This window comes from Xyrauchen texanus, chromosome 42 (assembly GCF_025860055.1).
Source record: "Xyrauchen texanus isolate HMW12.3.18 chromosome 42, RBS_HiC_50CHRs, whole genome shotgun sequence".
NCBI lineage: Eukaryota > Metazoa > Chordata > Actinopteri > Cypriniformes > Catostomidae > Xyrauchen > Xyrauchen texanus.
The window spans coordinates 5,347,044-5,419,132 of NC_068317.1; the positions used below are offsets into that span (position 1 = coordinate 5,347,044).

Consider the following 72,089-nt stretch of genomic DNA (forward strand, 5'->3'; position numbering starts at 1 on the left):
TTGTAATTAAAAAAGCATGAATAGCACATTGCTCCTGGTTAAAGGTCCCTCATTTGAATGACTTTTGGTATGCAAAAGGAAATGATGCTGAAAGGTCTTTTTGTCGTAGCCGTTGAAGGAAATATCATACTAATGGTGAATTAAATCCATTAAACTATATGCCGTATAATGGCAGTTTGGAAAGTAGCCTGTACACTGTCACAATTGCTACATTTGAATTGGGAGATTAGCTCGTTTTCTCTTTAAAAATTCTAATGGCTATTGGTTTAATCATGTCATTGTTTAAATCTATAATAAACCTCCTTGATCTTTGCTGCAGCCAAAAATGTTTAATAGTAACAATATGAAACATGACTGACATAGTTAAATGACATCTAAAAGACCAAAAGATCGAACTCTTATGCTATATATTCGGCTGGGCAGTATGATATGATTTACCATGTGACAACTGCTTGGCTGTAAGTGGCCATGACTGCTTTACGTTACTTATATGGATAGAAAGTGAAAATACAGACCGGGATGTGTCCTAAACAAGTCAAGACATTGTAGAAAAGGGGTGTCGTTATTAAGTGTTTGTTGGGCACAATGCAAGAGTTTACGTTGTTTATGTTTGCCAAACAATGTTGCAACCTCTGGCATGAATATACTGTATACCTGTATATCCAAGAGTGAGTTTAAAGTGTGTTCCTTTATCCTATCTATCTATGTCATAACATTTCAAATAATACTTTGTAAAACTGCATGTATATAAAAAACACACATCACCAAATCTGGAGTCAGAAGAGGACCACTAGGGTTAAGGCTGACATTTGGCACAGGACCTTTGAGTCCATTTATATATAAATATATATATATATTGGTACCTTTCATGTCAAAGACCCATTTTCAGCAGTCATTAATCAAAGTCATTATTCTGGTACTTCAAAAAATTATTTTTGGTCATAAAAGTTTCTTGCAAGTTACTTTACAATTGCAAGTAAAATGTGGGTTTTAAAAAGGGCCAACAAAGAAACAAATCTCTCTTGAAATGCATCAGTCTATTGTTCTTTTGAGAGATGAAGGCTATTTCATGCACTACTGACTTGAAAGAAGAAATCAACCCGGATCTAAACAGAATAGAGTGGGAAGTGGACAGCACAGATGCACAACAACCTGAGAATAAGTACATCCGAGACTCTAGTTTAAGAAACAGACTTCTCACAGGTCCTAAACTCACAGCTTCAATGAGCAGTACATGCCAAATAACAGTTTCATCTGCAACACTGATTCTGATTTTGGCATTTTATGCAGGCTTTCAATGAAAAAGCTACATCTGACACTGGCAAATAAGAAGAAAAGAATAGAATGTGTAAAACACTGAAAAAATTGAGTGTTAAACTATTAGAAAGGAGTATTATGGATGGATCAATCAAAATGTGAGGTTTTGAGCAGCTGTTAGTAAAGATTAGTTTGAAATCCATGAGAAGTGCCCTACTATCTTTGGGAAGTGCTGCAGAAAGCATTATGAAACTTTACCTGAAGATCTAGAATACACTGAATGCTCAAAAGCCTGGTTTGACATTGCTGCATGTGGAGGATTCTTGGATGAACAGAATAAAAATACAGTACATTTACTGTAGTTATTTCTTGGTCAATTTAAAATCAATTATAGTGTTTCCAAATCTTTAAAGAGTGGTGTGTATCGTGATGAATACCATTTCCGTGATTCAAATTACTCATACCATGATGTAAGATTTTAGTCATACCTCTCATCCATACACAAGACATTTTGATTAAACATTAATTTGATTATAAAGTATCCCATCTCACAGCTGTATTGGTGTATCAGGAGAGAGTTTACTCCACTCAGCTGCATTTAAGAGGATGCTGGGAAAGCTGAGGGAACCCAAACTGAAGTTTCCAAACAGGAGAGGAAAAACTTCCGAGCAGACCCTAATTTCTGCTGAGTGCTACACTCCCTGCAGAGAGGGTCCTAATCTCCACACATCAAGCAATGTGGAAATGAGAGCAGTAGAAAGAAATGACTGATTGCGAGTGATTGGCAGTACATGCTGTTACCACAGTTACTCCATTTTGGTTTTCTTTTGAAAAAAAATAATTCATTGTCAGAAAAAGGCAGTTAGAGGAGGCTCTGTTCAAATAAAGTCCAGATTAAGAGACCATCAAAAATGTGAATCAGCATAATTGAATGGCTCAGAGGTCAACATGGACTAAGAACATTGAATCAAACTAAGTTTCATGGGAGATTATTCATTATTACATTATTACTGTATGTTCCTGTAAACATGAGCTAACTGTTACATTGATGGGATAGACGAAATGGGAAAGTGTGGATCCAAATGCAGACACATTTTAAAAATATAACTCAGACTATGAAGACATAAATATTAAAATAAAGCACTTGAGAGAAAGGGAAAATCAAAAGTAACAGCAATTCAAATTAACATGTTAACAAACTGTGGAAGATGGAAGGCAGGTGAGGGTAATCAACAAAGGTGCATCCTAGGAAATAAAGTCCATTCATAAAGGGAAAATAAAGGGCAGTTTGTGGTCGTGGACACAGGCAGTGATAGGTATGAGTATGAGCCCCTCTCCTCATCCGCTTTCATATGGCCATGAGCACAGCTGTGGGACACTCGGAATTCGGAGCCATGGGAGACCTGTAGGGTGGAGCCGTGGGAGGCCTGAAGGAAGTCTCCAGGATCACCGAGGCTGGGGAGAAATTGGTCCTCGCTGAAGGAGGCTCAGAGACCACTGGAGCCATAGCGGCACCCCCTGAAAATTCCTCTTGGGCTAGAGCAGGTATGAAAGCTGGCTCTGGGATGGGTGAGGCTTGCAATGCTGGCTCTGAGACAGGCGAGGCTTGCAACACTGTCTCTGGGGTAGATGAGTGTGGCAGCGGGGGCGTGGTCAAGCGCCCGTCCGGGAGAGAAAAGCGGTAAGGGCGCTTACACCTGAGCTAAATTATGTCTAAACACCTGTCTCTAATTTCAGTGAGTACGAGGAGAGCGGCATAAAAAGGCAACGAGAGGGCCCCAGAGGGGAGAGAGATGACATGCGAACCCAGTGTTTGGCATTGTGTTGTATTGTGTATGTAAATAGTGAGATTGTACGGAACAAAAAGGGAATTAAAAAAACCTTACCTTGTGGTGAAGACCTGTTTCCTGTCCTCCTTCCTTGGGAAGTGTTACACTGGTGCCGAAACCCGGGAAATTAAAGGAAACAGGTCTTCACCACAAGGTAAGGTTTTTTTAATTCCCTTTTGTTCCATACAATCTCACTATTTACATACACAATACAACACAATGCCAAACACTGGGTTCGCATGTCATCTCTCTCCCTTCTGGGGCCCTCTCGCTGCCTTTTTATGCCGCTCTCCTCGTACTCACTGAAATTAAAGACAGGTGTTTAGACATAATTTAGCTCAGGTGTAAGCGCCCTTACCGCTTTTCTCTCCCGGACGGGCGCTTGACCACGCCCCCGCTGCCACAATGAGGCTAGCTTGTTGGCCATGACAGGCGTGGGGTTTGGCTTGTTGGCCGTGGAAGTCCTGGAGCAAGGAGCCATGGAAGACACTGCAAGTGGGTTGACCGCTGGAGTAGAATGCAGAAGACGAGCCATTATGATGTTAGTGATGAATTCACCAAGGGGCAGACCTTCGCAGTCAAATGGGACCATTTCCCTCACCTGTTCATTCAACACTAACCAGTAGATGGTCCTGAGGATTCTCTCTTCCCAGCCTGCTTGACTATGCAGTAGTACTCCACTGATGAAGACACTTGGTTGAGTTGCTCCAATTGTACTGCTGGATCCATATTTTTTGGGGTCGGTTCTTCTGTAACACTGATGGGAGGGATGAGATGGGAAAATGTGGTCTAAACACAGATTAATTTTATTAATGTAACTCAGAATATGAAGACATAAAGATGAAAAGGGAAAATCAAACATTACAGCAATTTGCTGGTTAAATGAGTCTGTAATATTCAAATTAACATGTTGACAAACTAACAATTACCAAGGATGAGGGAAGGAAACCAGACAGTATTTATACACAGAAGGATGACAATGGATCAGGGAACAGCTGTAGAAGATGGAGGGCAGGTGAGGGTAATCAACAAAGGTGCATCCTGGGAAATGAAGTCCATACATAAGGGAAAAACTAAGGGCAGTTCATGACACTAACATCATTTAATTTACTGTATGTATTTTATCTCATATATTCCTGATTCACACAGGACTCGTACTTGCATTCAAAAATGCAATGTAAAGGAACAGAATGCAGTGGTCTCGAGACTTGAGAAAGTTTAACAATTTTAAATCTGATACACTCTCTTTAAAACACAACGAGACACTTAAAATACAGAAAAGAGATGAATGTCTGTTGGATGTGTAAATGGAACAACAATAATAACTAAATAATAATAAAAAAAATGTGTGGAAGGCCAGTGATGACATATTCGGCAACCAATGGCGTAATATAAAGGGTTGCTCCAATACCAAAATGTTGGCTTAGGTACGATACCGGCCTCAATATTGGTACCTCGATATTGTTACTAACTCGACACTTAGGTAACAAATAAAAAAACATGACTCACAACATGCTGATATACTGTACTGGTATTCAGCTTTTGTGATATTGCTTACAGAAATTAATACTAATAATACAACCATTTAATATTATATTATTGTTATTATGAGTGTTATTGCTACTACATTGAATATGACACTTTTATACAGTAGTAATAGTTTTCTGTTGTAATGTCTTCAATTTCCCGCATCCAGTTAAATAAAGCTCTCATTTCAGTGGGACTTTTAAGTTCTTTCTGTTTTTAAAGGGTTCGTTATATCAAACTTCCTGCGACTCGGAAGCTGATATCTCCAGTGAAAAAGGTAATATGAGAGTTCACAGCCGTTTATACACTAAACACTCTGCTCTGTGGTTCTGCATATGGATACTATTAGACACACTGCATGAAAATCAAGCAGTAGTAATGTGTGTTGTGTGTGTGTTTACACACGCCTGCATGCCTGTGTGTGTGAAGGAGATGACAGAGTAGAGCAGAGCCTCTCATTCATTCTGTGGTGTGCAGCACATGTGACTGTGTATTATTTAACTAAATGACATCCTTCTGCTGTTCAATGATCACACTCTGCTATATCGAGACTTTTTTGTATTATTTTCAAATAGTCTTTGATTTAATCTCAAAACTCTCACATTACATAACATTTTGCTAATGGCAGCATATTTTAATATGGTACCAAAATTAACAACAAGCTGATGTTGTACCGTTTTAAATGTTTTGGTATCGCAATATTTTGTTAGTACCGGTATACCACGCAACCCTAATATATACAATGCTGGTCAAAAGGTTTGAAACACTTACTCATTCTTTATTATTTTCTTTTATTTTTATTTTTTAAGTTTTATAATGAAGTAAATTAATATGGTGGCACAATTACGTTTTTGTCTACAAATCTAATATCAAACATTTAAGCATATGACTTCAGATCAAAATATTTTTAAGATCATGGGAAACATTTCAGTCAAGTATTTCAAAATTTTGACCGATAGTGTAAACACTGTATTTGGGTAGTTCTAGAATTGGGGTTACATTATTTTACATTACACTATTACCCCAAGAAAAATATATACAAAAATTATTGAATAAACTTTCACTAATAATAATGCTTTATGTATATTTTAGAGATTTTATAAAGTATTAACTAAATGACTCCCACCCCACCCATTATTGACTATCAGCTCCAGATTCATACTTTCAACTTCAATTAACATGAAATAATTAAGTCTAATTTTCTGTTTTCTTTTTTTTTGTGCTTACTCTATTAATAGTTATACAAATCAATTGCATAGAATATCTATTTTCTTTATTATATGTAATTTTAGTAATAAAAATATATATTTTGTGTCTGTCCCTATGTTCTGGTCAACTCCCTTACCTCTGTTAAAACGCATACAAATCTCCAAAACATTCATATAAAAAGCATGTGACCTGCACCCAGTGATGTCACTTTCTCTGGCGGGACATTCTGGAAGGCAGTGAGGTACAGTATGTCATGCATCTCATTATTTGGACAAAATGTTGAGGATACACCAATAGAAGATTAATCATTTGTCAAATATATTTTTGTGACATTGCAGTGAATCTTTCATTCAACGATAATATGATAATCCATAAAATTATGTTTTTAGACATACCATGTGTTACGATCCCTTGTTGTCTGCCCTCTGTTCTCTGTCTCACTAGTCACGTTTGTCACGTTTCCTTGTTGTCTGCTCCGTGTTTTCCATTTCACCCGTCACCGATCCCGTTCCATGTCACGTTTTCCCTGTTGTCCGCCCTGAGTCTCACTGTCCGTGTGTGAAACTGCACTTCCCACAATCCCCGGATCACACTCCCAGCTGTGATCACTGTGTTATTGTCCGCACCTGCCTGTTATTTTGTCATTACCTTGTCTGTTTATTTAAACCCCGCTTTCTCCCCTTCCCTTTGTCGTCCGTTGACGTTGCATGTTCGTTCTTACGTTACTAAAGCTCTTATGTGTTCGTCGCTCTTGTTCCCTGCAGTGCGCTGGTCCGTTCGAGGATAACCCTGGTTCGTTCAGGATAACCCTGCTGTTTATATTTTCCTGTTGTTTGTTCGTTCGAGGTTACCCCCCCTTCGTGGATGTTCGCTCTAGAGGTCGACCGATCAATCGGCCGGCCGATCAATCGGCCGATTTTTTTGCATTTTTTAATATAATCGGCATCGGCCAATATCCAAGTATATCAAGCCGATTATTAGGCAGGCGCATCTGTGGGCAGCCTAGTGTTGTTGTGGAACATGTGTTCGACGCACGCTGCCCCTAGAGTCATTTACCAGCAGAGTGAGCAGACCTCATCCAGTGCCTAAGGAAGGAGCAAGTTCCTTGGAGAAAATGGTAAGGATTAAATTTGTATAACTTCTTTATATTTAATTAAAAACTTTTGATATGTTACTGCCAACTTCGAGAAAAAACGCGACATGACGTTCGGCTACTTTGGATATTGATAGCGAAGTTGCATTATCACAGCAGAAGGGTTGCTATCATGTCACAATAAATAAGCAAGAATTTAGCAATTACAGACAGTGAATCTGAGACTTTTATTTGTTCTGTTTGTGTGTCTTATATTTGAGAGGGTTGTCACTCAATGCAGAGAAATAAGTAATACAAAAGATCCTAACGCGCTATAGGCTAGTGAAGGACTGGCTTTGGTAAGCTCGGACGTTATCGGTTCTGCTGTCGGTACTGGAGAAATTAAGAAAATACATTTATTATTGCTATAAAGAGAAAGTTATTTTATCTCGCCAGCCATTTCTATGTATATTTCTATGAAACCATTTGACTGTGATGCAACTTCACAGCGGTGCACTGACATTTCTCCCTAAAACTCAAACTTAACGTCAGAATCAGCACAATCGGTGATTGTTGTAAAATGCAGTCTAGCTACTGTTGCTAAATTGCGGGACGCGTTTAATAATAAAAAGAGCGCAAGAGATACCGTTCCCAAGGCGGCGCGAGCTCCGAAACACACCGCAACGAGACAAGCAAACTATAGGCTACTTTGGGTTTCATGTGCACGTCTAAACGATCAAATATACACAAAAATGTCAAAACGACCGGCTTCACTTAAACGACCGGCTTGGAGATTCACTTAAACACAGTTTATGTCTTAAATGGACGTAGTTATGGAAATAGTTGGGGAGAAAATATGCTGCATCAGGAGCCTATTAGATCTGAACTCGGTCTTAAAGGGGAAGCTGTCTAATGAACATGCTGACGATTGAGCCATTACTGCGAATCAAACAACAAAAGGCAAAGAGAAAATCACTTACAGCTCTTGAATGAATAACTTCTGCATTAATAAGCATTAATCTATCTATGATAAACTATGCAGTGTTATTTTACAATTGATTACTAGATTATTAGATTTCTTTTTAGACCACACCTGAACAGTAATGTTAGTAGGCCTTCCTGAAATTAAATCACTGTGCCTATATAACGTTTATATTTGTGTAATATATATATATATATATATATATATATATATACAAAAAGAACCGTTAAGAATACCGTTAAAGTACCGGATCGATAAGCAGTATCGGTAAGACAGTAATACCATTAAAACCTTAACGATACCCATCCCTAGTTATGCCTGTGCTTCTCTTGGATGCTCTGAATATTGGATTACGTGTCTGGATTGCCCCTTAATTAAAGCTGCATTTGAATCTCAACCTTCGTGTCTCGGAGCAGTTCGTAACACCTGCTTTGTTTATTTAATATATTTGTTATACATTATTTATACAATATGTTTTTACATTATATATTTTTCATTTTAAGTGTACAAGTGCAGATTGGTCAAGTGTTCAATAAATGTATTTGTTGAGAAATTTTGTCTATCTTAAGTAATTATTTGTGTTACATTTTATCTTTCAAATAAAAGGTTCAAATAAGAGGTTAAAAACAAGCACATATCGGCCAAATATCGGCCAAAATAAATCGGCTGCATTAATCGGCCATCGGCTGACCCGGATTTCAAAAGATCGGCATCGGCCTGAAAAAAACAATATTGGTCGACCTCTAGTTCGCTCCCTGTTCACCCTTGTATGTCATCTCAAGTTTTAGTTTCTTTTTCCCATCGTGGACCCTTTCTTTTGTTCCTGAGTTTGTTTACTTTGTGCAGTCTCGAATAAAACTGCGTTTGGATCCTAAACACCCGTCTGCCTTCTCCTGCTTGACACAAATCATAACACCATGTGGCATGTGGTTTGAGCTTAGCAAATGAAGTTATTGCGCAAAATGGTGGAAAATGTAAATTCAGTTAAAGGCCTAAACAATTTAACAATAACATAGATGATGATGAGTAACAGAGTCAAATGTTCCTATCACATTTAAGCATTTTGCATTATTTAACATTTTTATGGATTCCCGGCCATTTTACTGTAAAGAGAGCAAAGGTACAAGCACAGGTTTTGGAGAGAGGCGCAGCAGAGGTGCAGAGCAAGAAGTCAGAGATTTGTAGAGATGATACCACCACAAAGTCCTGAACCAGACTCTGAACCACAGACATCCAGGTGGCATTAGTGCATGGTGAGTGCGTAGTCCCACGAGTCTATAATTATATAAAATGTACAGTAAGGCATAGGTACAGTAGATTGAGAAAAGTGTGGTACTTTGTTAGGATTGTCAACATGATAGTATGTAACCGAACTGTTTCATCCAAGGTGTTGTGTCATAAAGGTACACATCATCATTTATGAATGGTTTGTTTACACATTTGAATTAAAAGTGTGTGACAGGGCGAAGGGTGGGGCCGGGTGTTGATTCTGCACACCCGGTCCCTTATCAGGCTAATTAAGCCTCTGTGAGGAATGAAGGCCAACTGCGGATGGTGGTGCGACAGAGAGAGACCGTTTAAGGGCAGCTGACCGTCATGTGTTTATGTGTCTTTTGTTTTATTTCTTCATTAAACTATTATTTATATTGTCGCCTCCTCCTTTCCATCAATCAACTTTACTTTTTTTTTTTAGAACTGTAGGACTTCTAGATGGGCAATGTGCTCTTTTTGTTCTCACCCCACTATAACTCAAAATACAAGCCTGTTTTGCTCTAATGTTCACAAATACAAATGTTAACATATGTCTTCTAAAACTCAAGTTAGCTCTTGTAAACTGCTATTTATTGTATCAAAAATGTATAGGACCACTTTTGAGGTTATTCTGGCCAAACAATGAGGATACTTTGTGGTATCTATTTGATGATGTCATCAGAATCAACCCACATCTAACCCCAGTGACGGGGCGTCATGTAGAACTAAACAAATAAATATGGGCAGAAATCACCAATGACTGATTTGCATGCCCAGGGTGTGAGGGAGAAGGTATGGTGTAGCATGGGGGACACGCTTCTTGAATGGGAGCATAATGAATACGCATGTGTAGGCTCTCTAGCCCTTGACTAATGGTTTGGACCCTTTAGCTGACTGGTTTGTGTGCTTTCCTATGGTCTGGGCAAGCTGGCTGCTTTCCTATGGTCTTGGCTGGTTATTTTCCATATCAGTAATGCATGATTCATTTTTAAAGCTGTGTTTAGAGACATTTTATAACATCTTTAAGTTGAAAAAAGTTTAATTAATGAATGTAGAGACAAAAGTTATCTTAGGGAAGATAGGTGAGGTTCTAAGAATGTGAGAATTGAATGCGCATTCTCATGCGTGTGTGTTTGCGTGTGTGTGTATGACAGGAAGAGAGTGAGCATCCGGGTCATCGGAGCTTCATAGCGTGCAGCGTGTGGCAGCAGACAGCGGGAGATTCTGCACACATGTGGACTTCACATCAGCGCCTGCGTAAGGATGAGCTGAGCAGACAGCACAGCGGCCCACTCAAAACTTACTTAAGGTAATTAAAGTTGAGAAAGGTTACGGTTTGATGCTGAACTGAGGAGAAGGGCCTTTCTTCTGGGCATGGGCCAGGAAGGGCCACCTCGTCAAGGCGGCTAAATGCTGGAGCATAGATGCTTTTTGGTAAGCGGAGAGGACACAGGAAGGAATTAGACAGAATAAGATGAGGCAAATCAAGGCAGAGATAGTGGTGATTCAATCAGAAAACCAACCTTTGGTGTTTCTCAGACTACATTGCGAGAGAGACAGTATTCACAACAAATGTGTCCTAAAGGGGAGATATGAAGCCAACATGGTCGACTGAGAAAGTACACAAGGAGGCTTGATACTGAAAATAGCTCACTGTCAACATCAATAAGTTCTGATGGAGCTGAAAATAAGGGTAGAAGGAGTTCAGGGGAAACCAGTTGTGTAGGTTTGTATGTGGCAGTTAAATGAGTGAACTAGCTTTTTAGTTATTCACAATGCTAGGGTGTTTCTATTTGATTGCTGAGGTGTTCGTAGAGGTTTTTAGTGTGTTGCTGAATTGTTGCTAGGGTATTCTGGTTGGTTACTTGGTGTTTGCTTATCAGTCAAAAGAGTCTACTCCTAAGTTTTGGTCGCTAGATATTGCTCCGGTTGCTCCTTCAAAGTTTCTGCAGAGTGTTAAATACACCCCCCAACAAATGCCCAATAAAGGTTATATAAATAAATGTTCAATAATTTATATGCTTCATAAGTGTCTTTTTTTAATTTACATCCTATATTAATAATTGTGCCTTCGTCCATAATGGTGACCAAGACTTGGCTCCGTTTCAATGCTCTACATGTGAAAATAAGCTAAATTGTCTACATATTCACCATATGAAGGGTTTTGTTTACGCTATATGGAGACATGACATATGTTCTGACAAGGCACATTTTCATATAGCACATTTTTCTTTGCATGCCCTTGCTTCCATTTAATACACTTACTTAATCGAAGTAACAAAATATGCATTGAAGTATAAAAATATGCATGATTATTGTCAATGAGGACAGATTTAGAAATGGCAAATCCTCACAAGGTGTCAGTGATTCTTTATATGTCACCTCCAGGGGCCAAGGTTGTACTCCAGAACCCTCCAATGTCCATGGGGAAAAAAACTATCAATGTTGATTTTGCAAATAGTTCTAAAGGCAGCTATCAGTGTCGATTAATGGGTGATAATGAATAATTGACTTATTCATTCTCAAGTTACAATATGCCAAAGTTTAACACAGTACTTAGGGTTGAAAGTATGAGCAAAGGTAATGGTGACACACCACTTATAATCAGTGACTAACAATCTAATTAGCATGACAAAATCGACTAACTATTGCTACTAGTAAAACATCCTCATCTGTTAGTAACACGACAACGTGACATGTCTCCAAATGGGCCTTTCCCTTCACCATTTTATAAAAAGACTTGTGGCACTATAAGAGGGTGTTTCGAAGTTGAGCACATGTCCTTGGCTTTGTGGTCATCAGTAATTGATCCAACCAACGTGCAGCTCCAAGCTTTTTGTTGAAGTGTCACTTGCACACTCCGCACTCTCATGAGAGTGAGGCACATACGCTGTGGATGATAGTCCTCTTTGTCTTCCATCCCAAAGCCTGCATCCATCTCAGTGGCCTTTGAATGGGTCTCACCAGCTGTCATGCAAAATTAGTGCATTTCATTACAAATTAATTTATCTGATCCTGATGCTATTAATTCTGGTTTCCCCCCTTCTTTTCTCATCCAACCCCTCCCTAATCATAATAATTTAACGCTCCATTCAACAATCTATAGGTAACCAAAAACAAATAAACAGTTGGTGCTCTAGATCATTTGTAGGAGGACAGATACATTATAATAGAAACATTAATATCATGCATTTTTAAATCAGGGTTTAATGCATCTAGATAAGTATGTCTAAGCATCCAAGATGTAAAAGGATACACTTGATTACATATCATTATATGACAAGTGGAAATTTGATTACAGAAGAAATTATATATTCAACAGCCGTAGAAAGACCCCATCCGGATTCTGCTTTCAAAACAAACAAAAAAACAATTCAATAACATTTTCATCTTTTAATCAAGCCTCCCGATTGTTTGCTTGGCTGGCTCCATCAATGAAAGTAAAGCTTTGAACAAGAACTTTCTAATACATGACAATTGTTGACTTGATTATTTTCCATCAGCGACATACAGTAAGGCCAACAATTCTCTCCATTTGGCAGTAGATTACTGACTGGTTCGATCAATCAAAATCTGAAGTCTGTACATGGCGGTTACATCAGCAGGCCATTTCTTTAAATGATCTTTGATTTTCAGGTGTACCAGGCCAAGGAAGTTTGGTCTGCCATTTACGCCTACATACGTCTGTTTCTAGAGGGTCTTATTTAAAGAGTACTTCAACATCTCAGGAGCCAAAAAGGGCAACCTGAAGTGGACATAAATGCAAATAACACCGCTCAAGAGCTAAGACTCCTCTCAACTCTCTCAGCACACATTTGTCTGTGCCAATTCCTACGTAAAAAGGTAAGAAGCCTGTAAATGATCCAAATCTGGTCAATAGTGCCTTGTTAATCAAATATAACTTTAAAAATGTCCTTAAAACTGTATTAGCATCAACATATTAATACAAAAATCAATCTAATACAAACAGAGTACTTTTGAACAAGCATGTTCAAAAGTACTCCTTTACAATTTCGTAATTTTCCTCTATTAATGCTGTCCAGATTAAACACTCTTGTGATTCAGTAGGGCCCTCATCACTTTAAAGCTGCTAATCTCTGGTTCCCAACTGCAGCAAATCCTATTAAAATCACCTTCAGTTTAACACACATTGTTACAAAATGCAAAACATGCAGCTTTCGCTGTACACTGTTAATTGAGGTTAGCGCTTCCGTGTTAAAATGTGACTGCGAGTGTGTTGAATAACTCATGTGAATTGCTGAATGTCTGTCAGGAGGGCCTATCACATCTCCGAGTATAGCAGTATGGATCTCTGTCGAGATCTCCCTTGGGTGCTTCTTTGGGTCCCTAACAAGGGCAGGGAAGAAGGAAGACTCGCCAGCCTTTCAGTGCAAACTTGTCAGCCTCCAAGGATTTGACTGATTGGGTAATATTCCGGCATGTTCGTGTGTAAGCAACATTTTAAAATCTAATTTGATGGAATATAACCCCCCTTAATTCTTCTTCCAGCCATCAGTCCTTTTCACAAAACTTTCATCTTTAAGGCCTCTTATCACTGCTTAAGAGTCACCGGCATTGATGGCGATGGCAGACGTCAGCTTTAGCAAAGCCACTTACTGAAAGGAGCGCGCCCCCGGTGGATGTGATGATGCTAAAATTGCCTGCACCTCTGCCATAGCAACCGAGCATCAATTCTAGAGTATGTCCTTGACAGGGCTGCTCTGTCAGTCATTGGGTAAAAACACTCTAAAAACTACTGTCACACTAAAGTCACAATATACTTGAGTTCATTGCCCATTTCAACCTTAGCAGCAGCCATAGACTTGGTTGTGCTGATATAGGCCATCAACACATTCACTCATCTCTAAAGCAGTAAACTGTTCTTCCTGAATAATTTCTGTTTTGAGACCATCAAGAGCCACAATTATTTATATACAAGTGGCAATCATATATATTAAATACAGACACAAGCGGCAATCATCGGGTCAAAGCACATATGAAGAGAATATGAACAGCATAGGGAAATTTGTCAGAATAGATCCAGTGAATGCTGTGGAAAACATTGTGTTGAATCTAATTTCAACTGTATGACCTCAGCTAAATAGTTATAGTGCCCCCTAGCATAAAAAATTTATTAAATTTGGCATGTGACATCAGACCCTTTTTGTTGTCCATGTGTATGAAGTTTTGTTGAGTTTGAATATTGCACTCACATGATACAGGCCAAATAGACATTATGGGCCACACCCCAAAACATATTATCTTATATCTTCAGAACGATGATTTAAACAAATCAAAGTAGTAGATACATTTTCTTGTGGAAATGGAAATCCACATGACATGAAATATTATTATTTTAATTCAAGCCCTGTCTGTTCTGGAGCTATTAACAAAAATATGAATTACCTTATTAGTGCCATTTTGTATACATTTTGTAAAAACAATTGACAAAATGTTATACAACTTTCTGTAGACCATCAGCCATTCGCAATTTAAAATGTATTGCCTGCTGGCAGTCATATTTTAAGGATGTTTGCACCAAAGAAGATGCATTTCAAGCTTTAACTGCATTGATAAAATGTTTCAGAGTTATGTTTTTCCTTATAGTGCCCTTTATTGGCAGAATTGGACTAAATTTGGCATGCATCCTTAAAATGCATACATGTCAAAGTTTACCAAGTTTCGTTAATTTTGGACTTTGCACATACGTAATAATAATAATAATAATAATAATTATTATTATTATTATTATAAGAAGAAGATGTAGAAGAAGAAGAAGAAGGAAATCAGTATAAATACAAAAGGTTTCCAGCACCTTTGGTGCTTGGACCCTTAATAATATGATTAAACATCATTGACATCAGTGGTGCCATATTTCCTTTGAGAGCTACAGCGAAGACTTTCATAGAAGATTTTCATAGAACTACGACTTAAGTTTAAGTCTTTTCGACCACACTAAGCAAAAGTTTAGAAGACTTGAAATATAGCTCAGAAGTCATATGGACTAATTTAATGATGCTTTATTTGTCATTTTGGAGCTTGATATTCCCAGTCCCTTTCCATATTACTTTCATTATATGGAAAAGAGTGATCAGAGTATTCTTCAAAACTTTACCTTTTGTGATCCAGAGAAGAAAGTTTGTCATACAAGAATGGAGCAACACAACAATTTATTTTTGTATTTTTTGGGTGAACTATTTATAAAGCCTGAGCCCAAAATTCTAAAAATTCCATTCTGTGCCAGAATGATATTCATATTACATTCATATTCATATAACACCACACACCTGCACCGTATATACCATATTGAAGAGAAGAACTGGGGCTTTCAAATTATCAAATATATGTATGATTATTTAAGGCTAATCATCCTTTATCAATAAGATTTCACACAGCAATTTTGTTTTTAAATCTTCTCCAGCCACCATACTTCATCAGACAACTGCATTTTCAACCATTTTAATTACAAGCTAGAGGGAAACTTATATTGTATGAAATATACATATTGTTGTGAGCAATGTGGAATAGCAGACAGATTAGAAATATAATCTATTGTTTAAAAGTTATGACCATTCTAGTGATTAGCAGGAAAACTGAATAAAACAAACATTTAGAATGTTAAGATAAGGAAAGGAAGGAAAGGCAAAGACACACAAGTACATCTTGAGGCTTTTGCTCAAAGTGCTGGTGTATTAGTTGAATACTTTGGGTAATCTGATTTGCAAATCGATTTAGACTCAATGAAGGATAAATGGTTCTTAAGGCATTCTCAACAGACTCCATAAAGTTCATTTTCACTCTTTTGATAATTTACTCAATTTACTCACCAACCAGTTTCATGTTTTATGTGTTTATAGTTTGTTTAGAATAGTATGAAGTTTGTCTGTTGTATTCAAAGATAATTTGACTGTGGTATATTTTGATAAATAATCTCATCCCTGTTTTTAAAAGATTTATCTTCAAAGCTGTACCTAAATATGTGTAATGTTATTTTCAATAAGCCATGAGAATAATATTACTCCAATAAGTGAATTAATCATAATTCCCTTACTAAAGCTAATTCCTTACAATAGAAATTGTGAGCGGATACAACGATAAGTTGTATTAAGTTTTTAATGGTTGAGAATTTTATTCAGACAAATAATCTAGATAATTGTCATTTATCTCATATATAATGATTGTCGAACACGACTAATTCCATCATAAATTTCCTTACATAATGTAGAATAAGGACAGTTACCCTTCTGTCACTCACTCGATGTTATGTCGAATGTAGTGACACAAGGGGTCTTTCTTGAGAGCCTCGTGTACCTCTGAACTTGAGAAAAGGCCAATGAGAAATTGGCAGTCAGAATTTGCATGTCCCGCCCCCGGACATATGGGTATAAAAGGAAGCAGGCATCAGTCAGATTTTTTCTTCGGAGTCGAATGGTTGTGCAGCAGCAAGCTGAGTCTCACTTCTGTTCCACTCACCTCTATCAGAGCATTGCTGTTGGATCTATGTTGCATTACCAGCAGCTTTCTCCCTCTCTGCACATAGAGTGGAGGCTCCACCCCCAGGCGGTTCAGCTGATTTGGGAGCGGTTCGGCAAAGCACATATAGACACAGCTGGCCCCGGGGGCTGTATAAGTACGCATTTCCCCCAGTGAGCTGACTTGCACAGTTGCAGTGCAAGGTCAGGGAGTATTAGGAACAAGTCACTCTGGTGGCCACCTACTGGCCCACACAGACTTGCTTCTCGGATCTCACCCTCTTTGCGACAGTCCCTCCCTGGCAAATTCCCATGAGAAAGGACTTTCTTTCTCAGGGACAGGACACCCTCTGGCATCCGTGCACAGACCTCTGGAACCTCCACGTCTGGCCCCTGGACAGGATGTGGAAGACCTAAGTGGCATACCACATGCTGTCGTAGACATGATCAACCAAACCAGAGCTCCCTCTACCAGGCAACTTTACACCCTAAAGTGGTGCTTATTCCCAGCCTTTTCGTTGCTGTGTCCGGTACGTGCTTTGTGTACCTATGTGGACCACACGCAGAGCTTTAGATTTTCTGAGCAGCTATTTGTCTTCTGTGGTGGACAGCGGAAGGGAACGCTGTCTCCAAACAGAGGCTTTCCCACTGGGTTGTTGATGCCATTGTATTGGCCTATCATACCCAGGACGTGCCCACCCCCTTGCGGATTTGATCACACTCAACAAGAAGTGTGGCGTCCTCGTGGGCACCGGCCAATGGCACCTCCCTAGCAGACATATGCAGAGCAGTGGGCTGGGCAACACCCAATACCTTTACGAGATTTTACAATCTCAGGGTTGAGTTGGTCTCATCCCATGTTTTCTCAGGTCCGAGCCAGTAGGACAAGGTAACGTGGAACAACTGACTAGGTTTTCTGCTTGCACCTGGCTCCTTTCCCCTCCACTGAGGAGATCATGTGTGCTCTTATCCCAGGAGATCCCACTAACTCGGCTCACTGGATGACTCCTCCCTAGCCCTCTGGTCCGCGAATTCAGTGGAGCAATTCCCCGAAATCCCCATGTGTGTATTTTCCGTGGTACAGTCCCCCTACGTGCGGACCCTGCGGCTGCCTTGGGCAGTCCCCATGCCCCCCGGCTGCCATGTTTGTAGCAACTGGTAGGATCTGCCACCGCACCATTCCCACATGTGGCATGAAAACCCATGTTTCGTTTTCCGCCACTCTTTACCTCCTCCTAGCCTGGGCAGGTGGTGGTCTCCGTGGGGTCTTTTCCCCTGAAAGAATAGGAGTTGCAAAAGAACTGCCTGCCCACACCTGCATCAGCAGCCCACGTATACAGCTCAGCGCATGGCATGATTGAATAGGGACCCCTAGTGTTGCTCCTTCAACACAACGTCGAAGTGAGCGACAGACGGGGAATGTCTAGGTTACTGTTGTAATCACTGTTACCTGATGGAGGGAATGAGACGTTGTGTCCTCCTGGCCACGACGCTGAACCGAGCCACTGTTATGGCCGAACTTCGTTCTCGGCTCCTCGGTGCAAAACCTGAATGGACAGATGCATGATTCCCTCCCTTTATACCCGTATGTCCGGGTTTCTTTTATTACATGGGAAAATCAACAAGCTAGATAACTAACTAGCAGGCCAGTTTCAAGGCAGGTCTGAACAGCATCTGCTCTCTGCCTCACATTACTTCAGGCGATTTTTTTTTTTTTTCACAAGCGACAAAATTGGCCAAAAAAAGTTATTGATATTTAGCTAAAAATGCACATAGTATTGCTAGCTAATGTTTATTTTGCAAGTTTCACAGAAATTTGTCTGATGTACTTTCCTATTAAACATGGGAAGCACCCTTCTTTTGAGTCTCTGCATAAATGCATGGCCGATGTGGAGTGTTGGCTGGCAAACAACTTTCTTCAATTAAATGAGGATAAGTCAGAGTTTATTGTTTTTGGTCAAAGGGGATGTGAGGTAAATTTAGAAAGAAATTTGTCACTGCTTCCAGGGAAAAAAACTTCCCTATGTAAAAAACCTGGGTGTTATATTTGACTCTGAGCTCAAGTTTGATCGACAAATAAATGCTGTTGTTAAAAATAGTTTTTTCCATCTTAGAACTATAGCAAAGTTGAAGTCCATCCTATCTTTTGATGATTTGGAGAAGGTTGTGCATGCTTTTGTGTCTTCTCGATTGGAATATTGTAATGCTTTGTATCAGGGTGTGAGTCAGGCCTCTCTCTCTCGCCTACAGCTGGTCCAGAATTCAGCTGCTAGGCTTTTAACTGGAACCAGGAAAAGAGACCATATCACCCCAGTTTTGATTTCACTACATTGGTTACCGATCCAATACAGAATCCAGTACAAAGTGTTGATGTATGTATTTAAGGCTCTTCATGGTCTTCCACCTGAGTACATCTCTGCTTTAATAAGTTTGAATCAACCTTCAAGGTCTCTCCGCTCTGGTGATCAGCTGTGTCTGTCAGTTCCTCAATCTCGCCTAAAAACTAAAGGTGATAGAGCTTTTGCGGTGTCAGCCCCTCAACTTTGGAATGAGCTTCCATTGGTCATAAAATCATCTCTGTCTCTATTCTCTTTCCAGGGGGCCTTAAAAACATATTTATTTTCCCTAGCTTTTAATTAATTGCATTATAAATTGTACTAGGTCAATTTTATCTTATTCTTGTTTTATTGGTTTTAAATGCTTTTTTGCATTCTTAAGCTGTATTTATGTGATTTTATTTATTTTTTGTAACTCCATGTACAGCACTTTGGTACCTAGTGTGGTTTTTGAAAGTGCTCTATAATTAAAATTGAGTTGAGTTGAATTGAGTGTTGAACGCGTCATGTCCGATGTCCGATGGTCATGTCATTTATTACAGAAATAACTAGCATTACTCCTAAATGCTTCGTAACTAAAAAGGTTTTGACTTTCAATAGACAATACTGACAACACATTTTAATTAACTTGTCTTATGTCGAAAGAGCACCTCAGTTTTCAAATTTGAAGCAGTAAATCCAACACTGGAGGAAACCTCACTGGGCATAATCTCTTATTCCGCCCAGGCAACTGGAGGATGACGCAAATGACGATACATTTATTATTCACACCCAGTAACCCCTTAACCAATCATATGTGCTGTTAGCTATATTGTCAAGAGTATCTGGCATTTTTCAGAAATATAATATATATCGGTGAATGGACGGTGAATATATTGAGACAGGAACCATGGGAACAGTTGTTCCCAAATTTTAATGCTCCAGCTGGTAAGGGTTAATGAATTAATTCACTTTTTTGCATGAGGCACATACGGACTACATATTTAGTTAATTAAATAGAAACTTTTGGGATTTAACAATCAGTCTGAGTCACATAGCAACCAGCTTTTCCATAGTGGGATGCTACCATCAAAACTTCAGAGCTCCTTGGTCATAACTACACAGAAACAATTACAAATAAAAGCTCTAACAAATAAAAGCTCAATAAATAAAAAAAGCATGACAAAAATATAATCACTAATGTATAGTTATGTAATATTCACTGTAATTCTAAAAATAAGGATAATTATAAATCAATAGTAACTCATAGTAATATTTAAGCAATATCTCACATCTGTGATGTTCTGTTATGCAGCACTTTATTTGACAAAATTAACTTAAATATTGTATTTTAGATTGTGCTGTAGGTGCTGTATAAAAGCATGTCATTTTATAAAAAATAATACTATAATGTTGAAAATTATTTCTACATGGCTATGGCTGATACTGTATTTACCCTTGTTGGCGAGTAACTTAATTTATTTACTCACCGAAGCCAATTTGTACGTGCATTTGACGCTTGATAAATGTTAATTCTGGACCATGATTAAGGTGGTCATTTTCTGAAACCGTCATTTAATGGTAGAACGCTTTGATGAACAATTAGCAGCTAAACTCCTTCCATTAGACCATGGGTCTTGCAAAATCACGGGCTCATAAAAGCTGTAAAGATGTAATGACCACTTCACACAACATCAAACAAGTTCACTCTACTTCACTTTGATGGCCCCTGACAATCATTTGATGGCAATTTCAAGCAAAGTATTCAGGTCTTCTTACGTAAATAAGTATGGAACCAAAGATTATATGCTTTCCATAACAGCCCCACCCCCACCATCTTACTGCCAGGTCACAGTTTTATTAAGGTAAAATTACACGCCCATCTCATATGCAAGACCCAATCCACTTTCCACTGCCATTGATTGCCTGCCACTATCAAAATTAGATAATTTTTGACAACTGTACATGTGAATGGTAAATCATTGTGGATTTATGGACCAGTGAGCCTTCATAACTGAACAATAATCAGATTAGTAGATTATCTGCACTGTATTCTTGTGATGTGCGAATAACGTTACCGAAACATTATGTTAAGAAGCAGGTTTCAGACATGGGTATTATGAAAAGAAGATTTAGACACCCGCCCTTGGCCTCTCTGGAAGGCAAGTGCTTTGTTAACCTATACAAGCATTTGACTTTTTATTTCCTATGATTTGCAATTCATTGGTTTCAAGAAAGGAATCTTATGACAGTGGATTGCTCTTTCAAATGAGCATGCATTGACATAAACAGCACAGTGGTTATCCATCTGTTTTAAAGATAAACCGATGATCAAAGGGCATAACAAAACGTGTAAGGGCTCTCCCCCTACTGTCTCTTGCTACCCTTTTTTCCTTTTTTTTTTTTTTGAAGGGGAGTTTAAAGAATGCAGAGCAGTTTCCAGGGGATACGAATGAAAAGCTCTCGGAAATGCGGGGAGGAATTGAGCTGAAGGGGCTGGTTCTGAGAGAAATTCCCCCATAGTGCTTGGAGCCATGCTAAGATCACCAGGGTTCTTCTGATCACAAAAAGGAAGGAAGAGGCAGAGGAATTAGCTGTCAGAAGGTTTGAGGAGACATGTTTAATGAATTGTTTATTAAAAAAAAAGAAAGCAAGAGAGGGAGACAGAGTCAGCGAACAGCAAAATCCTGACACCTCCACCTGACCTCTAACCTTAAAAACCCCTCTTTATGACTTTTTCATTAAACTGTGAAAACTATTGTTTCATTGGAAATTAATGTAAAAATACTACAGTAAAAACCTGTTGATATAACTCAAAGTGTAAAATGATTTTATTTTAAAGAAAAAACATGTACTTTACTGAAAAACATGAAAAAACTTTACTGTTAAATGTTGTAATACTAAGCTGTATACATAAAATTATGTAATTTCCATTATTTACCAGGACAATACATGTACAGTTAATTTGTTAACTGTGAGTAAACAGTTCTTCATATTTAGTGTGTCTATAGGACATATAAATGTTAGACACCCAAACATTACCTTTGCAAATAGAAAAAATTAGAATAGAAGGACAGGGAGCCCTGTGTGGCAAGGCGGGTTAGAACCCACCCTAGTATTTGTAGTTGTTACATGACTGATGTGTGTGACAGCCTATGGGCTGCTGTCCCTGACCTATTTAAGGCGGAGTTCGGGCCACCTGGGTATACATCATCGTCAGATTCGTTTTTTGCATGTGCGCGCGCAGCTCTGTGGGAGGTATGTACCTAGCTGTTTGGCTAATGTTGCTGCTAGTGTACACACACTATTAAAGTGGTGGTGTATTTGTTGTAGCCAGGTTCTGGCCAGGATTGGTGTGACTTTGTTTTTGGGGTGCAGGCTGTCTTTTACCTCAGGTATGTCTATTTCAACGGACTAATGTTTGTTCTGGTGTGACCCCCGGTAACCTATGCTTCTACCGTATTGCAGTTGATGTGTACGTTCAGATGGAACACCTGTACATTGGCGGTTTGCTTATTATGAACGAAGCTGTGAGTAACCAAATAATCTGTGGGTCTAGCGCTCTACTACCGGGTATGTATATTTAACCACTTGAGCATGATGAGGTTGAGTATTTTTCATTCATTCATTTTGTTTATTTTTAGTGCATTAATCTGCTCGGGAGCAGTTCGTCACTGTGGACTGCGGGGCAAATGCTCCCTAGACAACATTGTTAGACTGCACTGTTTGTTCTGCTGCCATTCATACTACGGTGTGACTATTTGTTTTTTGGAATACATCCCTTTTGATTTGTTTACTTGTGTTTGTTTTGTAGATAGCTTTACGCTAATGCTGGTGGTCATGGTGAAGGGTGGCTAGGCTAGAAACACCAGTTTCATGTACAAGAGTACATTGAAGACTCAGGGGTGCAGGCCTTATGGGAAGAATTGTAAAGAAAAAAAAAAAACTTTTTTAACAGAAAAACAAAAAAAGGAAAGATTAGAGTGAGAAAACAATCAAAGACATTGGACAACAGATAATTGGAAAAGAGTGTTATGGCTCTTAATCCCATTGAGCATTTGTGGGATCAGCTAGACTGTAAGGTGTGTGAGAGGTGCCCGACAAGACAGTCACATCTATGGCAAGTGCTACAGGAAGTGTGGGGTGATCTGTACAACCTGACTGCTAGAATGCAAAGGATCTGCAAAGCTGTCATTGCTGCATGTGGAGTATTTTTTGATGATAACTCTTTGAAGTAGTTTAATAACTTCTGAACATAATTGTTTGTTTTTTCAAATTGTAATAGTAATTTTTCATGTTATTATTGTCCTGTCTATACATTGTGATCAGTTGAATGCCACTTTGGTGAATACAAGTACCAATTTATTTCCATCAGATCAAAATCTGTACTTTAATCAAAACTTTTGGCCAGTGTGTGTGTGTGTGTATATATACTGTATATATATATATATATATATATATATATATATATATATATATATATATATATGTATAGTAAAGACCCAAGAGCAGAGGAACAATTCACAGAATTTATTAACAATAAATTATCACTCCAGCAGGGCTGGCAGAGCGTGCAGAACCCAGCACCGACTGCTGTACGAAGGCGATGAGTGTGTTTGTAGGTGTGTGTGCATTGTGGCTGTGTAGAGAGCCTCCATTGAAGAGTCGTGTGTGCAGAGAGAACAAGCGCACAGCAAACTGGAAGGTAACTACAGTCCAGATACACGGGCAGAGACAGACAACCAATATAGATAAATGAGACAGGACCAACTATGGCAGAGAGAGCGAGGTGAGTTATTTGAACACACAACAATCTAGCAAAGATCATGCCACAATGTAGGGGTTAAGTAGGCAGTCAATCAGTGGAGAAACAGGTGCTGCCAGCATGCTAATTAGTGGCCAGCATGCCAGCAGCACCTTAGACACGATGGAGAGAAAGAACAAAACAAGCAGAACAAACCGACAAACTTACTGGGACCGTGACAGTACCTTTCCAGAGATGGAACTGCTCAATGAGGGCGCGATCCAGGATGTCCTGAGCCGGGACCCAACATCTCTCCTCAGATCCATAACCCTCCCAGTCAACCAGGTACTTGAACCCTCTGTCCCTCCACCTGACATCAATCAACCTCTTGACCGTATACACCGGAGAGCCCTCAACTAGATGCGGGGGACGGGGGAAGCGGGACAGGTTTAGTTGGATGAAAATTAGAATGTAAAACCAGTTTGATCTTAGAAACATGGAAAACAGAGTGAATGCGTTTGAGGTAAGAATGTAATTTGAGACTAGCCGCTACTGGACTAATCACATTTGCGATAGGAAATGGCCTGATAAACTTGGGACCCAGCTTACATGAGGGGGTTCGGAGCGGAATGTCCTTGTAGGACAACCAGACCTTCTGACCACACGTATGCTGGGGGCTTAGACTGGTGCCGGTCCACCGACCAATTAACACAAGCTCCAGTCCATATGAGGGCTTCTTTGGAAGCTTTCCAGGGGCACCAGCACTTCTGAATAAAGGCATGAGCGGATGGACCTGAACATCAGGCCCTTCGGTGGAGAACAGAGGGGGCTGGAAACAGGCTACACTGGAAGGCTACACTGGAAGGGTGATAACGCTGTAGACGATGACTGCAAGGAGTTGTGGGCATACTTGACCAGGACTAAATGATCGCTCCAAGAAGATGGATTACTGGCGGCCATACAGCGTAGGGTCTGTCAAGTTCTTGATTAGCACACTCCGCTTGCCCATTTTCAAAAGAACGAAATTAAACTTGGTGAAATTAGTGCGCAGTGAGCCTGTCTAATGTTAAGGCGTTTAGCGTAACAAATGTGTTCTAGGTTCTTATGATCAGTCCAGACCACGAAAGGTACCCCCAAACCCTTTAACTAATGATGCCACTCACCCAGACAGCCCGCAATTCTCTGATATAAATGTCGTAGTTCCATTCAGCTGGTGTTAAGCGTGCAAAAAAAAAGCACATGGATGCATCTTTCCATCTGAGGAAGAGCGTTGCGACAAGACATCTCCAATACCAACCTCCGACGCAACCACCTCCACCACAAACTGTCATAAAGGGTTGGGAGTAATTAGAATGGGCATAGTAGAAAACTGATTCATTAATTTAGAAAACGTGGCCTCGGCCCATGGGGACTAACAATAGTCGGTGCAGGTGGAGGTGAGGCGTGCTGAGTAGGATGTAATTATGTATAAACTACGATAGAAATTAGGGAACCCCAGAAACCTCTGCAAGGCCTTGCAGGAATCTGGTGTTTTCCAATCGGAGATGGCTCTGACCTTGGCAGGATCTATTTGCACTCCCTTGGACAAAACGATGAACCCCAGGAATAGAACCGACTGTGCAGCACCTGCCTGACATACTGAACATGGTCCTGGATATTCTGGGAGAAGATCAGAATATAAACTAGACAGAAACCATCTACCATATCGCAAAGCACGTCATTCACGTGCCCCTGGACTGGGGTGTTGACTAATTCAAAAGGCATAACCAAATATTTGAAATTCCCCCTATGGGTGTTAAAAGCCATCTTCCACGCATCCCCTCTCTGATCCTGACAAGGTGATAAGCATTGCATAAGTCCAACTTCGTAAAGAAGCACACTCCCTGCAAGAGATCGAAAGCTAAAGACATCAATGGCAAAGGATAATAATTCTTCACAGTGATGTTATTCAGCCCTTGATAAACTATGCAAGGTCTAAGTGAGCTGTACTTCTCCACGAAGAAGAACCTCACACCTGCCAGAGAAGACGAAGGTCATATGAGAATGAAATACCCGTTCATGGCATCCCTTTCAGGAGCTGAGAATGAAAACCGTCATCCCCGAGGAGGACAAGTGCCTGGGAGCAAATCAATAGAAAAGTCGTATGGGCGATGAAGAGGAAGAGTCACGGTGCGGGACCAGCAGAACACTAGATTCAAGTGATGATATGCCAACAGTGCTCAGGATAAATCTACCAATTCATCCTGCAACGAAACACAAGACTGGACAGGGTAGACATAAGAGTTAAGTGCAACAAACAGTATGAAATCTAAGCAAGAACAGTACTGGTTGACCAGTCTATGTGTGGGTTGTGCTTTACCAAATAAGGATGCCCCAAAACTACCGGCGCTGTTGGAGATTGGATCAGGTAAATAGACAACTGGTCCGAATGATTGCCGTAGACGAAGGTGACTGGCTTCCCATGGAAACACTGATCACACATGCCGGAAGCGCCTGAGACACATGAGGGAGAGAAAGAACAAAACAAACTGAAGAATTCACTGGGGCCATGACAAGAGGCTATTTTCAAAGTGCAAAAAGCGATATATGCTATTTACGATAACTGTAAAGAGCAAACAATAGCATATTCTTTTCACTACTTTAAGTATAAATAGTGTTAGATGCACTGATACATGTATGTGTATGTATATATATATGTAACTGGATTGCTCATGACTTCATATCAGTGAAGCCACTGCACTGCCATATTGCTATGCCCAAACATTCAAATGTCCCTATTGATTTAATAGGAAATCATCTATTTTCAGCGAGTAAACATTAGTCATTTAATCAATGATTGTATATCTTAAATCTGCATGTGCATCCCTACAATGCAAACATCCTACACATGTAATAATTAATTATTTAAAGTCCTGAATTTTTCCAGTTTCTTGAAAGCCAGAGTAAGTTATGTAATGTATATCTACTGTATATCAAACAGTATCCACCTCCAATGGACAGATCAGCTTGTAACTGTGTTTGGATGTTATAGGTGTCTCAAAGAGAAAAAAGAGATTACACACGAGGTGACACACGAGACAAACAGGAGTTAGCATTTCATCCTGTATTTAATGAAATGTCCAAAAAAAGAGCGCTACCTCCACATACACAAAGATGAGTGGGGAAGCGCATAAAAAACAACTCAAAATAACAGGAAACAAGAAGAAATATAAGTGGAGAGCATCTAAATCCACATATCCTCCATCTTACACATCCTTCTCTCTATGCTCTCTCTGTGCTCTCTTCCTGTGCTCCCACATGCACAGTTGTATATCTCCCCATAATTTCCATACTTTGTGTAAGCGACCATTACAAGCTGAATGCAAACAAGAAACTGAGGTAAGATACAAACAGACATTTTCTAACTTATTTATTGTGATAATCGAAGTGTTTGTTCAGAGTTACAAGTTTTATATTTTTATCAAAAAGTACCTCACTTGAATAAGAGCGTGTGCTCTCTCTCTCTCTACCTCTATTACACACACAGCGGGTGCTGAGATTGAGGGAGACACGCATATCACGGTTGGTTAAAATTAAACTTATATGTGTTCAACTGGATGACAATGAATTAAACTGACTACAGAGATTACAGAGACTACAGTTAATCAAACCAAATCACTGCAAGGAAAATAAAAGACTGGGTAAACCAGGGAAAAATGGGGAAATCGCACCCGGCTCCGTCCATACAAGAAATAAACATCCACAGTGTCTTCACATGACATTAAAGCAACACTGGGGATGCAGTTTGTCTTTAATTTCAATGTTTCCATTGAAATTAATGGGAGTGCAAATAGCCGTGCTGTGTGGCAGGTGATATTTACACCTAGTGCAAATATATATCTTTTTTTACCTCTCCATTTTTACAGTATATTTACTCTAAATTTACTCTAATAAACTCTATAAACTCTAATAAATATTGGGGAAAAAAGGTATTAGTTTTAATAGTTTTAAATTAATTTCTGTCTTTAATGGATGGGATGGGTGGGACATCCCCCACCACTTTCTGCCTTGGGCAATTTGGTCCCTTAGGCCTGGGTATATACCGTGTGACACTAGAACTGTGTCAACCAGTAGAAACTTGCTATACCATTTATATCACAGTACATTTTATCATAGTATTCTTACTTAAGTAAATTAAGATTGAATTCTGTAGAGCATTTTTTTGTGAAGAGAGAAAAAATCCCAACAACAACAAAGCCACAAGAATGGTAAATGTGTATATGTGTTTAACTCTCACTTGAGTACTCTTAAATGGTCTTATGATCCTTCTACTAAAATACTACACTTTTGTTCTCTAAAGGCTTGGTAAAATAAGTAGAAAATTGGCTATTTTCTCATTTTTTGTGTGTGCTCTGGGTAAACGTCATTACTCAGTGCTGTAAAAGGCTTGTGTAATAAAAAGTAAATGAAATGGCTTCATGTCTGGTCAGCTGAATCGGTTGAATTGACATTTTTTTTTCTTTCTCTTCTGTATATACAGATTAACAGTTTCAATGCAATACATGTTAAGTTGTCCTATGCCTTTGTAATAGCAAGCATGTATTCACTCCTTTAGAGGATTTTGTGAATTTTAAGAATTAGAATTAGGTAAATATAAACATTATAATTACTACTGCTCATGCTGAAATTTGTGCAACTGAATTATGCCTCAAACTATGCAGCTTGTTGAGGTGGGATGTGCTGTTGTTTTTATAAGTGATACAATTTTGCCAAGCAGACAATAAAAGAGCCAAAATAATGTAGTAGACCAACATTGAAGAAGCAGCCTGATCTCACAGTGAAAAATCAACCCAAACCCCAATCCAAACATCAGTGGAGTAAATGTAATGTTAGGGGGGAAAATGCAACCTCAATCACACTCTCTCAGATTAAGCGAATGCGATTACTTCTGGGTATCAATATGAATTTTGGTCAAGCCATGTGGAAAGGTAAACACACTGAAACAATGCAAAAAGGGGGTGCATTACAGAAAGATCCTAACTTTAGAATCCTAACTTATCTGTTTGGTAACCATGGCAATATCAATTAGGATCTCATTTAGGACAGAAGCTATTACAGAATAACATTTCCTAAATGCATTATCGAGTCTTAACTGCAGACATGAATAGAGCATTACAGAAGCATCCTAGCTTGCCAAAAATCTTAAATAATTGTCCTAACTTTAGGACAACCCCTCTAGCATCCTAACTGAAAACATATTTGAAAGCCAGCAGTTACAGTCACATTACAACACTATGAAACATAACTATAGCGCTTGCCGATAATAGCGCAAATGTTTTTTTAGCGACACAAAATGAAGAAAAGCGATGTTTGATGGTGGAAACACTTTAGGAAGACCCAGATGATGTGCTACACTTTGATGACAAAACATTTAAAATAATTGCAGACTTCCACGAAATATAATAATGCAGTGATCAAAACTTTTATTTCTACAGCCTTGAAATTAAAAGCGCGTCAATTTTGTTACTCCGTTAATTTTTGTTACTCTTTCTCGATTGTAGAATACTTTAACTGGTGTTTGTTAAATTTATGGGAGACATAACAAACAGGATGTTCAACTCCATCCTCATCCTCCTTTAACAGCACCGCACCTGCACCAAAAGCACTTGCATCTGCCTCAATCTTGAATGGTACACCAAAATTAGTAGAAGCAAAAACAGGGGCAGTACACAGTAAAGCTTTCACATTTACAATTGCCTGCTGGCACTCAGGAGTCCACACAAAGCTTTTAGGCTCAGTAGATTGGTATGTGGGGTGACAACAGTTGAGAAGTTCCTGCATTAACCTCGATAGTACCCCAACTATTCCGAGAAACCTACAGAGCTCTTTTTTGTAGTAGGAGCTGGAATGGCAGTAATCTGTAATTTTTTGCTCAACAGGTTGTACCTGCCCTTGCCCTACCTTTTTTCCCAAATAGGTTACCGTGGCCATCCCAAACTCACACTTTGCAAGGTTCAAAGTCAGAGTAGCTCCTTCAAGAAGAGTAAATACTTCCCTAATAGTTGTGATGTGATGTAACTAATGATCTAATGTTTATTTCACAGCAGTCGTTTGTGTGCCATTGGTTGCGTGGTTACAGACATGAGAGTTCATTATCAAACTTGATGCAGTGGTGTAGGATTTCCTAATTAGAGATAAGATACAATTGTGTAAGATAAGATATGAATCCTAAATCAAGATAGGAAGTTTTCTGTAATATGCCTTATCTTGGGACCAGTATATCATACAGACTTGGCAATGCCCTAGCAACCACCCAAAACACCCTAGAAACCCCCTACTAACTACTTAGAAAACCATAACAACTGCATAGCAGTGCCCTGGTGCCAGTTGCACTAGCTATATGTAAGTTACAACTTAGCCTAGTTATGGTTTTAAATGGGCACAAAGTCACAATTTACGTACTACTAAATATTTGAGCATTGCTCCATTAAACTTAGGTAGAACGTAACCCTACGTATAAACTAAATATTTAAGGAAGCCTCCTACAAGGATTAACGGATGGAATAAAACAGCAGACTGATATGTTATGACATCAATGAGTTCATGTTTTGCATGTCAGGCATCAATACTTTTGACATTCATTATGATGTAAGACATTTACACTCGTTTACATTTACGAGAGAGAGAAAAAAAAATACTTGTAAGCGGCTCATTAACATTAAACTGAAGAGCCACATCCGATCTCACGTGCAGTTTTCAGGGTGTGTGTCGCCCAATGTCATGTTTCAGCACATTCAAAAAATATAGGATATTAAATGAGTAAATGTCTATTTTTCCAGCCTGTTTTATTAGTATTTATTTATCACCACTTATTTTTTTAGATACAATTCCTATATATTGTTATTTACACGGGGCAGATATACTATATATCAAATCTACTTTTATTGTGCATCATATTTTAATGGGGATTTCAATTATTACAGCTGACAGTTACGTGAGTAAATAAGGTTTGAACATCAACCTTAACAAGATCAAATTGAAATTCACGGCTTTTTAACACTTCTCTGTACGAATTTGAAGGCTGCTAATTGGATCAATACAGGTAAACATCATATTATGCGACTGTGCATCACTTTACAGAGAGCTTATGACCTAATAGTTAAGTCTTGTCTTAAGAACAGGTGGTGCAACCAAATGAAGCACTGACTTAGTTACAAACTAACTAGTAGTTACTAATCCCTTAGTGTGAACATAATGTCCCAACTTATGTGAGACCTTATGCACAGCTGGTGCAACCCTACCCAGGCAACTACTCAGAACACTTTAACAACTGTATAGCAACACCCTATAATCCCACTAAATGTTTATGGGCTGGCCCCATTTACTTACATTGTAAATGGCTTAATGTAACCATTTTATTAAATAAGCAATTCATTTAATAATTTTAAAATACATTTTGGTGATATTCAGTTAATTTATGCCACAAATGCTGTCGATTGAGTTTAACTTGTTTTGAACCTGGATTTAATATATATGTATATAAATATACTTCATTGTTTTATAACTAATTTGATTGGTACATTGACAAAATTTAGTAAGATGCTCCATTATGGAGAGATGCTCCATTTCCCAGAAGTCCTTGCGGTGCATGTAACCACCAAACTAGACCTTCTGCACACCTTTATATGACATAAATACCACTGACATCTTGGAAGAGTGAAAAATGAGCCTTTAATGGGCCCTTCCCCACTGCCCCTGTTTTAATGCAACACATGACAATGGCTTGAGCACATTTGGCCATCCATTTTTCACCTCTCGTTTCTTTTGAGGCCTGATGAAATGGTGGTGCCATTATTGTTTGAGCAGCGAATTTGGTGAACCATTCAAACGCCATTCCCTCATGAGCCAATGATTGCGTGAGATGGTTTCTGAGAGAATTCTCTTCCCTGATGCTCTGGGAACATTCAGCATGTGAATTGCACCTGATGAAGGCCGGATCCATTCACATTTGTGTGAAAATGAACGCAAATTGGCCTTTTCTTCTGCAAGCCAACTCAAATTATATAACCTAAACAAAAGTACAAGACATTTCTCATCATTAGGTCAGATGGTGCGAAAATAAGAGCGCTAGAAAAAAATTTCCGAAACTGGAAATAATTGGCAGCTTGTGACACGCTCATTATTGGTATGCTGATAATTCTATGCCCGCTGCTCTCATTAAAACTGACAAGTCACGCAGCGAGTATAAATCGGAATGCTGCAACAACAGTGCAAGCATTAGGATCAGTGACTGCTTTAACTCCCAGTGACAAGGAAAGCCTGGCCAACAACTCCTTTCCAGTCAGTAGGGAAGCTTCAGCCTCACTGCGTATCAACGATCTAAACTGACAGCTCACTCAAATGGGAGAAAGAAGAGCCGGCAGTCCGGCGAGGGGCTGTGGGGGCCAGGAGGGGTCCATACTATAATTTTGGCCCTCCTTACATTGGCAAATAAGGTTATGGACCCTACCGAATGATGCCACTGTGACAACCTTGAGAGGAAAAATACAAATATTTATGCCATATGTTGTTTTCTCAATCTGCTTCTTAACAAATATCAATGTAGACAGTGGAAAACAAGCCAGAAACAGCTTGTGAACATCACAGCTTCGTAAGCACCATCAGCCCTGCCTGCCAAAGTCACGGAAGAGAGACATTACGGGTTTATCGAAGTGATAAATGTCCAAGAAGAAAGGACTTAAATTAATCATATTTGGAGGTGACATGGACTGGAAAGCATAGAGGATTGTAAATTCAAATGCATACTGCAAAAACAAATCCAATTACTATTAAACATCTCCGACATAAGCATGTCATAACACTTGAAAAATCCAGAAGAGGCAAATGAAACAACGGTGACTCTAGTAACTATGAGCCACCTCCCCGTGTCAGGCTGGGTGTTTCTTTTGTGTATTTGTTTTCCAAGAGATGATAAACCGAGGGCTCATCTCTTCTCTCGCCATCACTCACAGTAAATCCTGATGGATCGGAGTCAGTGTGGTGCCAGGGCTGGCATGCTGGGCACGTGGACCGAGGTGATGGATGGCTGGGAGAGCGCCAGTGGAGAGCAATCTCTCTGCCCATATGGGCCGGTGGCGATGGCAGGAGGTGACAGGGCGATGGCACTTTGAGCGCCAGCCATGCTTTGGCCGGCCACCAGGCCCTGTCATCAACCTTGCTCGCTGAGCCGCTAAACCTCCACACCCACTAGAGAATGAGAACAACCAAATGCCAGCATCTACTAACAAGGATAATGTGTGCAGTTCTAAAGATATGAAATATAGCAACAAAGAGACATGGAAGATAGATAGATAGATAGATAGATAGATAGATAGATAGATAGATAGATAGATAGATAGATAGATAGATAGATAGATAGATAGATAGATAGATAGATAGATAGATAGATAGATAGAAAGAAAGAAAGAAGTGATAAGTGTGGGTGACAAACAGATACATTTTTGAGTCCTTTTTCCCTATAAATTTCCACCTTTGGCCAGCCCCAACCAGTAGAATGTGAAAGTGAAAGTGTAGATTTGCAGTAAAAAAGGACTTAAATATTGATCTGTTTCTGACCCACACTTGTCATACCGCTTCTAGAGATATTGATTTAGCCATGGATTAGAGTCTTATGGATTACTTTTATGCTATCCTTATGTCCTTTTTTGGACCTTCTATTCAAGAAGAAGAGATTTTAATATGGACTGCGCATTTTTACGACAGACCATTTTTGAAACAAAGACCAAATGTTTTGTTAAACAAATAATTTGAGACTTTTAAAGAGTGGATATAATCCTAAGTGCTGACGTGAAATTGAATTTGCAACCCATTTTACTTCCTTAATGTAACACATTTAAGAGTGAAAAAAGATATTTGCTAAAAACAATTTAATAAAACAAAATGACCATGAATGTATATTAAGAAAGAAGATTTTAATTGTAACAATTTTAAGTTATGTTGAATACAATTTTTAAGCCAGCAAAATATGTTGTTAAATGTTAACAATTAACAGTGTTGGGTGTAATCAGTAATTAATTAAAAAGTAATTAGTTACTGTACACTAATTACTAATTAAGTCAAACTGAAATTTAACACATTACATTTTAAATTATTGTAATCAGATTACAGTTACTGATTTTCAATTTATTGAATTACTTTCAAGTACATAACTTGGTTTAGAAATATATACCTAAAGTAGTAGGAGCTATTACAGCTTTACAATCCTATGATTTTAAATACATTTCCCAAAACAGAAATCCCACTGACAGGCCGTATTTTCCTTGTTTCAACTCATTTTAAGCCACAATAAAGAGAAGAGGAAGAATACAATTCTTATAAAAGAAAATGATAAATCACTATTCTCTTGAAACTAGTGTTTGTGCTATGCATGGGCTTCCCTAGGGGCTGAGCTCAGCTGGATAAAGGTGTGCTGTATTCACTAATTATATTCAGTGTGTCTGTCAACAACTAAGTACTGTAAATGAAAGTATAAACAAAATATTAAGTGTGCAGAGCATATTATACAGTAAACCACAAAGAGATTTAAGTGCAAAAAGGGGGAAATAAGGGAAAAAGCAATTAAAAGAATGAAAACAGATCCGAAGACATCTGTCTGCTCTTATTAGAGCATTTAGCAGCTCTGTACTTGAGGGACTGCCGGAGATTAAAGGGTTCAACTCATCAGGCCAAATTGAGTGTTCACCCTGAAATGAATGAGCACATTCAACAGCAAATTAGTTCACCTGGTATCGGCAGTGAGCATTCATTTGCTCTGGCTGACTGGACTGGCGTTACAATGCATTTCCTTAGTGTTGAACTAGACCAAACAATCGAAGGGTTAATCATGATACCTAGCGTGAGTCACGGTTATGCTTTGTTAAAGGTATATTCCCAGTTCAATACACTTTAAGCTCAATCAACAGCATTTGTGGCATAATGTTGATTACCACAAACATTTATTTTAACTCATCCCTCTTTTTCTTTTAAACAAGCAAAAATCTGAGTCATGTGACACCATGCAAGGTTCAGACGTGTGAACGGCGAGCTCTGCGCACTTTGCTAGTTTTAATACTTTTTATGTCATAAACTGGTGAGATTCGATACACCCTGAACCTTAGTTGTTCTAGGAAGACAATATGTCAAAGAATTCAAAATCCTTGGGCTCTGGAGACATTAAAAGACACTGACATGCTCAAACTGATGCCCCTGAGCAGGCCACAAGCCCGGGAGCCGATTTTGAGAATAGATGCTAAGGATGGCCGTAAAGCCTGTTTACTCCCTCAAGCCCCCCAAGCTGGATGATGAGTTTGCCGTTTCATCTGAGAGCGTTCCGGTGTCTGACGCGAAAAACCCCCTTTTGGGTGCGTCAGCTTTAACTCGGTGCACGGCAAAGACGCCAACACCCTGCATGTGGAGATTGCGACCCTTTTACTCAAAGACACAATAGAGCCTATCCCTCCAGCTGAGATGGAGAAGGGCTTCTACAGCCCTTACTTCATCGTACCCAAGAAAGGTGGCGGCTTACAACCAATCTTGGACTTGCAAGTTTTCAACCGTGCCAAACACAAACTCCCATTCAAAATGCTTACGCAAAGACACATTCTAACTTACGTCCAACATCAAGATTGGTTCGCAGTGGTAGAACTGCAGGACACGTACTTCCACATCTCTGTCTTGCCTCGATTCTGACCCTTTCTATGGTTCACGTTTGACGGCCAGGCTTATCAGCTCAAAGTCCTCCCCTTCAGCATGTCCCTGTCCCCTCGCGTCTTCACGAAAGTCCCAGAGGCAGCCCTTGCCCCGCTAAAGGAAGTGGGTATTCGCATACTCAAATACCTCGACAACTGGCTCATCCTAGCCCACTCTTGAGAGTCACTAAGCGCCCACAGGGACCAGGTGGGACAGAAAGCTATATTAGTATATGAATGCTTTTATGAAATGAAAGTAAATGGGAAAAACACTCCTGGAACACATCACGGCTGAAAAAGTGGACGGGCATTGTTGTGCTCTATTGGCACAGAAATTACACACCTAAGCTTTAAATAACTTCTGACCATTACACCAAAGTCTGCTTGTGATGTGGTTTCTGGCTTACAAATTTAAATAACCATAATATAACTCATCAAATTACTGTATGTTAAATTAAAATGGTTACACTGATCCAAAATAACCTGTGCAAAGTCAAAAAAAAAAAATTTTTATACATGAATTGTTGTAGAAGCAACATAATAGGTGTGGGTGAGAAACAGATCACTATTTAAGTCACTTTTTTTCTAAAAAATACTTTAATATTGATCTGTTTCTTACTCACACCTATCATATCGCTTCTGAAGACATGGACACTTGAGTTTTATGGATTCTTTTTATGCTGACTTTATGTTCTTTTTGGAACTTCAACATTTTGGTCACCTTTAACTTACATTGAATGGACCAACAGAGCTGTTGGTTTTCTTCTAAAAAGTTTTCTTCTAAAAATCTTCATTTGATTTCAGCAGAAGAAAGAAAGTCAGACACATCTGGGATGACATAAGGGTGAGTAAATGATGAGAGAATTTTTATTTTTGGGTGAAATATTCCTGTAAGTATCAATGTTGTCTCTTGTTATTTTTAGAAGAGATACATACTGTATAGACACAAATGAAACAATTGTTGACTCACAGTAAGGTTACAGAGCTATAGAATTAATGTAGAGAGCATAGCTCATAAAATGTCATTTTATTTATGTAAATTTATAATATTTTGAGGAGAAATGTTTGAATTTAAATTAAATTTCACTTTGGAAACTTGGCTAATCTGAGCACATTTAAGACATTGTTGAGACATTGGGTTCTGAAACTCTATAGGTATCGTTTCTCATCATAAACATCTGATCTCCATTTGTTCTCCTTTTTATCAAATTGATGTCAACTTGTTGTGTGGCGTTGTGATATTGAAGAAATATCATTTGAGATTTTTCTTTTCGGCAGGGTGCGTTCAACTGTACCATAAAATAGTTTGAAGGTTGTCAAGGAACGTGCTACTCAAAAGGGATCCAGCAAACCTGATGCCATGCATATACTGTATATTCATCTGTAAGAAGACCAGTGTATCTATTTGGAAATTATTTTGAAGAATCATTATTAACCTGAACCAGTACAAAAGATTGTATTTTTTTATTTTTTATAAATCCAACGCTGCCATCTCAGCTGATTAACTATTTCCAGTGCTTTGCAATAAAGTCAGAACTGTAGTGCAGCCTGCTGTTTTTTGGATTTGAAAAGGTCCTATCTCCATGAGAGCAACTCCAATAACAATGTTCCACAGTGCACTTTATTATCCCATAAACATTATTCTATCTGCACATATGGCATGCAAAATACAAGAGAGAAAGGATCCTGATGTGAATAACATGCATTTGTATTCACTGCATTAATGAAATTCATTAGTAACAGTTCTTTAGCGCAAATCTACTGAAATTGAAATATGAGGCCAGTATTGTGGGCAAAGCTTAAGTAAAATGACAACTTCATTAGCGTAACTACAAAAGTGCAACATAAAGTCTTATTAAAAATTGCTCCCTAAATTGCCATGTTAGTTTCTTTAGGAGGTCATTTCAACATATGGTAAAAGAATATTTTCTTTACCCTCCAGTGCATAATAAAGTCACTCATTTTAACCCACTCAGACTGTAATGAGCAAATATAGCTAGTTCGCACATTTGCCAAATTACAGACAACTTTATTTTATCAGCAGAGTACTTCTTACTAGCAAAGTAAACACTAAATCTACAATATAAACCATGTTACTGTTGTAACCTCTGTTCCCTGATGGAGGGAACAATATGTTGTGTCGAATGTAGTGACACAAGCGGTCTTTCTTGAGAGCCTCGGGTACCTCTGAACTTGAGAAAAGGCCAAAGAGAAATTGGCATAAAAAATTAGCATGTCCCGCCCCCATACCCAGACATACGGGTATAAAGGGAAGTGGGCGTGCGTCTGTCAGTCAGGTTTTTGCACTGAGGAGCCGAGAATAAGGTATGGCCATTTACAGTGGTAGGCCTAGTGTCGTGGCAAAGGGGACACAACGTCTTGTTCCCTCCATCAGGGAACGGAGGTTACAACAGTAACCATGATGTTTCCCTTCTGTCACTCACTCAACGTTGTGTTGAATGTAGTGACACAAGGGGTCCCATTTCAAAGCGCCATGCACTAGACTGTGTTACGTGAACTGCTGACACAGGTGCAAGCAGGCTGCTGCATACTAGAAGTAACTGAATCGGCCGCAGGTAACCCTCCCCAACGCCCCAAGAAAAAGGTTTCATATACAGACATTAGGTTTCCAGCACCCCTAAGGGGGAAGAGGCACTAGATGACCATCATGGGAGCACGCCAGCAGGCCGTGGCCTTTTCTCTCTCTATGTTTCTCGCATAGAGTGTAAAGTGGCTGGGGCTATCTTAAAACTATGAAATGCGTAGGGGAAGGCGATCTTTCCCGATCCTATTCTTTCAGGGGGAAAAGACCCTGCGGAGACCACATCCTGCCCAAACTATGGAGAGGTTATATGTGGCCAATACACCAAGTGGGTTGTCAAGCCACCCGTGGGAGCGGCGCAGTGGTAGGGCCTATCTGATGAGGGAGGAGCTCTACAAACACAGCGACACGGGGCAGTGGGACTGCCCAAGGGAGACGCGGGTCCGCTGTCAAGGGGACCGTACCACGGAAAAATACATAACATATATTGCCTGAAGAGGGAATTAAGCCTGTGGAGCCCTACCCCAGTACAGAGCACTTGCGGCTCGTAGTGGTTCTGGTCGCAAATTCCTTTGCTGAATTCGCAGGCCAGAAGGATAGGGAGATAGAACATCCAGGAAGCGAGAGCATAGTGGCTAACCATAGTGGCTAACCGCATGGTGCAGGTTCATGACCTGATCCCTGAAGGGGTCATTGGAATCTTTGGCATGTAGCCCGGTCGAAGTCTTAGGATGATGTGAGCATCTGCTGGACCAAATTCCAGGCAAGTGCCGCTGACAGAGAACGCTTGCAGGTCCCCAACCCTCTTGATGGAAGCAAGTGCTATCAGGAGGGCCGTCTTCAAGAAGAAGGCCTTGTGCTCCACTGAGTCAAGCAGCTTGGATAGATCCCAGGAGGGGAACAGGCTTGGCCGGGGAGGATTCAGCCTCCGGGGCCTCTAAGGAACCTGATAATGAAGTCGTGCTTACCCAAGGACTTGCTGTCCACTGCATCGTGGTGGGCTGCGATAGCGGCTACATACACCTTCAAGGTGGAGGGGGCAGCCTCCCCTCCAACCTCTCTTGCAGGAATAAAAGCACTGACCGAACTGCGTATCTCTGCTGGTCTTCAGACCGGGAAGAACACCAATTTGCAAACAAGCGCCACTTTAGTGCGTAAAGCTGTCTGGTAGAGGGAGCTCTGTCTTGGTTGATCATGTCTACGACTGCAGGCTGTAGGTCACTCAGATCTTCCGGGTCCCATCCAGGGGCCAGAGATCTGGGCGCGGATGCCAGAGAGTGCCCCTTCCCGGGGAAAGTAGATCCTTCCACAGGGGAATTTTCCAGGGAGGTGCTGTCACAAGGAGCATGAGATCCGAGAACCAAGTCCGAGTGGGCCAGTAAGGGGCCAATAAGGTGACTTGTTCCTCGCCCTCCTTGATCTTGCACAGCACCAGTGCAAGAAGGCTCACTGGGGGAAATGCATATTTAGGCAGCCAGCTGTGTGCCAATGCATCTGTCCCGAGAGGTGCCTCTGTCAGGGAGTACCAGAGCAAGCAGTGGGAATTGTCTTGGGAGGCAAAGAGATCTACCTCTGCCATGCCGAAGCAGTCCAAAATCAGCTGGACTGCCTGGGGGTGAAGTATCCGCTGGGCGAAACTTGTCACGAAAGCACATTTGCTGTCGTGTTGAGGTTGTCGGGGATATGAGTGGCATGCAGCATCCTGAGTTTATGTATGCTACCATCGTGGTGCTGTCTGAATGGATCAAGACGTGCTTGCCCCGAATCAGCGGGGGAAACCTCCGCAGGGCAAGGAATACAGCCAGCAACTCGGGGCCCTATGCAGGAGCCAGCGGCTGCATGCCCATTGCACACGGCACCCCAACCCAGTTGAGAAGAAAACAGAGGTCTGTCCAAGGGTTGAATGTCTGACGGCAGGAAGGGTTGATTAAAACACGGTATATGACCATCTCGGGACTCGAGTCTGAAGCCAGTGCTGAAGCGGTCTCATATACATCAATCCGAGTGGCTCGACCACGGCCGAGGATGCCATATGCCCCAGGAGCCTCTGGAACAGTTTTAGAGGAACCGCTGTGCTGGGCTCGAAGAAAGCGAGGCAGCAGAGCACCGACTGCGTCCACTCGTTCGTGAGGCGTGCTGTCATCGAGACTGAGTCTAACTCCATGGTGAGAAAAGAGATGCTCTGAACCGGGTTGAGCTTGATATTTTCCCAGTTGACCTGAAGCCCTAGACGGCTGAGGTGCCTGAGCACCTGGTCCCTGTGAGCGCATAGTAACTCCCGAGGGTGAGCTAGAATGAACCAGTCGTCGAGGTAGTTGAGTATGCGGATGCCCACTTCCCATAGCGGAGCAAGAGCTGCCTCTGCGAACTTCATGAAGACGAGAGGGGACAGGGACAGGTCGAAGGGGAGGACCTTGTATTGATACGCCTGGCCATCGAACGTGAACCGTAGGAAGGGTCGTGTCGAGGCAGGATGGAGACGTGGAAGTACGCGTCCTTCATGTCTACCGCCGTGAAACAATCTTGATGCTGAACGCAGTTCAGAATCTGTTTCTGTGTGAGCATTTTGAACGGGAGTTTGTGTAAAACCTTTTTGAGAACTCGCAAGTCCAAGATTGGCTGCAACCCACTGCCTTTTTTGGGTATGAAAACAGAGGTCTGTCCAAGGGTTGAATGTCTGACGGCAGGAGGGACGAGCTCTATCATGTCCTTGAGTAGCAGGGTTACAATCTTTGCCCGTAACGTGCTGAGGTGCATGTAATAGCGCTTCGGGAGGCAGAAGCGCGTCCCGAGGCTTGGGTGCTGAGAAAAGACTCAAAGCACTTACCTACCTCCGCGCACCTAGCAGGGGGCGGGTTAGAGACTGAGGAAGAGGTCCTGGAGAGGCGTCTTCGGAACTTGTCAGCGCTGGCCTGCCGGGGAGTGCAGTCACGGGTTCGAAGGCGAGGTGACTGCGTCCAGGGAACCGAGACTGTAGGATTTTGGAGCCGGGGTGCCGGGAGAGCAGCACACACCAGCTGGATGACCCAGGGAGTGTGGAAATCTCTCTTTTATTGAGAATGTTGGTACGGCAAAGGAAAATAAGGAACATAAGGATTTTCCTCCTGGCCCTCCACCTGTGGGGAGGACGGAGGGTTCCAGTCCAAGCCCACGCTCACGGCGGCCCGGGCAAGCATGTCGGCCATCTGCGCATCGACCTCAGACTGGGCAGGCTGACCTGAAGGTGGCAGCCCAGTCGAGTCCTCTGCGTCAGACACCTGAAGGCTATCCTATGCTGCGGCGATGCCATCATCCTATTCTGGGGGCTTGAGGGAGAACGCAGGCTGGCCGTGAGGTGACCGCCTCCATCGCCAGCCGGGTCGTCCTCAATCCCGTGGGAAGAAGGAGCAATGCGGGGGGCGGCTGAAGTGGCATTCACTTTGAGAAATGAAAGCGAAACCGCAATGCTGCCATGGTCATGTTCTCGCAGTGAGTACATAAACCATCCACAAACGCTGCCTCAGTGTGATCGTTACACAGGCACACGAGGCAGCGTCTATGACCGTCAGTCTTTGAGAGATGGAGACCGCATCCAGGAACTACACAGAGGTGGAAAGACATCTTTAAAAAGATGCGTCCTGAAAAGGATGTTCAATGCCTGCTGTGTTTTGCTCTTTTGTGAGTGAAAATGAAACTCTTTTATAGAAACAAACTCATTTAGGAGGAAACACACTTTTAGACAGAATTGCTGTCAAAGCGCCCAGGGGTGAGGAACAGCAGTCCTTCGCCAACAGAGGTGAGTGGAACATTAGTGAACTTCAGCTTGCTGCTGCACAACCACTCGGCTCCAAAGACAAAATCTGACTTACAGATGCACGCCCGCTCCCCTTTACACCTGTATGTCCGGGGGCGGGACATGCAAATTCTGTCTGCCAATTTCTCATTGGCCTTTTCTCAAGTTCAGAGGTACGTGATGCTTTTAAGAAAAACCCCTTGTGTCACTGCATTCTACACAACATCGAGTGAGTGACAGAAGGGGAAACATAAATAACTAAAATGCATTCCTAATATGTCTCAGTGTATTGAATAAAATAATAAACACATTTAAAACTTGGAAATTGTATTAATTTAAAAAAATATATTTTGTCACTATATTACAACTGAATTGATAGTATATATAATTACATAATTAATGAATAACCACTTGCTTGATCTGACCAAAATAGGTGTCATTTTACAGATTTTAATCTGGAGTTTTACAATGCATGTAGCTGATCCTACCAATTCTTAAATAATGCTTTTTAATAAGCTGACAAATAAGAACTGTTTTGTTCTCATTGGTTTCAATGTTATTATCATAACAATTAACTCAGAGTTGGTTAAACCCTACAAAAGATGATATAACAATGTGTTATATATCATTGCAAAGGTATTTTAAAGGTTTGCAATAAGCAAATTTGTTTCACTCAGAGGCCAAACTACAGTGAGTTTTAGTTTATGAAATTTCCACAGACACAGACAAATATAATAAACGGTGTCTTTTTGTCAAGTTTTTCCTTATTACTTTCTGAGACATATGCAGTGCATCCAGAAAGTATTCAGAGCGCTTCACTTTTTCCACATTTTGTTATGTTACAGCCTTATTCCAAAATTGATTAAATTCATTGTTTTCCTCAACATTATACACACAATACCCCATAATGACAACGTGAAAGAAGTTTGTTTGAAATCTTTGCAAAATTATTAAAAATAAAAAACAAACAAATCACATGTATTCACAGTCTTTGCCATGACACACAAAATTAAGCTCAGGTGCATCCTGTTTCCACTGATAATCCTTGATATATTTCTAGAACTTGATTGGAGTCCACCTGTGGTAAATTCAGTTGATTGGACATGATTTGGAAAGGCACACACCTGTCTATATAAGGCCCCATAGTTAACAGTGGAGGGACATTCACAATGTCCATGTCAGAGCACAAACCAAGCCATGAAGTCCAAGGAATTGTCTGTAGACCTCAAAGACAGGTGGGCATTTCCAAATAATGTCCAATCAACTGAATTTACCACAGGTGGACTCCAATTTCTGCGGCATTGAAGGTCCCAATGAGCACAGTGGTCTCCGTCATCTGTAAATGGAAGAAGTTTGGAACCACCAGGACTATTCCTAGAGCTGGCCGCCTGGCCAAACTGAGTGATTGGGGGAGAATGGCCTTAGTCAGGGAGGTGACCAAGAACCAAATGGTCACTCTGACAGAGCTCCAGCATTTCTCTGTGGAGAGAGGAGAAACTTCCAGAAGAACAACCATCTCTGCAGCACTCCACCAATCAAGCCTGTATGGTAGAGTGGCCAGACGGAAGCCACTCCTCAGTAAAAGGCACATGACAGCCCACCTGGAGTTTGCCAAAAGGCACCTGAAGGATTCTCAGACAATGAGAAACAAAATTCTCTGGTCTGATGGAACAAAGATTGAACTCTTTGGCCTGAATGGCAAGCGTCATGTCTGGAGGAAACCAGGCACCGCTCATCACCTGGCCAATACCATCCTTACAGTGAAGCATGGTGGTGGCAGCATCATGCTGTGGGAATGTTTTTCTGCGGCAGGAACTGGGAGACTAGTCAGGATTGAGGGAAAGATGAATGCAGCAATGTACAGACACTTCCATGATGAAAACCTGCTCCAGAACACTCTGGACCTCAGACTGGAGCAAAGGTTCATCTTCCAACAGGACAATGACCCTAAGCACACAGCCAAGATAACAAAGGAGTGGCTACAGGACAACTTTGTGAATGTCCTTGAGTGACTCAGGCAGAACCCAGACTTGAACCCGATTGAACATCTCTGGAGAGATCTGAAAATGGCTGTGCACTGACTCTCCTCATCCAACCAGATGGAGCTTGAGATGTCCTGCAAAGAAGAATGGGAGAAACTGCCCAAAAATAGGTGTGCCAAGCTTGTAGCATTATACTCAAAAGGAATTGAGGCTGTAATTGGTGCCAAATGTGCTTCAACAAAGAACTGAGCAAAGGCTGTGAATACTTATGTACATGTGATTTATTATTATTATTATATTTTTTAATACATTTGCAAAGATTTCAAACAAACTTCTTTCATGTTGTCATTATGGGGTATTGTTTGTAGAATTTTGAGGAAAATAATGAATGTAATACATTTTTGAATAAGGCTGTAACGTTACAAAATGTGGAAAAAGTGAAGCGATGTGAATACTTTCCGGATGCACTGTAACATAGAGAATGACATATCATAATTTACAGCAGACTATCCTGATTTAAACGAGCCCAAACACAACATACTATGATGAGTAGACCTTGAGTTGATGCACAAAAGGGCACTCAAAACACATTGTGTTTGTGTGTGTATTTGTGTGCTGTGTGTACACATGTCCAAGGACTTAATGTGTGCAAACACACATCCACATATGTGCTCATCTAAAGGATTGGGATTCTCCTGAACACTTCATATTTCTGTATTTTGTAGTCTAATCCATTCATTTCCAATGACCTGTCATTTTGACTGGGAACACAGCAGGTGTCACAAAGTGAAATAAAACCAATAAAATGGAAATAAAATTGCCAGTTTTTATGTGTGCTTTCAGATACCATATGTGAACAAAATCAAGGAATTTTTTCCCAAATTGGATTAAGTTCAAATATAAATCAAAAGAAAACAAAAGTTGTCCAGGTCAAAATGACCAGAACACAAAATAAAGGTATTTATATACAGTATTTATCGTAATTTTTTTACAGAGAAGATTTACACATTTTCACAGGTAAATCTCTGATACAAGTAAACGTTTTCATGCATTTTAAAATGTTACGTATGTATATAGCAAATAATAATGAGATCAGGCTGAACTATATGCACTGTCCATTAAAATAACAAATTGGCAGTTTACTGAGAAACATTCCAGGGGTTCATTTTTCCTTTCTCGAACTGGAATGGTTTTTTTTTTAATATTGTTTTAATAGGTAATCAATTTAGACAGTAGGTTTTTCCTGTGTTCTCAGTCTCACTTTCAATTATTTTAGTCTTTTGTGATATAAATTTTTTTATTTTTGAAATATGTCCTTTGACAATGAAAGAGAAGTTAAATAAAAAGGCAAAGATGAATAACTACTAAAAAGGTAATAATAATAAAAAGAAATCATACAGTTTGACACTTTTTTTGCTGATCAGAGTTCTGAGAGCCAATACTGAATAAGTCATGCAAAAAAAAATTACAAAAATAAATAAATAAAATAATCAAACTTGGGTACAGCTGATGAGAATTTACAACCATCAATAAAATACGTTGCTAATAATATTATTAAATTTACTATACATTCTATGTTATGATTATGATGAGAAAAGTTATCCATTACATCACCTAATGTTAAAGTTAACTCTTTTTTAGATTTTAATGCAGAAAAATCTGGTCAATTCAACCCACAAAAAAATACATAAATAAATAAAATAAAACAATATGGTCTGCTGACTCAAGATTCACTTTACAAAAGTTGCAATTCAAACTAACTTTACTAAATGTAGAGGTGATGTCATTAGTACGATATATTAAGATTTTAAGGTGTATTTCTCTGACTTGGGGATTCATAATTTGTATGGTAGAAGCCATACCTTTTTCAAATGACTTTTTTCTGTTAGTGAATCCCCCCAAAAAATCCACTGGGGATGATTCGTTTCATTAAATGAAAAACATTTATATTAAGTTTATTGCTACAGTTTGGGGCATAGATATAGAATTTATGTTCAGTCTTCACAATCTCTCCAAATGATGAATGACTTCTCATTAATTGCACAAGACCACCAGGTATTACTTTTATCACTGTAAGAAATTCCTTATGAACAACAGGAAAGTTTTACCTGGTCATAAAGTCATAATAAGTGTAAAAATTACCTTCCAGATCCAAGATTTCACATTGAAAATCTATTCATTTATCTTGCCAATTTTTAGATTTGTTCTTTGTTATAGTTGTTCCATATCTTAGCTTTGTGAGGGGAGAAATTGTGAACAAAACAAAGTTTCCATGCCAGGAAACCCTGTTCATGGAATTTAGATTTAGTTATTAAGATAAAACAAATGAACAATAAGTTAACAAAAACTTGAGACCTCCCACCTTTTTAAAAACATTGTGTGGGATGAAGTTTCAAGTAGTCTGGTGAATTAATACAATGTTTTTAATACAATTTATACACCCATTTTTACATCGAAAAAATCTAACATGTCAAAACCTCCATCAGATTTTCTGCCACATAAAACCTCTCTTCTTTTCCAAAATAAATTATATATTACACTATTAATTTGTTTACAGGTAGTATCATGAAAAAATTATGGGATTGTTGTGTATATAAAACGAGATAAAATGTTAGAAGGACTCTGCCAATAAAGGATAAATCTCTTTGAGACAATTATTGAACATTAAATTTGCTTTTTTAAGTCAGGGTAAAATTTGTTTATCTTATGATACAGAATACTTTTTTTTAAATATGAATACCATGGCAATTTAGACTATCTCTAATGGGATTATTATCGCACGAGGTTTCTTGGGTTTCATATAAACAGAGGATTTCTTATTTAGGAATGTTTAATTTCAGGCCAGATGCATCTGAAAATAAGCTAATAATATCTAGAGCTTTACCAATTTGCTCTTTATTTAGTTGTTTACTGAGCTGTGTCATTGGCAAGTTGTGAGACCTATATCTCCCTGTAAAAAATGTATAAATCTTTTATATCAGAGCTATTTTGATTACTTAGGGAGTGTATCTACCACAACTGTTAGGATCAAAAAGGTGATATTCAACAACGTTGCCTTACCCATCGTTTTATGGGGAATTTGTATTATGGGTATTATGAAATGACAGAGCCATTAATATCCTTGTATATCAATTTGAACATTTTAATGACATTTTCACAGAAGCCGAATTGATCTAGAGTTGAAAACAGAAAATTGTGTTCGATGGTGCCGAATACTTTGTAGAAATACAAAAACAATAGAATTGCATCTGAGTTAATGTAGAGTGCATAATTTACAAGATCTAATATCCGTCTGATATTACAATGTATATGCCTTTTAGACATGGTTTGAGTTTCATTGATTATCTCAACTAATAACCTTTTCGCATAAACTAATGAGAAGGTTTTTAATCTATATTCAATAAGCTAATTGGCCTCCAGTTATCAAAGCAAATATGATATTTTTCTGGTTTTGGACATTAATATCCCTTTAATAAAATCCATAATCAAAGCCAATGACATCAGCATCCAAGAAGTGAAGACATTTTGGAGGGAAAACAACAGCACAGACAACAATAAGTATCATCAACATATTTGATTAATTCTACATTTTGTGATACTAGTTGGTTTGTCACTCTTATAAACATTCCTTCTATTTGTAAAATTGCATAACTTGTTATGATATTATGTCATAATTCAGAAGACTGTTAACTTAAAGTTTACACCATCATGTAAGCTAACTCTCAATCCTGCAGTAAGTCTTTCAGTCCTGTTGCCATTGTGTAAATATTCATGTTATAATGAATACAGTTTAAGTGTCTGACCTTGAACAGAGCATATTTGTGAAATTCCAGTATAGAAATAGTACACAATTATTTAAAGTTGCACAGATAATTATCATAGAGGCTGAGTTTTATAATTTAGCTGATTTAAAATGAACATGCCACTTGAACTATTCACTAGACTGCCGTTTTTATTTATTTTCTCTCCTCTTAAACGGCTAAATTGTGGCTGTACAGGGTCATGACGTTCAGATGAATAATTAAAGCTAAACCTTAATAGACTTTGGTAAGAGTGCATCGAGAGCACAGGGATTGCGACATCAATCTCTGCTGGATTTGGTTTCAGGGTGGTTTGAAAGTCAGAAAGAAGGAAGGGGTTGACAAAAAGGGCATGTTCGGAAATGCCAATAAATGAATGATAAATGATTTTACCCTGATTGGAAATATTGCGATTTTTCACTGCTGTCAGTGGAATATAATCATCAGCAACATTGTGCTAGTTACTGGCTTTTTCATAATTGACACTTTAGCTTCTAGCACTGCCCACAGCTCATCATTAATCAAATGGACTAAAGCTACGACTCAGTGTCAGCCCCAGACAGCATTAGATGAAGAAAGTGCTTTTCAGGTAGCTGGGCAAAGTCATTTATCCACTACTGAAGTACTTAATTGTTTTTCACCAGTTTTATTATCTATTTATCTATTTCTCTTTTTTCCTACTTGGCTTGAGCATAATTAATCACCTATCATCCAGTTCCATTAGGCAAAAGCAAGTTGCCTTGTTCATTTGTATTCCCATGGACTTGTGCTGATGAAAGGCCATGCTGATTAGTTTGCTTTGATAAGTTTAAATGCCATTTTATTTCATGGATGCCCAGAGGAAATTTGAATTCTTAGAGGTTTCTCTCTCATAGCTATGGAGACATAATGGAGTTTTCATGTTTTTAAGGAACAACTTAAGCCTCATTGTGCATTTGACATACATTTTGTGGAAGAACATTTTTGACATACCCAAAGAGTATAGAGCTGTAAAATTACTGAAAATACTAATAAGTTGACTACTCAATTGAGTAAACTCATTCCCTAAACTGAATTGAGTAACAGCTTCTCCAAAATGTGTGCAATTAAGTTCACCTAACTTAGTGCTATATCATATAGAATGAACTTAACTATTTCATATAGAATTAACTTAACTATTTAAGTTAGGTAGATGCATGTAGACTTAACTCAGATTTGCTATTAAATGTTGATGTTTAAACTTAATAATTTTAATTGAATGGACTCAAATATTAGTCATACAATAGCACAGCCTAAAAATATGCAGTAATTATACAGTAACTGATTCTAGGTCAATCATAAATTAATTTCCCATGGAGGGAGGTGGGGGATTTGTACAGGATTGTAAAACTAAGCGTATATGACTTAACTTGTATGAAAAGTTATGACTTTTATACCCCTAGATACGGAAACATTAATACGATTTTATTTGAATTTAATGTTCAGATTTAATCAAAGGTTCATACTGTATATTTGTTTGCAGGCTTTTGGTAGCAGAAAGTCTTGATTTGCTCTTCATTTAATCGCATTACTCTTTAGGAGAATTTAGATATTAAGTACTTTTCTTTCCTGTAAATGTTTTTCTTAATCTAAAATTGTATCTCTATAATCAAGAGGTGTTTTAATGTACCACCTGTGATGGACAATTTTTTCATGTCCCTGTCCTCATCTCCTTTCTTTCTGAGCATTACCATCTGTGCTGGTCTCCCTTAGGTCCTTGATAAACTGTGTGGTAACGCTGAGAGAGATGAAACATTTGTGCTGTATCATTGCTTGTGCTCTGAACTATTGTCTGATATTTCATATATCATGTAACATAATCAAACAAAACCTCTAGTGATTACACTTTCATTCTAAGTTTCATAATGCTGTATAAGTGTTTGAGTGTTTAGGTTTATGAAAGTGCATAAGATCTTAAAGAGACATAAAGTTACCTAATTTGTTGGCCATCAAAAATTTATGGGCAGAATAGATTGAATGGCAAATCCCATTATTGGAGTTAAGGATGTTCATTAATTATATTGTTTAATTGGATGGATGCAGACGTAGAGCAGCGTGTCTGGAGTGGTCATTGCCGGTAAAGGACCGGCCTTGTGTTGCAGCGTTCCATTAGAAAGCAGCTTGTCCCCGTAGTCCCTGTATTACACTGTGCTTCATTGATTAATGACTATAATTTATTATAGAGAGGAGGCCTGTGCATCCAGTTAAATGTACAATTAATCAATGCTCTGTCAGATTATGTGCTAAGGTAAAGGTATAGTGGACACTACGGAAAAAGGGGATGTCAAAAACGTATGGATCTGCGGCCGGCACTGCTGCTCGGTGATTTAACAGTGACTTAAGACTCTTTCCTTGTGTTAATACTACCTGTCCCGTTTGACAAATGCTCCCCAAAGAAATTGAATATAACTGCTGTTGATGGACTGGCCGCCATATCGCCGGTCTATCACTCAGTCAAACCCACTGGAATAATGTAGCACCCTGTGCACCCTACAAAACCATCTATTAATCTCCAAATGGAGGAAAAAGTGCCCGAAGGTTCAAATACATCATTGTTAAATCAACAGTATTATATTAAGCAGGGGAAGGATGTGAGCTTTAAGGAACCCAGGGCAATAGGAGGATAAATTTGAACTTTCCGAAATCCATTCAAAGCCATTATTTCCTGGAGAACCGTGACATATATGACATGTTAAATCCAGCTTTAGAAAAGCCATAATTGATCATACATTTTGGTGGCATGCTGCAAGAGTGCCATGGCTGTTTCCATGAGGGTGTTAAAACATTGAAAGACATCTTTTAAAATGCTACAGACCAGCTATTTGGTAGTCTACAATCTGCAGGCAAGACCTTTGTCACTCAAACATGCTTGCCTGAAAACAGTTAGTTCTGTTGTGGGGTGAGAGGTCTTTGCAAGACATCCAAAGGGACAATCCCAGTGGGGCCTTCAGAGCAATGACATGAGGACAGAGGGAACGGCACAGAAATCTCAAGGGAGTTTCAAATTCTCAACAAACTCCCTCTCTTGCAAGCTACTGGAGAATTTGAACCCACTAGGTCAGAGAAAGATAGAGGATAGAGGCAGTTTTTCCAACTACGATTGCCTTTTTTGTCTGATTCTTATTTCATCAATAAACTTGGACACTGGGTGACTATGGCAAGAAACTCTAGTAATGATACATCATTATTGTGACTTGTTGCCTGCACTTCCAAAACATGTTTGCAGAACGTGTGTGAAGAACAGATCCAAATTTAAGTCTTTATGCAACGATCATAATCCCCATCCACAACAGTGGAATCCCGCTTTCAGTTAAACACCACTAGACGTATTATGAATGCTTTGATGTCAGTGATGTCAAATGCCATTTGTTCTCACGTGTCTTGGGACAGATTGTGATATTCTTATTTTTGGATGCAGAATTCTGAATGAGATGTAACATTCTTATTTTAATTAGTGGGAGGGTTACCCTTACCCACCCCCATCCTAGAATAATTGCACTTGTAATTGACTGGTTATGATCTTGTTTGGCATCATGAGGCCTTTATTGGCTGATTTCTTTTGAATGCCTTAAAGCCCCTTTACATGTTATTTCTCTCCTGAAAAAGAACTTATTTGTAAAAGAAATTAATAGCTAGTATTTTCCAAATTACATCCTTTTATAGGTTCTCAATGCACTGTGTGAATGTGCAGTTTTTACTGAAGTTGTAAAATATAAAGAAACACAGCCATTCAGACGAGCTGAAATGCACAGTGCTGTTATAAAAGTGGAGACAGTACTGTAGTTATTCTAGATATTTAGTCTTAACTACTGTCTCCAATTGTGTATTGTGTTGAAGCTGACTTTGCTTTTTAACTCTTTTGAATGCCTTTTTTGTAATATGCTTTCCATAATTATTTTACTCCTATTAGCTGCACATTCACACATTGCACTGAGAACCTATAAATTATGTAATTTGCACAATACAAGCTATTGGTATCTTTTGTTTTTACCAAATATTTGTATTGTTAGGAAAAACAGATGTAAAGGGGCTTTAAGGAATAAGGATTCAGCCAAAACAAGGCCCACTGAATGCCTTGTATTTCCAACTAAGCAATTTTTAGTCATCAATTACTGTCTAATTTCTGATCCTAAAAATAAAGTGTTACCCCCAGACTTTAAATGCAACATAAGTCATTTTAGAATACATATATAGTGCTTTTCTGTTTTTTTATTATTAATTATTATGACACTATTTGTATCTGCTTGTTTCAGCTTTTATCTGTTGAGAATTATTTAGGTTTAGGTGTAGGGGTGGAGTTAGGTGCTTAAAAATATCTATATAATTATGTAATGTAACTAAGATTATTCTGACTAAATTTAACTGTTATATTGTGGAGCGGAGGAGGGCGGGCCGGGCTGGAATGACACGCACCCAGTCCCCAATCAGTCTGATGGGGTGCGTGAGGGATGAAGGTGGCCGGTGACCACAGTTTGAGAGAGAGAGAATTACGGGCAGCTGCGTATGTGTTTTTGTGTCTTTTTATTTTATTAACAATTATTTATTTTGTTAAGCCAGTTCTCTCATGCGACGTTGTGTTGTCCCCGATCACTCCTCCACAATCTCAGGCGGACGACAGCAGCTCCTCCCTGGGCGGACTGGAGTCAAACCTCCGACACCCCAGCAGACAGAACGCCCCTTCGCTTTTCTGGCGGCATGTGGGGACACTGCTCCGCCCCTGGCAGCGACTCCATCACTCCAGGAAATTGGGCAGTCCAGTTCCTCCTTGCCTTGCGGATGTCCGGGCGGTCGGGCTACTCTGTCCCTGGTGGATGGCACCAGTGTAAGGGGGTTAAAGCAGGTGGCGAGAACCGGCTTAACAATATAAATAATATTTAATTAAATAAAAAGACTCAAACAAACACATACAGGGCAGCTGACCGTAATTCTCTCTCTCTTGAACTGTCATCACCGGCCACCTTTATCCCTCGCGCACCCCATCAGGCTGATTGGTGACCGGGCGCGTGTCGTTCCAGCCCGGCCCGCCCTCCTCCGCTCCACATACATGTTATATATTGTTTATAAATTGTTAGATTTAAGAATGCTTTAGAGGAACTAAGATATTGATCGATGTGATGAACTAGGCAAAATGAAACATATCGTTAAAAATATGCAATTAAACTGAAGACTGCAGAGCCTTTGATGGAATCGTCCAAAATAAGGAGAGACCATTCAGTCCATAAATTAAAACGAGGCAGTGAGGGTTCAACTTACATTCTCTTCAATGGCATGTACTGTATAAAGCTTCTAGATCACATCTAATATTCCACATATGATGTTTTCTGGAGATTTGTGTGTGCTGAAATGTTTTGGCAAGATGTATTTTCTCAATGTTCTCTCAGCGGAACTATCCAAAACACTTAAAACTACCAATAACAACCCAATGAAGAAACTGAAAGTCTATCCCTTACATCCCTCACATTACATTTTTATTGGTTTGCTGTGCAACACAAAAGGAGTTTTCAGAATATGCTGCAACTACAAAACATGACCATAACATACACAACAAATACACCATAAAATAATAATACAAGTAATCCATTCTATTTGTCCACTGTAACCCAAGTCTTTAAAATCCACATGATGAGACTGTGTAAGTCTTTATTTAATGACCTCTGTCTCCATCTGTCGTAGCGGTTGCAACAGTCAAATCCAGCTCTCATTTAAACATTCAAAAATGACGGGAAGGTTTAAGGGATCCACAATATCTATAAAAAGTATGAATATAAATATTCATATAATAGAAAGGATTCTTAAAAAAATTTTACATTTCTAAAGCTGAAAATCCTTAAATGTTATGGTAAGGCAAGTTTGTTTATATAACATATTTCATGTACGGTGGCAATTAAAAGTGCTTTACATTAAAATGATGAAGAAAATATATATAAAAAGTTTATTTTTATAATTATTAAAATAAAGAAAAAAGAAAAAATAGACGTAAAATGATGCAGTGCAAGCAGTAAGTGCAGCACAGTGCTCAGTGAATAAATGCACAGTTGCTGTAAATGCATCCATATTGTATGTTTATAATATAGTTGTGTCTATCCATAAATTAACAAATGTAGGTTTAAATGTTACATATGAATACAGTACAAATAATATTGTGATAAGGATGGCCTGTTACAATGCAGTGCGATAGGGCAGCACAAACTAAATGGTATCCAAAAGCAAACTTTCAACCCGTAAGTGCGTCCGCCTACTGTACCTTACTTCACATGAAAAGAGGTCATCCAAATGTAAGTATTTTAGTTACAGTAGCAATATAAATAATGTAGCCTATTTCTTTTTGGGTGTAAGAAAACTTGACTTACATTGTAAGTCGACCTCAGGTGGATAAAAATATGATGTAACCACTTTACAAGCATTGCAAAACGTGCCAGCTTATTTCTCATTGGTTCATACCTTTCCCCTATTTTTACATTCAAAAAGCTTCTGTGTTTTTGATGGTGGATTTTACAGCCAAAGGCACAGATCTGAGATCGTAAGGGGCATCTTCAATCGCCCGCTAGAGTCTGGCAGGACTGGTGGATACCTTGTTAGTTTGAGGTGCTCAATCAAGGCGGCTGTAGAGTGCCAAGTCTGTGCAGAGAGAAAGAGTGGTGATTACAAGGCTATAGGCGCGCAGGGCAGGGGAAACGGACTAGCTCTCCGCAGGTGGTCCTCTGACATTTAAGCCTGCATTTTCTGAATCAGTCTTGAGTGATTAGGGCAGCGACAGGCAAAGGACAGATCAAACAATTATTCCCTCTCTTCCACCTGTTTTTTTTTCCTTGGCCTCATAAAAGTGGCAGGTCATTTTTTCCTCTCGCTCAGTGTCTTTCTCTGTATATGACTTCTGCTTTTCTTTAAAAGTCAAAAGAATCTTTGGTAGTTTAGCGCTGCCATATTGCAAGTATTGTTGCCAAATATTTTAGTGAGGTCAAATCAATGATGTTTAATTGAAAATACTTATTTGAAGACCAAAAATGTCCATGATACTGTCATTTATTTAGGTTTATTTAGACGGGTCGGCAGCCTATGGCACGCATGCCAGCATTGGAACCCGGAGGGGTAATCACTGGCACGTCAGCAATAGCAAGACAGAAGTAGACGATTTTATTTACATAAATTACCTGCATTCCAATCTACATGTTGATGTAATCCTCATTTTCACACAGCGTGTTTTTATCTGCTGAATGGGAGGCTAAACAAAAAGTTAAAATGTGATGAGACTGCAGTTTACCCAACAGACTCGCGCATCACAAGCCAGCAGCGCTTCACTTTCAGTTAATCACGTGAGTAAACTTTGATTCGGATGTCATTACCCCATTTTGTCATGCTATGGGCATTCTATAGTGGTACAGACCCCAAAATATCTGTCTTGATAAGGAGATGTGTGCTATTACTTTTGTGATTAGAACTATGATTTTGACAAGACTTACAAGATAATGTTATTTAGGTTAATGCTCTATCGCAGGGGTTGGCAACCTTTTTGACATAGAGTGGCATTTTTTATTTTCCTGGCTGTGCCGAGACCCCCCATAATAAAAAAAAACAACAACAAAACAAGCACTTGCTTCAGACTTGAGTCCCGAGATGGGCATGGTGCCCCGAGATGGGCATTGTGCTCATCTTCCTAGCCTGTGTCTCATAGTGTGTTTAAACAACACAACTGCGCCTTTGACTAAAATGTCCAGCAAAATGTCTGAATATTCAAAAACTGGGGAAAGGTTGTCTGGTACATGCTGCCGAATGTTCAGCAGATCATCCCTGGTAAAACTGACTGAAAAATATTACTAAACACAGGACAAACAGACAAAAACAACAAAAGAACTGAAGAGCTACACACCGACGCCGCCATCCGTGGCGCTTTCTTGTTTCAAATCTTGTATGAAGCCTGTAAGAGCATTGGGAAGGTTACGTGACGGCCGGGTGCGCTGGCTACAAGGCACACAAAGGTCTGCCCGTCTCGCACTGCCAGTCCACGTAACAGTTCAGTTAGTCATGGTGTTTTGTATAGGGACCCCTAGTGTCACTGCATTGACACAACGTCGAGTGAGTGACAGATAGGGAACGTCCTGGTTACTTTTGCAACCTTCATTCCCTTATGGAGGGAACTAGATTTTGTGTCCCTCCTGCCACAACACTGAACTACCCGCTGAAATTACCGGGACCTTGTCTCGGCTCCTCAGCACAAAACCTCAATGAGTGGTTACAAGCCAGGTACTTTTATACCTGTATGTTTGGTAGAGTGGCATGCAAATTCCACTCACCAAATTCCATTGGCCTTTTCTCAAAGATCAGAAGATTCCAAGGGCGCCCCTAGTGTCACTACATCGGCACAACGTCTCGTTCCCTCCGTCAGGGAACGGAGGTTACGAAAGTAACCTGGACATTATGTTTTGTACTATGGTGGGTCACCACTTGACGTCCAGTGAGATCTGGGTCCTGAAGCATAACTAGTTGAGAACCACTGCTATAAACCTTCTACACAACCTTGAAACTAAGTTGGGAAATATATCTGGTATGTATTATTTCTTGGCTTTAGTAGCATTATGCAGCACGTACAAAATACACTGGATAAAATAAAGGGATCACAAATGGGAAATTGATAAACATATTAAAAATAATTTCACAGCCCATAATACAGTCTGTGTAAAATCCAGCACAAGAGGGCAGCATTCAAACCCACAATCAAACCACAGCTGCTTCAGCCAGAATCTCCACCTGAAACAACAACCATAAAAGCTGCAGGTCTCTCTCTCTATGTGGCTTCATGCGGAGCTGTGGAGGTATTCATCCAGAGCCTCCACACTGCAGCCTACCACTAATTCACATCACAGAAAGCAGCTCAGGCTTTCCTGGCCAGTGATAATGTTGTCCAGCACTACCGCAGGGACTCCCCTTTGATGTGGTCTTAAGAAGTTTCCATTTCTTCCAGGGAAACTGGCAAGGCACAGCATTTTAGGTGGAGCACTTTTAACCCTTGTATGGTATTCAGGTCAAATTGACCTGTTTCAAATTTTTACAAGATGAAAAATGGTGCAATTATAAAAAACTCAATGTCTTAGCTTATTTTCTGTCATAAACATGTACAAACAAAAAAATTATAATTGAGCACACATGCTATTATACCCAACAGATTTACAGCCTTCATATGGTCTTCGGGTCAGTTTGACCCGCATACACAGAGACACACAGAAACATGCCCACACACACATACACAGACACAAACACACACACACACAAACACATTATTATAATCTAAGCACAGAGAAGCTGTTTGCTCTCACTTTCTCGCACTCTACCCTCTTTCATGTGTCCAACTGCAAACCTCTTTTTTAGAATCTTATTCCATAACATTAGAAACATCAAACATTTTCTCGCACTATGCGCCTCTCACCTACACATCAAGGGGGTGGGACAGAAGGGATAAATACCTCTACATCACAGTAGAGAATCTTCCACCCTCAGTGTGACCAGAAGATTTAGCTGTCAGAGGGCTTTAGAGCTAATTTTTGAAGAGAGTCAGGCACACAACGATGTGGAAGAGGAAGATGTCTCCGAATATGAGGATAATTTAGATATCAATTCAGAGTATTCTGATTCTGAAAGTGAATTTGAAGATGGCCTTCACTCAGAATATGCACCACAAGGAGCACCACAGGTGGCCGCTGGAGCAGCCCAAGAGCCAGCCACTGAAAAATCCCCACAGCCAGCCACTGGAAGAGCCCCACAGCCATATTTGTCTAAGAATGGATGGATTGAATGGTCTTCATCCCCAGTGAGAGAGCCCCCTCGCTCAGCTGCTAACATAATACGGATGGTACTAGGGCCCACACGATTCGCAGTGACTCATGTTCAGGATATCAAGTCATCCTTTGAGCTGCTGATTCCAGACTCAATTTAGAAAATTATTCTGGATATGACCAAGCTTGAGGGGAGACGTGTTTTCGGTGACCAGTGGAAAGAGATGGACATCATGCATCTTCATGCCTACTTTGGCATCCTCATTCTTGCTGGTGTCTACAGGTCAAGAAGGGAGTCGACTGAAAGTCTGTGGGATGCTGAGACATGGAGAGCAATTTTAGAGCCACAAAGAGCTTCCATGTATTCTCAAGGATCATCAGATTTGACAACCGGGAATCAAGACCTGTTAGCTGGTGTGGGGACAAGTTGGCAGCAATCCGCACTTTGTGGGACCAGTGGGTGGACCAGCTTCCCCGTCTTTACAACCCTGGGCCCAAAGTAACTGTGGACGAACGGCTTGTGGGGTTTAGAGGCTGCTGCCCTTTCAGGCAGTATATGCACTCAAAACCAGCAAGGTATGGCATCCAAATCTGGGCTGCCTGTGATGCTGTTTAATCTTATGAATGGAACATGCAAATTTATACAGGGAAGCCAGAAGGAGGAGCTGCTGAAAGAAACCAGGGTACACGAGTGGTGCTAGATATGTTACAAGGCCTCAGTGGTCACAACATTGTCTGCGACAATTTTTTCACGTCGTACAACCTGGGACAGGAGCTTCTCAAAAGAAAGCTGACAATGGTTGGAACAATCCTGAAAAATAGGACGGAGCTCCCACCTGAGGTTCTAACTGTGAAGAAAAGGCCAGTCTATTCCTCCAACTTTATGTTCACGACCAACACTGCCCTGGTATCTTACTTGAAGAAAAATTTGGTGCTCATGAGCACTCTACACAGGGATGTAACAATAAGTAGCCGGGAGGACTATAAGCCAGAGGTCATACTTGACTATAATGCCACCAAAGGAGGGGTAGACAACCTAGACAAGCTGCTGGCCTGCTACAGCTGTCAAAGAAGAATGCTATGGTGGCCAATCGTGATCTTTTACAACATGCTGGATGTCTCAGCCTATAATGCATTTACAATCTGGATGGCAATCAACCCAGACTGGAACCAAAAGAAGCTCCAAAGAAGATGACTTTTCTTTGAGGAGCTAGGCAAGGCACTGGTGACACCACACATCCAAAGGAGACAACATGTGCCAAGGACCCCAGCTTCTCTAGCCACAGTGAGGAGAATGGCAGAGGCTCCAGCTGTCCCACCTGCACGCCTCACACGACCACAACATCAAGTTTCTGAAGTAGTTGTGTGTGTGTGTGTGTGTGTGTGTGTGTGTGTGTGTGTGTGTGATATTAGAAATAAATAAATAAAGTCCTGAACTAATAGTCTTTTCATTATTCTAGGTTTCAGCCGGTGGCAAGAGGAAGTGCTGCGAGGTGTGTGGACCATCAAAGGACACAAAGACACAAACCACATGCATAAACTGCAAAAAGTACATCTGTGGTACACATACTGCCAAATTGTGTGATGCATGTGCTTTGTAGACAGGCATGCCACTCTTTTTTCCCAAGCACCAACCTCTACTATACTATTAAGTACAGTGGATCAATTCTAACCGTATGACAAAAAAAATGAATCACACTTCCATAATTAATTGTGTTCTAGTAGAGACTGATTGCAATCCTTAAATATATATATGTTATCTCAACTGTTTGAATTTGAGATCAAGACAATATATGTTAATGGTTTATGAAGTACATTTTTATTTCAGAATTTTTTTTAAAACCCAAAATAAGTTCCGGGTCAATTTGAGAGGGTCCCAAAAGTGAAGACAATACAAGGGTTAAATATTTCAGAGACACCTTATTGTGGCTAAAATTATCAGTTAGAAATGTGACACAATGATGGCTTAATTCTGTAAAATAACACACCATATTTTTTTAACAGAAATCTAAATTGGCTCTTTTTAAATTACTAATGCAAATCCCTGCTCTTACTCTTCACAATTCATCAGATAATGTTATTCCACTGAAAGGTTTTGTTGATATTTGCAAACATTCTGTGTAGGAGATGTATTAAACTCTAACTCAAATACAATTTTTAGACCTATAGTTTGTTTGCCTTGTTCTCAAACAGGCACTATATGGCACTACAAATGGTACATTTCAATATTCATTACCAAAATGTGTTAAAAATATTTTTCACATTTGTGCGAAATGTCCCCTAATTGTTTAGAATGTTTGTGCACTGTTCCGGGGTTTAGCTCCAACATGATTACACAGGAAGTCGGCATGTTGTTTCTGAAAGTTCCAGTACCTTAGGATTGGCCACATTATGCTGATTCGCTGACAAGCGGAATCTCCTATCAGACATTTTTGCATCGGCACCAGCATGTTTACCTTCCCCTGTGGCATGATGGGAAGCGCGTAGTGTCAAGAGCATGAGCGACCTAATCGTGTACACAAAATTAGGGGGTTCAGTTTATAAAATATTTATTCCTCTTTTATATATTACTGCCTGTACAGCTGAAAACAACTCGCATTACAACTCGCTTTTGGTGCCCTCCATGAACAATACACCTGAGCAATGGAGCTCACACATGCCCTTACGCCCAACAACATTTAACGCATTTGCCACTGGGGGCGGCGTTTCAAATTTCATTATGAACAGACCAGGGGTGGCTGGGACCAAAAAGTGGCCCTAGAGCGGCCCACCAAATCCAGCCCGTAACACACCACACAGGCTTATTGATTTAATATTAAAAGAACTTATATATATATATATATATACACACATATATACAATATCATTATACAGAAAATAGTTCTGCTATCCTTTAAACAAAGTAAGCTTTAAAGGAATTGTTCACCCAAATATGAAAATGTGCTGATACTTTACCATCCAAGATGTATCTGAGTTTCTTTCTTCATCACAACAGAATTTAAGATTTTTAGTATTTCATTTCACACCACCTCTAAACAATGCAAGTGAATGTACTCCATTTTTTGACAGTCTAAAAAGCAGATTTAGGGTGCATCAAAATAATCCACAAGACTCCAGTCGACAAATAAAGTTATTCTGAACCCAAAAGATTGATTATTTTTAGAAACAAAACAATACTTGTATACATTTTAACTATAAATGTTCTCTCCCGTATATCTCTGTGACACGCGCTCATGAGAGGGATGACATAAGCTCGTTGGTAAGGTCACTCGTCACGTGGAGGAGGAGGCAGGAAGCACGTCATTGTTTACAAAAGAAACTTGCACAGACCACAGACCAAGCATCGTTCACAAACCAAAACAGTCCGAAACAATATAAAATAAGAAAACATTACTGCAGTAAATAACCTTCCTTTATTTCAGAGCAATGCTGTTGCGTTATCTACTTGTGCTTTATATTTAGCAGAAACATATAGGGTATATGACCCACTCTCGGTGGGGTGCGTGGTGAGTTGTGCGTGTATGCTGTGGAGTATAACGTGAAGCCACCACACGGAACCCAGGTCAGCCGTCTATTTCGCCTGTAGGATGGGCCGGTACTTGCACAGCAACGGGCTGGCCCAAATTACCCAGCGGCCCACTGCAAAAATGTCCAGTGCCCCCGACGGCCAGTCTGCCCCTGGTACAGACTGATTTTAGCCAAACGGAAGTCATCCTATTGTTTCCAATTTCACTGTGAGATCAGACTGTTAGCTCATAGTTGCATTTCCAAATTTTATGATGGATGGGCAACACTGCCCTACGAAAGGAAAATGTAGTAAAAAAAATCCAAATGGAGTTATAAATGGAATCGGGTCTCCTCGACTGTTGTGGCCTTTAAGTGAAGTTGTAAATATCTTAATTACGAGTTCCGGGCACATGAATGATCAAGAGAAGATTTATTTGCAAGGGGGAAAGTCTTAATTCTAGCTGATAACCGAGTTGCCAAGTTGTGATTTTGGAAGGGGTGTGTCGACATAAAAGATAATGGAAAGGAATCATTTTGTTAAGTTAATTTAATTGCAATGCTTTATTTCAATATTATTTATAGGTTATATGTGACAGTCAACTAATGACTCACCCATAGCAGTTTGTTTTAAGGAAATTAATAATATGTTAGATGACACGCATTAATACAGAACATCATGGGTCATGTAAAAGTGATGCAGGTGTCCATTGGCACAACAGAAAAAAGAGATATTGCGTCATTCATTGTGTTTTTAGGTCTGGCATCTTCTGTATTTTGTTTCCCATTTGAATGTGTGACATGCTGCAGTAACACATACCCGACTCAGATGTAGGAACTTCCCAAGGCTCACTTGAAGGCAGCATATGATCTGTGCTATTACAGTCAGGTTTGGAAGCCATTTTTCTCAGTTTCAATGTTGGCCTAGTTACTACATTTTGGATTTGTAGAGCAGAACAGCTCGAATGGCTTCCAAATGTAAGACTAAAGTATGAAAATCTGAGAATCCTGTCTTAGTCTGAAACATTACGGCAGTAAAATAAGTTGTAAATGTCATGGCATGCGTCTTAAACACAGCAAACTGAATGCTTATCCTGAGAAAAGAAAACGGGGAAGCTGCTTGAATATGGGGTTTTCTTCTTTCTAATAACATTTTGCTATGGACATTTTTAAAAGCAACATTACTGGTGTAGTTTTAAAATAATGTACACCAGTACAGACCCATTAGAGGTGTACCAGAGCTACATACTAATGATACCTGGAGATCCATCGGGGAGCAATTATCCTTAGATCAATTTACTGTACATATAGGTTCAGCAGATCCACAAAAAAGGAACATCTTTACAAACTCTAAAACAATGGAATGTAGGAAGAACTGTTTTGCTGGTTAAAGAGGTATAATATTGTATGTTGGTAAATGCAATCTATGGTTTACAGTGAAGAAAGTATGTGGGTTCTTTTCTGAAATATCGGCAAAACAAGTTTGAACTTGCTTCAATGAGCTTGTGTGATTATGTCAGACATCCTCACACATATAACACACTTCTAAAGCCTAAGAAATGTGATTTATTAAAATAAAAACTACCAACAGAAATGCAATATGTGTCTTTACTGCTTAAATGATTAACCCACATACAATAAATAATAATATTCTTACTTCCGTATGATCATATTCCTTATCAAAAACTTAATAACAGCTGTTTTTCCTGATGCAATGATCTGGTGGAAATTTAAAGATGACAAAACCTCTAATAATCAGTTTTAGCCCATAGACAGCAGTTCTTTTCTGAGCATTTGCTTGAAAACCGTAACTTCATCTATAGGAAGTGTGGAATCGATGTTTTACGTAATCGCGCCTTTTATGTAAATTTGGATTGTGCCTCTTAAAGGGCAAAGGTCACAACAGTGGCGTATATCAGTGCTAGACACAGAAATATTTCCCAGAACGTTCTCGTGACTTGGTAGCAACTCTTCCACGGCTCGGTACTGGGTCGCAACCCCTGGAGTTGCGGACCTCTGCTGTAGTGGGTTGCCCTTACAAAAATGTAGAGTTCTGACAAACTTGAAAGCCATAAACTTGGTGCTTCACATGCAAATGAGCTTTGCGGCAAATTATTTATTGTCACCAAAGATTTCCGGCAGGTGCACCATTATCAATGAAGAGCTGTAAAAATAATGAGTGGCAAATCTGCAGCAAGTTTGCCAGAACTGTAAATTGTTTGTAAGGGTAATAGTGTAGTGGGTAGTTGCCAAGGCATTCATATGCGGTTGAGTGTTTTTTTAGTGCATTGTTATATTGTTGCTAGTTTGCTGGATGGTTGTCATGGTGTTGCTATGGGGTGTTCGGAGTAATTGTAAGGTTGTTGCTTACGTATCTCACCAAAGTGGTAGTGGCAAAGTCCCTTTCAAGTCAAAACAGTCCACTCTGCATTCATCTAGGGAACACTCCCAGGCAGCTATTTTTTGGATACAAGCGGCATACACGTACAGCTCCCATGCACTTGAATGGGGTAAGACTGAAATCTACATAATGGTAGGAATAGCAGTAAAATCTGACCACAATATCTTAAATAAAAATAAAGGAAAAAAAACGTTATCTTTCTGGTCCTTCTCGAGTTGACTGACAGGTAATGTCTGTATCTAAAAGGTGATTGGCTCTTTTACCTGTAAGGCGGAACTTTCTTTTCTACACCCAACCATTTTGGGCATTCCAATTCCTTCCATTCATGTTTATTCAAGTGCTCCATCTCGGCTCAATTGTCTTTTGTGTAGGTAGCCATACAGTGACATTAAGCATGTTTACATGCACTTTCTTACACATATTATGGTAAATAAACCAACAACGAGTGTGGTAATGTACATTAAATGCATTAAATGACTTTCCTTTAAAACTTTCCTTTCTAACGGCTTAAGATTAAACCGATCGACACAGGTAGATTTTTGCTCATCACCTGGATTTCGTGTTACATGTAAACAACTCTACCGGTGTTCTTACCTGCTTATCCAATGTGAACTTGTTGTGTGCAAGACTCTTCATAGTTTGATGTCAAAAGCAGAGAATAACTTGATTATTTCAAATCTCATGTAAACACAGAATTCTTGCTTTACCCGATTTTTTAAACAAGCAGATTTTTGGGAGTTATCAGTGTATTGCTTTGCATGTAAACAGGCTCAGTGATGGTTATGAGGAAGAACTGAAAGCAAGTAAAATATTAACTTGCATTGTATGTGCTTAATTACCACATATATCCTTGAATATATCTTTGTTTGCATTCCAAGAAAGTCATATGAGTTTGAGATGGCATAAGTGTGACTAAATGATGATAGAATTATCATTTTTGGGGAAACTATTCCTTTAATGTGGTCCTCACTGAAAATGAATAATGGGGAATTGGTAAAACAAGCTACAAATTATAAATATTAAAAAGGAATATTAAAGGAAATTAGTGTATTTTTTTCCTTTTTTAAATTACAGTCATTTAGTATGAAGTTTTCTGTGTTCTGAAGTCCAGCTTCAAAACCAGCCTGCTGCTCCAAAGGCAAAGGATTAGAGTTTTTATCCCATAATTAATATGGTGGAGGGGCGAGTGACAGCACCTGATGATGGGCCAGAGCAGCCAGCTTCCTGCTGGGGCCATCGAGAGCTCCGCTTAACCACAGAACACTGCCACACAGTCAGCCAACAGACAATAACTTGCATCTCATTCTGTCTCTATTGATGGAGTGTAATCTACTTCACCAGCCTTTTATCCTTTTTCATATAACGGACGCTGAAATACACGCATCTGATTGTGAGGCCCAAATGAAAGCAAGCCCCCTTTTCACTGTCCTGGTCGCCCTTGAAATGTATCCTGGGAAATTCTTGACATGTTTTTTGGCCTTTAACCTCACCAGGTCATTTTAATTTCCCACCAACTGTTAAGCAAAATAGGCAGGTCCTCCACTGCCTCTATCTTTCTCTCTCTCTGTGTCTCTCACTCACTCTCAACTGCTTTTTCTTTCTGCCGCCCACTCTGTCTTTTCTGGCATCCAGCTGCTTGTTACTAATATTTAACACTCAGATATGAATTTGGAGGGTTGATGCATACCATGTCCATGAGGGTTTTATTTTATTATTATTATTATTTAAACAAAATGAACGTAAAATGAAAAGTGCACAGTTTCTGTGGATATTTTAGCTTTCAGCATAGTAAATAACCTTTTTGACTGCATTACTTCATTTTAAATTGTCCTGTGGTGTGAAAAATAATTTTATAAAAGTACAAATATTCCATGTAGTGTTTCAATTAATGAGGCCATATAAAATGCATGTATAATAATTATAAAATAATTTGCAAAATGCTTTTTTAGTTTTAGATGGGAGTATGGCATGTCACACTGCTGGACTTGTCAAATTCTCAAAAATGGTTCATGTCAACTATCCATTGAAATATTTATTTAATTTCATTAATTATTTGATGTGGCGTTCAATTCGTTTAGTATATATTTAAAATAAAATTAATTACTGGAATGAGATATCAAAAATAGTAATTGGAACATGATTAATTGGGAAAATCATTGAGGAAATGTTTTGGAATAGCATCTCTGAGAGAACAGATTACTGGAAGGGTGTGTTGATTTGAAATTGCCAGCAGTTGTTTTTGGAGAATTCCCTTCTTGCTTTGAAGTCTGCACCCCACTGTGTGCCCTAACTTTGACACAGAGGGGCATGAACGGTGCTATTTTTATACCTTGAGGGAGAGGGGATTTTCCTGTCATTTTTTGTCCTGAAGTTAGAAAATATAGAGATTAATATATGTCTAAATGCATTAAAGATTGTATAACTCTAATCTTCAGGACACAAAATTGCATGGTTTTACAACATAACTATATTTGGTTTTAACAGACATACTGTACTTGAAATAATATATCTATTTAATTTTGGTATCTTGGATGCCACGGTAAAATACGGAACCACTGAAAGGACAGGGAGGTAATTTAATTTCTACCTTTATCCATCCCTTATTAAAATTAAAGGTGCAATATTTAAGATTGACAACAAGCATTTGAAATGGGTACTGCAGACCAATTTCTAAATATTAGAGAGTTGCCTGCACCGCCCCAGACCCAGGTTGCCAGAATGTTGACATGCAAATTAACCAACTCAGAATCCATTTTAAAGGATTTCTGGGCTTTATGCTGCCTCCATCTTCCAAAGGCATCTCCAATATGTATCCTTGTTTTACTACGCCTCTGGTCATGGTGGTTTTTAGATGGATGGCGATGAATTTTGGGTCGGGTGGAATCTGTTATCTCTGGTCCAGTTCGTTTGCTGGCTTCCATGGCTGCAGCACACAGTGTTGTTTACCTGAAAACTTGGCAAACTGACGTTGTCAAAATTCTATTAGTGAGTGGGCAGTGGGCGGGATCACACAGGCCAAAATTTAAACATTCCAGCCCAGAATGGAAACTTCAAAGTTCAATATACTGACTGTAGCATTGTTATCGGAGAAGTATTTCAACTTAGCATGTTTCCTATTTCTATAATGACATATTATAGTCATTTTATGATTTAGTACAGTACAAATATTACATATAGCACCTTTAACCATGGTTTTACCACAGTAACTGTAGTTGAACTATGCTATTTGTAGTAAAACTATAGTAACTAAATTTCCTATGGTTACATGGTTACTGGTGGTTTAATACAGTGTAACAATGGTCCCCTTCTATCGCACACTTCGACCTTGTGTCGAAGAAGCGACACTAGGGGTCTCTCTTGAGCGCCGAATATGCCTCTGATCTATGAAAAATGGCCAATGAGAAGTTGGCAGACAGTATTTGCATACCCGCCCCTGGACATACAGGTATAAAGTTGGGAAAATACGTCTAGTTCATTCAGAAATATTCTTCGGAGCTGATGGTCGTGTATGCAGTGAGCTGCGAGTCACACACCTGTTCCTCTTCCTCTGTGCTGATTCTGCTGTTGGATCTATGGCCACTTCAGTGGCTTTCTCCTTCTCTGCATGGCAGTGCAGTTTGCCCCTGATCGCTTCGACAGCGCAATACTTAAAAGTGTTTGTTGCTAAAAGAGTGAATTTGTCAGTAAAAGAGTATTTTCCTCTAAAAGAGCAATACACAGCGGAGTTGAACGTCCTTTTCAGGACGTGCCCTTATGCCCCTATGTAGTTCCTGGATGCGGTAGAGTGCTCTCCGCTTCAGACGGCCACAGGTCTCGTGTGTCTGGGCTGTGATCACACCGATGCAGCGTTTGTGGTTGATTCATGTTCTTACTGCGAGAACATGACCATGGCAACGTTGCGGTCGCAACTTTCCTTCAACCAAAGGAATGCCACTCCAGCCGCCCCCCGTGTCGCTCCTACTTCCTATGGGATTGAGGACGATGCAGCTGGCGATGGAGGAGATCTGGGGACGGCCTGGTACGTGTGTATGTGTGGTTTGACACACACACACGTGTCCTGAGTTGCACTTTAATTACTGTCACTTTATAACTGTCTGCTACTCCAATAACTGCTATGTGCATAGAACATTATCTCATAGTATGTTATGTTTACATTTTTAGAAACTGTCATCTTTTTGCACTACTTAGTACTGATCGGCGCTGCACTGTGTCTATTGTCCTGTTCATTGTCAGAAATTTGTTGTACTGTCCCATACTTTTTGCACATGTTTGCATGTGCACTTTATATAGGTATATATAGGTATTTTATATAGGTATTTTATTTCATTGTGTTGTCTCATGTGGTCCTGTGTTGGTCCTTTGTTGTTTTTATGTAGCACCATGGTCCTGGAGGAACGTTGTCTCGTATTGCTGTGTACTGTACTAACTGTATATGGTTGAAACGACAATAAAAACCACTTGACTTGACTTGACTTGACTTGGACCACCCGCCCCCTGGCACGCTCGTTGGATCCTGTCTGTGCTCGAGGCAACAGCCTCACGGCCAGCCTGCCTATCCTCAAGAGATCGAGGTGGATGAGCTCGCCACTGCATCGGAGAGCGGTCCGGCGTCTGACGCGAACGACTCCACTGGGCTGCCGCCTTCGGGCCAGCACACCCAGGCTGAGGCTGACGCGCAGATGTCCGACATGCTTTCCCGGGCCGCCGCCAGCGTGGGGCTGGACTGGAACCCACCCCGCAGGAAGTCGATGCCCCCCTGTCTCACGGACCCCCTCGAGGACCCGCGAGGCTCCCAGGCGCTCCTGAGACGATCGACCCAGGGACCAAGACGTTAGCTCCGGAGCAGGTGGAGGGCTGAGAGGAGAATCTTTTCTTGAATTCCCCCTCGGGGCTGCGGTACCCACATTCTCAGTAAAAGAGCTATTTCCTTTGTCTCTGGGTCACCTGGCCAGCAAATGCCGTTCTCACGTCCCCTTAGTGCCCCTATCGCGGAGTTTGGACATGTGGCTTTCACTTCCCAACCTGTCACGCTGGCTGGCCAGGACCATTTGACTCGGTTACGCAATTCAGTTTGCCATGCCCCCCCCCCTCCTTCGGGGGCGTCCGCTTTAGCACAGTACACTGCAAACATGCCAAATCCCTGTGTGCGGAAATCGTGACAATCTTACTCAAAGATTTGATAGACCTGTCCCTCCAACCAAGATGAACAAGGGTTTCTACAGCCCTTACTTCATCGTACCCAAGAAAAGCGGCGGCTTATGACCGATCTTGGACTTGCGAGTTTTCAACTGGGCTTTGCCCGTTCAAAATGCTCATGCAAAAACACATCTTAACTTGCGTCCAACATCTAGATTGGTTCGCAGCGGTGGACCTGAAGGACGGAGGTGCGCAGTTAGGTTAGTGCTCTTATTTCTGCTGGAGAGGTTGGAGGGGAGGCTGTCCCCTTCCACCTTGAAGGTGTACGTAGCTGCTATTGCAGCCCACCACGACGCAGTAGACGGCAAGTCTTTGGGTAAGCATGACTTAATTATCAGGTTCCTTAGAGGCGCCCAGAGGTTAAATCCCTCCCGGCCAAGCCTGTTCCCCTCCTGGAATCTCTCAGTGGTCCTCTCGGGCCTTCAGAGACCTCCCTTTGAACCGCTAGAATCAGTTGGACTCAGGGCCCTCTCCCTGAAGACGGCCCTGCTGATCGCGCTCACCTCCATCAAGAGGGTCGGGGACCTGCAAGCGTTCTCTGTTAACGTCACTTTCCTGGAGTTCGGTCCGGCAGACACTTATGTGATCCTAAGACCACGACTGGGCTAAGTGCCCAAGGTTCCTACGACTCCCTTCAGAGACCAAGTAGTGAACCTGCAATGCTGCCCCAGGAGGAGGCAGACCCAGCCCCTTCGTTGATGTGTCCGGTGTGTGCTTTGCGTACCTACTTGGACCGCACGCAGAGCTTTAGACTTTCTGAGAAGCTCTTTGTCTGCTTTGGTGGACAGCGGAAAGGGAACGCTGCATTTATTCATGTATAGACATATTTACTGGGAAAACAAGATGTTTAAAATATGATTTTTTACAGTGTAACATTTATATTTTTATATTTACATTCGTGTAGTCTTATTCCTAGCTGCAAGAGTGCAAGTGTGCTGTGTTTTATGCCCTTCCATAACTTTCTCCATTGACACCCTCTTATGAAATGCATGTCTGTTTGCTTCGGGCCCCCCGCGGTGAATCTTTTGGCAGTCTCATAGAGAGGTCAGTCGAAGAACAGAGTGGAGAGACCAATTCTGGCTGTTCCCAGCCCATGCACATCCACCCTTACATCTGCTACCTTCCACACACACACACACACTGGCTGCTGCTATATTACTACATGCTGCTTGCCTAAAGGAGTCAGGCCTCAACATTATTCCAGACAAAAGAGGAGAAATGAGAATGGGAGGTAAAATGAATCACTCCAGCTGCACAATGTTTGTTTCTTTATCCACGCAAAAGGCACTATGGTCTTTACGGCTATTAGTGCTAAGGAATAATATGGCCTTTGAAGTCGGTGTACAGTATCGCGCTGTGGCATCACTAAGGCCACTACTAAAACCCTTACAAAAATGTCTTAAGGAATTTAAAAACACACCGCGGGGACCGCTTATAAATTGCAAGCATTTGAAATCAAACTGACGGGCCCAATGGTGAACGTTGACACTTGTGAAAGTCGCTGGGACAATTTTCAAGTCGCTAATGTGGCAGCAAGAAGAGATCATATGGATGCCTGTGAGAAGGTCAAACTTTAGAGGAGGTACAGAGGAAAGCAAGAAGGACAGGTGACTTGTTATGGCTTTAATCTCCAAGATCTGGGAGTGAGCTTCAACCCGCTCTTCCCCAGAGGGCATTGATCAATCAAGACCTGACTCTCTCAAACTGTTTGCGCTGGGTTCTCCATCTATCACCAGGCCTGCTCCACCATCATGTCCAAATATGTGACCGTGGAATGAGAAAATCACTTTTAATTAAGCAACATGAAATAGGTTCATTCTGCTTGATTTATAGTGCATGAATAATTAGGTAAACAGGGTCTTTAATGAAATTGAAGGGTAGGGTTATAGGTTTATTTTCCGAGCTTCAGCGAGCTGCGGGAACACAGATGAGAACGGTCATGTTCTGAGGAAATAGGAGGATAATGAAAGAGTGACAGATCCTCTTAAGTGACTTTCTCTGCAATCCAAATTAGTCTAAGGAGAAGTGCAGCTCTAATGGCAAATACAGTCATTTTTACAAGCTAACTGTAAAGATGTGTATTTCTCTAGCATTCTCACCCTGCCATTGCTGAATTATATTTCTAATATAATTTAGACCAAAAATAAACCTTAATATCATTCTTCAATTCAAAACATGATGATATGGTGTAGAAAGATATATTTCACCATTGTACATAGTAGTTTGATTGCAACAAATTGACTAAAATTTTGTCCAAGGTCTGATGTATTTTTCTTTTAGTGGCATACCATGCCAAGAGATGTGGAGCGTAGTGACTAGTTAAATAAGCAAGTATCATGGATGCAGAGACAGAACGCAGGCCCAGAGTTTAAAAACAATAATTTATTAAATACAAAAATAAAGGGAAAAACTCAACCAAAACTACCACAAAGAGGATAAACAACCCTGTAGGGTAAAACGAACAATGTAAATAATCCAGGCTGGGGCAGGGGAAACTGGAGACAGGACCGATTGGAATGGGTAGGGATGGGGGAATAAACTGACTAAAATATTTGACCAACCAACACACACAACTGACTGGAACAAACACAATATTGGAAACAAGAATAACTGGCACTGGACAGCAAACATAGGAGACTAAAATAGGGAGAGAAATCAACAGGTTAACTAGACAGGGCAGGTGTGACTAATATACTAATAATGGGCAAACAAGGAGGCGGGACATGATGTAAGACAGAGACATGAGACGATACAGAAACAAAACAAAGCCACATGCTCTCACAAGAAAAAACACCCGAATGGCACGAATGCACATTGCCAAGATAATAAGGTAATATACGCCCATTTAGCTGACAAACAAGATGAGTGAATGTGTAGCAATGGCAAACAAAGTGATGCCACACATTCTCACACAAAACAAAACCTGAGCGTACATCCTGAGGCAAATGCCACACGATGCATGCAACATGCAACAAAAACAAGACCTGTGCAAGAGTTCGCCTCACACACACCCGACACCTTAGACTGGAAGTGACTGAACCTCAGCACAACACGAAGACAGCTTGCGACCACGCATTCGCAAAGGCAGACAAATTACTGACGCGAGTGCATGCTGCCAAGATGACATAAGCACAATGCACCCTTGGCAATAACAGACAGACATGGAGCATGAGTATCTTGATCGCGACACAGACTGAAACCGAACCAGACAGGAAGTCAGGATCCAGACACCATGCTCCTGATATGAAACAAGACAGACCGAATAGCGCAAGGCAAGGAATACAACCGAAACCGCGTGCTCACACAAAGGCAGACAACAAAAATAAGACAGACATTGGACGAGGATGTCACAATTCAGGAATTGTGTTTTTATGTCACATTTTCTTTTCTGACACGATCGGTAAGGTTTAAGGTTTAGGGTAGGTTTTGTTGATTTAAAACTCAATAGAGCATTAACCTTAACCTCATTGGTGCCAATAGTTTCTACGATCTACTTAGGTATGCTTTTGGGCAACATATCAATGGACATTAAATATATATATATATATATTTAGATCAGGCTGGAAATGGATATGAGAAATTCAGACAATAAAGGCATTCCATTGTCCGATGCTCGGAAGATGCTGTATAAGCAAACGCAACTGCTTCCATTAGCTTAGCGGCCCTTACAAAAAATCTAGAGTTCTGGCAAACTTGCCATAAATTTGCCACTCGATATTTTCACATGCAAATGAGCTTGTGATT

At 40.0% G+C, this 72,089-nt stretch overlaps 1 pseudogene; it reads left to right on the forward strand.

Moving 5' to 3' along the window:
• Positions 1–4,065: 4,065 nt before the first annotated feature.
• Positions 4,066–58,845, forward strand: LOC127634801 (uncharacterized; annotated as a pseudogene).
• Positions 58,846–72,089: the final 13,244 nt, after the last annotated feature.